The 60,455-nt window shown below is 41.9% G+C and overlaps 1 protein-coding gene across 1 annotated transcript; it reads right to left on the reverse strand.

The window, feature by feature from the left end:
* Window positions 1-14,816: 14,816 nt before the first annotated feature.
* On the reverse strand, window positions 14,817-52,198 carry ache (acetylcholinesterase (Yt blood group)). The gene is made up of 9 exons (XM_079669702.1): window positions 51,974-52,198; window positions 28,451-28,968; window positions 27,735-27,958; window positions 27,388-27,648; window positions 24,164-24,386; window positions 23,342-23,557; window positions 22,269-22,458; window positions 20,414-20,592; window positions 14,817-19,095 (listed from the first exon to the last, which is right to left on the reverse strand). The coding sequence occupies exons 2-9, from the start codon at window positions 28,878-28,880 to the stop codon at window positions 18,974-18,976; spliced, it is 1,845 nt and encodes a 614-aa protein (XP_079525828.1). The 5' UTR covers window positions 28,881-28,968; window positions 51,974-52,198; the 3' UTR covers window positions 14,817-18,973.
* Window positions 52,199-60,455: the final 8,257 nt, after the last annotated feature.

A 60,455-nucleotide genomic window follows, 5' to 3' on the forward strand; every position in this document is an offset into this window, starting at 1 on the left:
CGGCAGCGAGTGGAGGAACTGACAGCTCTCCTCCGGCGTGTCACAACCCACACAGCCCTCTCCGTGACGCAGCTGCTCTGCGTTGGCGTCAGCTGGTCACGTGATGATACCCCTGGGTCTCTTCCAACAGGGGGACTCCAGAGGTGGTTCATTCGCTGCAGAAGCCTGCTGTTTTTAACCTATTGGTTTATAAACTGCAGAGCTCGCGGTATTCCTCTGTCCCAGATATGCCTCCTACACGGTCATAAATAAATGAGTCCCTCACAGTCTTTCAGTCCCGCCTCAAAACACATCTTTTCAACTCTGTCTACCCATAAGCCCCCCCCCCTCTCAATCAACTTCCTCTTGACTGCGTTTTTATTTATTTATTTTATTTTACTATACTTACTTGTTTGCCTGTCCTTGTTTGTCTACCCTCCCTCATATTGTAAAGCGTCTTTGAGTTGTGAAAAACGCTATATAAATAAAATGCATTATTATTATTATAATAACAACAACCCAGGAGCACCGTTATAACGCCTCGTGTGGACAGCATGCACACACCTATCATCCCCTGGGTGTGTACGCGCCTCATGATGAGAGACGGAGTGAAATGCAGCGTGTGGAAACTCCCTCGCAGCACTTTTGCCTCACGGGCAGCGGCGGTGATGGCGTGGCTCGTTACCATGACGACCATTACGGCACATCACAGAGAAGCCTCTCCCCCCAGCAGTTCCATGGGATACAAGAAACACTCCTGTCATCCCAGGAACAGTGTCTTGCGCGGTTTTTACTCCGCTATTTTTCTAAATCTCGGAAAAAAACGGGGGAGTCGCCCCGATGCTGTACAATCAATGTATTGATTCTCAAATACAACAAGCCACGGCTATGGAATCAGCCATACCTCGATCGCCAGGGTACGATCTGCGCAGCTTCTGAACGCAGCCAGGCGGCTGCTGTTCTGGGCGCGCACACACGTTGCTCTCATCAGAGCAATGTATATTCCCGGCGAATTAAACAGAGGGGCTCGCAGAGCGCAGCAGCCGTGTTATGCGAGTATGGAGACTCAGACCTGTGTCACGCGCACTGGCGCCTCAGTGGGATTTGGCTTTGGTGTTACGCGCACTAAGCAAAGCCCCATTTGAACCTTTAGACCAGGTTCCCCTTAAACTGTTGTCAGCCAAAGTAGTTTTACTTTTGGCTCTATCAGCGAAAAGGGTGAGTGATTTTTCTGCTCTCTCTGTGGCTCCATCATGCCTCAGGATCCAAGGAGATGGCAGTTCAGCTGTTTTACGCCCTAACCGGGCTTTTATGCCAAAGGTCATCACAAGCTCGTTAGAGTCATGAGTGATCATCTTGGATGGCTTCTTTCCCCCTCCTCACAGGTCGGAGGAAGAAGCCGCGTCTCATCTCCTCTGTCCTGTGCGCGCGCTGTCCTGCTAGTGGCGCGCACGGCTGCCTTGCGCCATTCTCAGCGCCTGTTTGTGCATTATAGAGAGCGCTCGATCGGGCAGCCTCTGTCTGCACAACGGCTGTCACACTGGCTGTGTGAAGCTGTGTCACAGGCATATGTCTCCTCATGGGGTGGATCCCCCGGAGAACATCAATGCGCACTCCACCAGAGGAATGTTCTCCTCCACAGCTTTGCACGGAGGAATGTCAGTGGAAGACATTTGCACTGCTGCATCTTGGTCTTCCCCCTGTTCATTTATTCAATTGTATTTAAGGGATGTCTCCCATTCCTCTCTGACACACACCCTGTACGGAGTGTCTTGTCAGAGTGAGTGACGTCAGGGATCCAGCTGTGCGCCTCTCTCCTGCCTCTCGGCACGCGGAGAGCGGCCCTTTTTCCCTCTTACTGTATGAGAGGGATGTTTCCTTTTTTTCCTCTTGACACATTTTTGGTACGGAGTGTCTGGTCAGAGTGAGTGACGTCGGGGATCCAGCTGGGCGCTCTCCTGTCTGACACGCAGAGTGCTGCTGTTCCCCTTCTATGATCGCTGGGCAAGGTGGGACCTTCGTCTCTACTTTCTCACAGCGGCTGGGTATGTATTGTTCCCGGCCTTCATCCCGTCAGGGGAGATAGGCATGTTTTGCGATGTTCCAGGGACGGTGATGCGCCATTACGCATGGCACAACAGGCATGGGGTGTTATTGAGCAGGTGTGTCTGTGCTTCTAGTGCCGGGTGGACCCAGTGGGGCGCAGACTACATCATGCTTCGCCCTTAACTCAATAGCGATAGCCTTAGAGGGCGAAGCCATATACGAAATAGAACTGAGGTTCTTATTCGTAACACTCCGTTCGATGTCTCACTATGGGATGCGCCTCATCGCGGAGCAAACAGAAGCATCAATCTCATTACGCCAATCCTGATTGGCTGGTGATCTTGACGTCAGCGTCAGGGAATCTACCCCCTATAAGTAGCTTGCGTTACGCCGCATGCATCATTCAAACACCTCTTCTCGCTTCAGAGCACATCTCTATTGGTAGCCGGGCTAGCTCACAGTCCACAGACGGAACCAAGCTATCCAAGCTAACTTCGGTCGACGGGCGCTCGCCGGCTACTTTTATATATACTTCTGCAAGAAGACTGTTAATACTAACACACCAGTTAGTGTTGCAATCTACCTCGCTGTTTATTTCTTCGGAATTAAAGGTAAGGTTTTGATTTTTCAAGCTGGTAACACACCTGTTACTAGCTTGCCTTTCCTCACTACCGACACCAAGGTAGCGGGGACGGTTTTTTCTTTTTCTCTCTCACACCAGAGGAGGGGAAGATAAAAAGGGTATTAACACACCAGTTAATATTCTTTGAGAATAAAATTCTACACCGTCGATTTTTTCTCCGGATTAACGACAGGTGGGGAAGGATTTTTTCTCAGCAACGTACCTGTTACGAGCGGGTCCTCTCCACGCCTTCACCACGGCGAACGAGATGGACGCTTCTCTCCCTCACACCAGAGGAGTCAGGGACTCTGAGGCTCGGCTCTGCGGCTGCGGGTTGAAGATATCAGGCACAGACTCACACCAGGTCTGCTCGTCCTGCCTCGGGCTGGAACACGCCCAGGAGGCTATCGACAACCCCGGCTCGTGCGGGCATTGTGCCCGCTTCACCATCAAGAGCCTCCGCCGACGGCTAGCACGCCAAGCTAGCTTGTCGGGACAGGACCCCCTCATGTCCGCTGTTTCGCCGGCCGGCAATCTTGACATGGGGGCGTCCGCCACGGTGATTGAGCCCCGCGCTGTGTCAGGCTGGGGCTCAATAACAGCGGCAGCTGCTGAACCGGAGCCCCGCGCCGTGTCAGGCTGGGACCCGGTGGCGGCAACAGCCGCGAGAGCGGAGCCCCGCGCTGTGTCAAGCTGGGGCTCCCAACTGGACCTCACCATGGTCTCGCCCGCGGATGATGTCCTGGAGTTGGACTACATGGAGGACGAAGAGGATACCTCTGAGTTCCTCCTGTCCGACTCGTGTCATCAGCTCAGGCTGCAAAGCCGGGAGCGATGGCTGCTCTCCCGGGCGATAGCGCACCAGCTTCGCCCTGTCTGAGCATGGACCTGCAGGCCGTGTGTCAACGTGCCGCGTCCAGGCTGGACATCCCATGGCCTGAAATGGCCAAGGAGACCTCCAGGTCTCGCTACGAGGGGAAGACTTTGCCCCACGCAGCGAGGACAAAGAGGCAGCTCCTTCCAGTCTTCCCGGAGATGCTGGATGAGGTGTCGGTCTCGTGGAGAGACCGCCGCTTCAGTAATAAGGCCCCAATCAGGGTGCCTCCTCCCTGGACTGTGACGGTATGGAGAGGCTCGGCCTGCTCCGCATGCCGCCCATGGAACCGCTGGTGGCAGCCCACCTCCAACCGAGGCTGGCTCTGACACCAAGCAGGAACCCCACGCTACCGTTGAAGGCAGACCGGTCACGTTCTGCCCGGTTCAAGGTACCGAGGCAGCAGAGGCCACAGCCTGCCCCGAGTCCCCAGCCCAGGCAGGAGACGAGGACGAGCTGGCCGAGGAAATCTCCGGTTTCGGCATCCGCTGTTCAGGCACAGCCGACTCAGATTTTCTGTCACCAGTCGAGGAAAAAGAAGCGGGCGGCCTGACAGCCTCCTCTCCCCTCCTCGGTGACAGAGCTGGAAGTTCCCTGTTCCCCAGCTCCAGATGTGTTTTTTGGGGTGCCACCAGGCCTCCATCTTCCCGCCGACTCGAGTGATGCCGCAACGCCATCCTCAAGTTCGCGCCAGAAGGGAAACAGACTTAATACCAGAGACAGCGAGTTCTGCTATCTGCCTAAGTCACAAAAACACATGTCACAATTGTTGTTGTTTTCAAATAAACCATTTTTCACTGTAGCATCCAGGCTTCAAGCCGAGGGCGCAGTCCAAAAAAATGAAAAGAAAGACAATAAAAACAATAAACAGTCTGTCGCCTGTCCCTCTTTTGAGAGCAGCTACGGCCTCTCTCAAAAGGCGGATAATAGACGGGTCTGTGAAGGCACCACCGCCATGCGCATGCGCAGTGACGACGGGTTATAGAGCCGCTACCGTCACGCGCATGCGCAGTCTCTGTGGGGATTATCGAAATGGGGTACCTTTCGTGTTCAGACACTAGAGGGCCCCATAACACAACAAATAGAGACTCAGAGGGTAAGAGACGTGACATCTCCGCTGGCTCTAAGGAGCAAACAGTGGGAGATGCTCACAGCGTCTGCTTTGGTCTTCAAGACAGTAACACGGGGCTACAGACTCCAATTCGCTGTCACCCCCCCTCGCTTCACGGGCGTTCTGTATTCACAAGCCCGAGGAGAGTCAGCCCATATTCTGGAGAGAGAGATTCTCTCACTTCTAGAAAAGGAGGCTATATCTATAATACCCGCCGAGCGGAGTCAGAGCGGCTTTTATTCCAAGTATTTCCTCGTTCCCAAACGGGGAGGGAACGGAATTCGGCCAATACTAGATTTGAGGGCTCTGAACAAATATCTAAAAAGATACAAATTCAGAATGCTCACTCACACATCTCTGCTGCGTCTCGTGCGACAAAACGACTGGTTTACATCAGTCGACCTGAAAGATGCGTATTTCCACATCCCAGTATATTACCCACACAGGAAATATCTGAGGTTCGCATTTCAGGGGATCTGTTACGAATACAGAGTACTTCCCTTCGGTCTGTCTCTCAGTCCAAGAGTGTTTGTACGATGTACAGAAGCCGCGATAGCCCCGTTAAGATAACAGGGTATTCGCCTGGCAACCTACCTAGACAACTGGCTGCTTCTCGCACAGTTGGAACAGGAGGCTATTACGCAGACAAATGTCCTCGTAAAGCACCTGCTCAACCTGGGTTTCATAATAAACACAGAAAAGAGCATGTTGTGCCCGGCACAGACTGTACTCTTCCTGGGTTTACACCTGAACTCGGTGTTTTTTACAGCCCGCCTGTCAGCGGAAAGAGTGAAAGCTTTCAGAGCTTGCCTCGCTCATTTCCAGCTGCGCAAACATGTTCTTTTCAGATCATGCCTGCGGTTACTGGGGCTCATGGCGTCAGCCATCCTGGTCGTACGAATGGGACGGTTACACATGAGGGAGTTTCAGCGCTGGGTAGCCGCTCTAAAACTAAACCCCGCGCGTCATGGAGTGCGGAGAATGATGGTTACTGTGAAATGCGTAATGGCACTGCGCCACTGGCTGCACCCGACTTTTCTGGTACGGGGCGTGCCTATGGGTGCTTTCCTTTCACGGAAGGTGGTCACCACAGACGCATGTCTGACAGGCTGGGGAGGTATTTACGAAGGTCGTCCGGTGAGGGGTCTCTGGAGCAGAGACCTCCAGCAGTCGCACATAAATTACCTGGAGCTTTTAGCGGTGTTCCTCACCCTAAAACGCTTTCTGCCTTTTCTCAGAGGACACCATGTCCTCGTGAGGACGGACAATACGACCACAATATCGTATATAAACCGACAAGGGGGTTTGCGCTCTCTCCAGTTACACATGCTGGCACGCAAACTGATCTTGTGGAGCTGCGACCGTCTCCTCTCTCTGAGAGCGACGTACGTACCGGGTGTGATGAACCTCGGGGCAGACCTGCTGTCCAGAGGTGTACCACTGTATGCAGACTGGACTCTACATCCAATGGTTGTGAGCCAGCTGTTGGTGCGTTACGGCCGAGCCGCGGTAGATCTGTTCGCATCAAAAGAAAATGCTCACTGTCAGCTTTTCTTTTCAATGCGCGATCAAAACGCACCATTAGGCGTGGACGCGCTCGCGCACATTTGGCCTCCGGTCCTCCTGTACGCGTTTCCACCCCTGGCGCTGATACCCCCAACTCTGGCCAGAGTGAGGGAACGGCGACACACAATGATCCTGATGGCTCCGCACTGGCCTGCAATGTACTGGCTGGCGGAGATATATCAGCTGCTGTGCGGTCAGCCGTGGCAGCTCCCCCTACGCAGAGACATACTGTCTCAGGCGGGGGGGACGATCTTTCCCCCACACCCGGAGCGCATGGCCCTATGGGCCTGGCCCGTGAGTGGTATAATCTGAATGCAGTGGGTCTCCCGCAGAAGGTGATAAACACTTTTCAGAGTGCGAGAGCTTCCTCCACTAGGTGTCTTTATGACTGTAAGTGGAGGGTGTTTGAGGACTGGTGCCTTCAAAAAGGGCACACCTCTTTTCAATACCCTGTGGGAGTGATTTTATCATTTCTACAGGACCTAATTGATAAACACAGAGCTTTCTCCACGATTAAAGTCTACCTGGCTGCTATTGCTGCATGCCATGTGGGTTTTGAGGGTAAGACGGCCGGCCAACATCCTCTGGTCTGCCGTTTTATGAAGGGAGCTCGCAGACTCCTTCCTGTTTCCAGGTCACTGGTGCCCTTATGGGACTTGACAGTGGTTTTAGATGGGCTCACTCGAGCCCCATTTGAACCCCTGGAAGAAGCTGACATGAAGCACCTGTCACTCAAGACAGTGCTGTTACTGGCCCTGGCATCCGCCAAGCGAGTCAGTGACATTCATGCGCTATCTGTACATCCTTCATGCACTCAGTTCGCCCGAGGGTTAACGAGAGTGTTGCTGAAGCCCAACCCTGCCTTTATACCTAAGGTGGTTGGTTCATGTACCCCCATTGACATTGAGGCATTTCCTCCACCGCTGTGTCCCTCCGGGGAACAGCAGCCGAATTTGCTATGTCCAGTCCGTGCTTTACGCACTTATATGGACAGATCAAAAGAGTTTCGTCATAATGACCAACTCTTTGTGTCCTGGGCTAACCCTCAGAAGGGCAAGCCTGTTACTAAGCAACGGCTCTCTCACTGGATTGTGGAGGCAATTGCTTTGGCTTACACGAGTCAGGGTCTGCAGGCACCTTCGGGTTTGCGTGCTCATTCGACTCGTGGTCTGGCTACATCCTGGGCTTTGTTCAGGGGTGTTTCCATCCAAGACATTTGTGCAGCGGCGAGCTGGTCCTCGCCGCTCACTTTTGTCCGCTTTTACAGATTAGACGTCTCTGCTCCCAGTGTGGCCCATGCAGTGCTGGGCCCCCTGCTGAGTTAGAGCTCTAACTGTTAAATTCTGGTTGGGTTTGGTGATTTTCGAGATAAGCTCGTCTGGCAATACGGGAGCTACAATATCCCATAGTGAGACATCGAACGGAGTGTTACGAATGAGAACTATAGGTTACTTACGTAACCCCAGTTCTCAGAGTAACATGAAGTGAGATGTCTCACCAGACGGCCCTCCTTGCTATGGTGAAGCGAGAAGAGGTGCTTATTTTGAATGATGCATGCGGCGTAACGCAAGCTACTTATAGGGGGTAGATTCCCTGACGCTGACGTCAAGATCACCAGCCAATCAGGATTGGCGTAATGAGATTGATGCTTCTGTTTGCTCCGCGATGAGGCGCATCCCATAGTGAGACATCGAACGGAGTGTTACGAATAAGAACCTCAGTTCTATTTCGTATATGGCTTCGCCCTCTAAGGCTATCGCTATTGAGTTAAGGGCGAAGCATGATGTAGTCTGCGCCCCACTGGGTCCGCCCGGCACTAGAAGCACAGACACACCTGCTCAATAACACCCCATGCCTGTTGTGCCATGCGTAATGGCGCATCACCGTCCCTGGAACATCGCAAAACATGCCTATCTCCCCTGACGGGATGAAGGCCGGGAACAATACATACCCAGCCGCTGTGAGAAAGTAGAGACGAAGGTCCCACCTTGCCCAGCGATCATAGAAGGGGAACAGCAGCACTCTGCGTGTCAGACAGGAGAGCGCCCAGCTGGATCCCCGAAGTCACTCACTCTGACCAGACACTCCGTACCAAAAATGTGTCAAGAGGAAAAAAAGGAAACATCCCTCTCATACAGTAAGAGGGAAAAAGGGCCGCTCTCCGCGTGCCGAGAGGCAGGAGAGAGGCGCACAGCTGGATCCCTGACGTCACTCACTCTGACAAGACACTCCGTACAGGGTGTGTGTCAGAGAGGAATGGGAGACATCCCTTAAATACAATTGAATAAATGAACAGGGGGAAGACCAAGATGCAGCAGTGCAAATGTCTTCCACTGACATTCCTCCGTGCAAAGCTGTGGAGGAGAACATTCCTCTGGTGGAGTGCGCATTGATGTTCTCCGGGGGATCCACCCCATGAGGAGACATATGCCTGTGACACAGCTTCACACAGCCAGTGTGACAGCCGTTGTGCAGACAGAGGCTGCCCGATCGAGCGCTCTCTATAATGCACAAACAGGCGCTGAGAATGGCGCAAGGCAGCCGTGCGCGCCACTAGCAGGACAGCGCGCGCACAGGACAGAGGAGATGAGACGCGGCTTCTTCCTCCGACCTGTGAGGAGGGGGAAAGAAGCCATCCAAGATGATCACTCATGACTCTAACGAGCTTGTGATGACCTTTGGCATAAAAGCCCGGTTAGGGCGTAAAACAGCTGAACTGCCATCTCCTTGGATCCTGAGGCATGATGGAGCCACAGAGAGAGCAGAAAAATCACTCACCCTTTTCGCTGATAGAGCCAAAAGTAAAACTACTTTGGCTGACAACAGTTTAAGGGGAACCTGGTCTAAAGGTTCAAATGGGGCTTTGCTTAGTGCGCGTAACACCAAAGCCAAATCCCACTGAGGCGCCAGTGCGCGTGACACAGGTCTGAGTCTCCATACTCGCATAACACGGCTGCTGCGCTCTGCGAGCCCCTCTGTTTAATTCGCCGGGAATATACATTGCTCTGATGAGAGCAACGTGTGTGCGCGCCCAGAACAGCAGCCGCCTGGCTGCGTTCAGAAGCTGCGCAGATCGTACCCTGGCGATCGAGGTATGGCTGATTCCATAGCCGTGGCTTGTTCTCAGAGTAACATGAAGTGAGATGTCTCACCAGACGGCCCTCCTTGCTATGGTGAAGCGAGAAGAGGTGCTTATTTTGAATGATGCATGCGGCGTAACGCAAGCTACTTATAGGGGGTAGATTCCCTGACGCTGACGTCAAGATCACCAGCCAATCAGGATTGGCGTAATGAGATTGATGCTTCTGTTTGCTCCGCGATGAGGCGCATCCCATAGTGAGACATCTCACTTCATGTTACTCTGAGAACTGGGGTTACGTAAGTAACCTATAGTTACCTACTGTAACTCCAGCTTCTATGAGTAAATGGCGCAGCCATCTAAGCGCTGGGCCCCACTGGCTCTACGAATAGCTGAAGAAAAGTTATTTTGTATGGGAGCAGATTGCCGGTGTTACAGTATAAGTTGAGTCATGACAACTGGCGACATTCTATTATTTTCGTCATCGGAATCCGGGGCGTGTACATTGAGGACCCATTGTTGACTTACCAGGAAAGAAACATCGTTTGTCGTTTACGTTCATCTTTTGCTATATCTGCCTTCCTAAGATCCATTTGCTGCACATTCAGTACTCGTATGTGAGGTTGTGGGGCAGAGGCCGATATCGTGACGCTTACAGGGAGGTATCGAACATTTCAAAGTAGGTTACTGTGTGGATGCCTGTTCAAAACATTGCAAACTTCAATAAATCATTTAAATTATATATTTGTGTCCGACTTTCATTTGTTCATCGTTCTTAATGTGATGTATAGTAGCTTTGATAGCTGTCCATACCTTCAGACAGCCTAAAAGTAAAACACAAGTTGTTTATTCACAGCCTGAACGCTCATCGAGATGACTGGATCAGTCATGACAACTTGTGATCAGCTCCGATTAAATTGTGATATCAATTCTGTAGCTAACCTCCAGGGATCACGTTTATTTTATGAAATACCTGTATCCCTCTCATCACAACAAGACTCTACACTGTGCAGGAAAAACAATTACATACATGAAAATAACCTTGATGCATGGGAATTAAACACACAAACTATCTTCCGTGGCTATATTGATATGTCACAGTAACGGTAAACCACAGAAAAATAAGTCCAGCGGGGCACAAGTTGAATACATATAATACGGTAGTTCTATTATGCCTTTAAGCCTATACGTTTAACCCATAAGAACCCGGACCCATTTCTACTTTTGGGGAAATTAAGGGGAACGTCATTTAGACTAAATAGACACATTTCTGACAAGTAACCCCCCTAGTGTCAAATATCTGGGCTTTAATGGTAAAGTAACTCTTATTTATAACTTAATTAACAAGGATGATGTTTTGGTTTGCATTTGTTTGAACATACTATGAATTGAAGAATAAAGCATATGTTAACTAAATATAATTGAATCAGCTAAATTAACTGACCAGACCATACTCATATTTCTAATTGTGCATATATGTCACTCTGGGTTTACTGTGAATGTTTAGGGTTAAAGTCCCGATGTGACACCATGTGTCACAGCAATATTTATGGCATTTGTTTCATATCAATTTCATCAAGAAATGTTTCCACAACAGGTTAAATGTAATCAGAATCAGAATACCTTTATTCGTCCCACAGAGGGGAAATTTACATTTGTTACAGCAGAAAAGAGCCGAAGACAGCTTAATGTTTAACAAATGACATGTCATGTAAGCATTTTTATTCTTAAATGGCTTGAATATTAACTTTAGCAACAAAAAACCTTTCCAAATCTAGCTAGTTCTGTCACATGTTTTAGCCTGACACATGGACATCTTGGACATGTTGTTATGGGAAGACAAAAGCAAATGACAAGGACCATGACCCCAGACTGTTCAGTGTGTGTCACTTAGGGACTTCATGAGATAGAAAAATCTCATGAGGAATCTGTATAAGGAACTTTCCAGAACCTTTAAATTTCATGTGACACCCGTGTCTAAGCAATTCTGTCTGCCTTCCGTGTTCCTTTTGTTATTTACTTCCTCTCTGCCTTCTTCTGATGATTTATCTGTTAGTTTGTGTGTTTAATTCCCATGCATCAAGATTATTTTCATGTATGTAATTGTTTTTCCTGCACAGTGTAGAGTCGTGTTGTGATGAGAGGGATACAGGTATTTCATAAAATAAACGTGATCCCTGGAGGTTAGCTACAGAATTGATATCACAATTTAATCGGAGCTGATCACAAGTTGTCATGACTGATCCAGTCATCTCGATGAGCGTTCAGGCTGTGAATAAACAACTTGTGTTTTACTTTTAGGCTGTCTGAAGGTATGGACAGCTATCAAAGCTACTATACATCACATTAAGAACGATGAACAAATGAAAGTCGGACACAAATATATAATTTAAATGATTTATTGAAGTTTGCAATGTTTTGAACAGGCATCCACACAGTCACCTACTTTGAAATGTTCGATACCTCCCTGTAAGCGTCACGATATCGGCCTCTGCCCCACAACCTCACATACGAGTACTGAATGTGCATCAAAGTGATCCTATGGAGGCAGATATAGCAAAAGATGAACGTAAACGACAAACGATGTTTCTTTCCTGGTAAGTCAACAATGGGTCCTCAATGTACACGCCCCGGATTCCTATGACGAAAATAATAGAATGTCGCCAGTTGTCATGACTCAACTTATACTGTAACACCGGTCCTCCTTCCTATTTATACCGGAAGGAGGCCCGAGGGCGGGGCCCACTTTGCGGGTGGGCGTGGACTACAAGTGTTTCAGTGCTGCGCGGGTGCGCATGGGGATTACCCAATAGCGATAGCCTTAGAGGGCTGCGCCATTTACTCATAGAAGCTGGGGTTACAGTAGGTAACCTCAGTTATTGGTGAATAAATAACAGTGTGTTATTTTGAAAATAATAACAAACTAGAAGGAAAAAAAGATTAAAAAAATACATATTTCAGTATTCTGAGGCTCTGAGGCCCATTTATTTTCCTCACAGACGGCAACAAAAGTCCGAAATTATACGATTTAAAATAAAAGCAATAATTGTGGCTTGATATTGAGTAAGAACATGTTTTTATGAACCACACAGCTTCCGGTCTTCCACGACCCACAGTAGAAATACATTGCTTTTAAAATCGTTCTGTGTGACACGAAAAAAAGGGGATAATCGTGTTGGTGAACACGAATCAATAGATTAAATGTCGTGACTATAGCATGAAATGCCATGAGACTGGGTTGACCTGATAACATCACACATTTGAGACTTACTTTTAAGTTAATTTTTTGCCATGAAAGTAACCTATTGGAATTATTCATTTAAACATGCTGTCCAAAATGTTGGCAGTTGATTCATTTATTAATTCAATTGAAAATAATATGAGTAAACACAAGACTTAAACTATTTAGGACCATTTAAAATTGTTTGTTGATAAAAAAAATAATCGAAAACTTCAAGCTTAATGGTGGGGTAGGTAATTCACTTCAGAAACACTTTTTGTTATATTCCATGGAATGCTCTTAACATCCCGATTGCAATGAATAAATTAATTGCTTTGACAAAAAATTAGGGATGCAACGAATATTCGGCCGCCAAAAATTATCGGCCGAAAATGGTTAAAAACGCCCTTTCGGCCGAATGTCAGAGAACAAGGTTACGTTGGTAAGCTAAGGTGTTGTTGTGATGACGTAATCAAAACGCGGCGAAAAGCACGGCGCGCGACCATGCTCGCGGCTGGCTCACAGCCAACATGTCTGGCGCTTGGAGATATTTCAAAATATCAGAGAAAGGAGCGCGGATTGCGATTTGTAAAACGTGTTCAGCTGACATTTCTCGAGGGGGTGTAACTGCAAAGACTTTCACCACTTCGGGATTACTCCACCACCTGAAATCAAAACACCCGGACAAATATGCGGAGTAAGATCAAATCACAAGCACTGACAGCGAGAGACTGTTCAGCGCTGCCTCTCATGTGCTTGATGAGAAGAGGAACAGACTTATGGCTGATAAAGCAGAGAAGCTAATGTTCATTAAAAAGAACCTCCCACTTTTCCTTAATAAGTAGACAAGGCTGGCTTATCATAAGCTTATCTAGTTCTACATGTCTACTCTATACCCACTTTCCTGAACAATTTTCATTGTGAGTTATAATTCACCATCTCAGGTTATCATTAGGGGGAAATGACAGCAGCACAGTGTTCAATATATTGTACTTTCGGTATCTAAATGATACAATGTTGTTTACATTGCTCATGAGGACAGACCACCTTATTTGCAGATTCTTGAAATTGTAATTTAATTTGTAATTGATTGTGGATTTTGTATTCGGTTTTCACTTTATGTATCTTTATACAATGTTTACTACTTTGCTTATGAGGACAGACAGCCTTATTTACAGATTCTTGAAATTCAATTGTAATTTCATTTGTAAATAGTTACATTCATGTGGATTTATCCAGTTTGCACATTTGTATGCATGCACTTATTGGTGCATTTGTTGTTGTTGAAGGCCTGGCTGTTACAGTCTTTATTTACACTATTTTGTTGTAGGCCTCCTGGCCTAGATGTTTATGCAGTTTTAAAGCACCTTGGCTTTATTCTGAATGCACTTTGTTGTAGTTATCCTAGAGAGAAAATAAAATGCACTTGACTTGGAATTAATGTACTGTATGCATTCAAAAATGCTGAATAAATGTTTTATGGACCCATAATAGTGATTATTATTTAAGTTAAGTTTTGCCATAATCATTTATTTTTCCATAATCAGGCAGCTGAACAACATTGGTAAAAAATGTATACATTATATATATATATATATATATATATATATTTCTATTTATCATTTTCGGCCTTTCGGCATTCGGTTTTCGGCGAACCTTTTCCTATTTTCGGTATCGGTTTCGGCCAAGAATTTCCCATTCGGTGCTGCCCTACAAAAAATACATTAAAAAATGTCATCCGTGTCATCCGCTGGTTTCTCCATTCTTACCTATATACCCTACCTTTAAGAAATATGTATAAAAGTGTATAATTGGCTATAAACCAAGGAAGGAAAGAGTATTTTACTCTTATAAGTAAAGAGGGGAGGGGGTCATGTATGTGTATGACTACAAAACACATAATCATCGATCTGAGGCCATTGTGGGGAGAGAATTGGGTTTTTAGGAAATGTGGATAAGCCGATAATCAGTGCAAGGTTTAATACAATACAACATTCCGAACGAAGTTGCTCTAGGTACAGAGAAAATGCACTAGGGGGCAGCATGAAACCAACATCCTGAGTAAAGGAAAATCTTACATTATGTCTGGAAACACGAGCTTCTCTTTTTCCTCTCATGTGTCCCTTGGGGTCTACAAAACTGGTTCATAATTGATGATAAAAATAAAAATAGTCATGGCAAGTCCCATAATTATCCCATAATGTTGACATGGTATCTTTAATTACCATGATTCTTTATACATTTACATATTTGTTTCGCCTTTTTTCAGAAAATGACACAGCTGTTGGTGCATGCTGGACTCAATAACAGCTCAGTGTGGACAGAAGCAGCAGGGTGTCTTTATTTCTGTTGCTATAGCTTAACCAAGTCAGCATTCATGATACACAGAGACATGGGAAGAGAAGCCTTCAAGACGTACAGTACTGGTGACTGGAACAAACAACGATGAGGCAGAGGACTGAAACCAAGTCAAACAAACTGAAAAAGGATTTATGGCACTCATTTTTTGTCAGAATAATATTGCTTTTAAAACACAACCTCTATCCATCATCATTGTTGTTTAATCACGTTATATTTTCACTGTATTTAAATATCAAATATATTCCTTTACTGATATATTTATTGCTAACATTAAACGTACACATTAGAGTTATATTATTCACTTTGATAATAGTTTTGTTCAAAAGTACAAATTTTACAGAAAATAACAGTCCAAGTTTGGAAGGATATACTGGAAGGACATGCACAAGGATCTGATAGGAGGGCAGGGGAAGGAGGGCTTAAGCGGGGGTCTCCCATTGGATGAGAGGAGCTGTCACTCACACAGCCAGTCACACATGCATTCTTCACTGGTATTTTAGACATCAGATACAATCCTTTATTCATATTTAGTTCTTTTTAAAGCTAGACTAATCTACTCCGGTCCATAAATAGGAGCTTTACATGCCAACAGAGACACTTTGCTGGGACGGCATTCAGCCAATCAGAGCGCTGATTGAGTTCCCTCCTTGTTAATACAGAAAAATGGCAAAGAGGTTAACAGACAGGTACAGTGACACACACACACACACACACACACACACACACACACACACACACACACACACACACACACACACACACACACACACACACACACACACACACACACACACACACACACACACACACACACACACTCTCTCAGGGGGGGGGGGGAGGCATTTGAAGTCCTAACTGAATTGTTTCTTGGAAAGCCACCAAAGTTCTCAAAGATTTTTTAATCTTTCTTGTGGATTATCTTGTTCCCACACAACAATAACGTGCACACCACATATGGAAGTTTTGCACAGGTTAATATTTGGTGTACACAAGATCAATGTGTATTGCAAACCAGATAACAACAAAACATGTTGTTCTCACAAGACAATAACACATACACTAAAAATAAAATAATAACCTGTACATACAGTATTATATGGAAGTTATTATATTAACGCACATAACATATCCAGTTTCAGGACTTTCAGGGCTCAAATCCACTAAACCATTTTTGTCTATTTCTCTGTTAGCAGATTTGAATTCTACAAATAAAAAATAAACAAAGTAAATCTATATAAATAAGTCCAGTGTGTAAAATACCTTTTAAGGCAATGGTTTTGGGTAAAAAAAATGATTGTATGTTGGTTTGTTGTTATATTCTACATCACTTACATTGAAATGATGTAGTTATATTATGTGGTATGGGCAATATAAGCAGGATATTTTTGTTTATTATTAAGTAAGGGATGTTTTCAACTTTTAATTACGTTTTAATAATTCATCTTCACTGCCACACAGTGTAAGCTGAAACTCACACGCAGTTCTTTCGAAGGAGAAGAGTTATGCAATGACGTATTTTTCTGACTGTCTTTTCATCTTTCCATCACATCTCCACCCCCCCCCCCCCCCTGTCCTCCTCCTCCTCTGTCCCTTTCTCCTTGGCTCATCTCTGTACCTTTCCACCTCCATTTTCCATCTATCCATCCATCCAGTGTTGGCTGGCAGGCCAGAGGCTGAGCAAGCGCTCTGTCACATTACCCCGTTGCTGAGTGAATTACTCTGCCTCCATTAGACTAACGAGAAAGCAGGAGGACGGAGGAGAGCGATGGGGGAGGGGACGAGGCCGAGTAGGGAGGGGAGCGAGGAGATGGATGAGGAAGGAAAGAGAGATGATGAAGAGGAGAAAAGTTAGATGGGGTGGAAGGAGAAGGATATGAGTGGGGAGGGTGAAGGATGAAAGGAAGAGAGTGGGAGAGGCAGGAGGGTGGGTGGAGGGTGATTAGAGAGGAAGATGAAGCGGGAGGAAGACTGAGAGGCGGAAAGAAGGCCAAAAGGGCGGTGGTGGTGGAGAGGAACAGCTGCGGGAGGAGAGGGAGGATGGGGAGGGAGAGGAGAGCTGGTGGAAACAGCGAATTAAGTAAAGAAACAGAGAGGGGACGATCAAAAGTAAAACGATAAAAAAAACAGAGAGGACTGTACCAAAAAGAGAGGGTACGATCAAAAGTAAAACGAATAAAAAAGCAGAGAGGACTGTACCAAACAGAGAGGGGTGAAATGTTATTGGAATACATCACAGCTGTACATGACACTGAGTGGATGACACACACACACACACACACACACACACACACACACACACACACACACACACACACACACACACACACACACACACACACACACACACACACACACACACACACACACACACACACACACACACACACCTAAGACAGCGCATACACTCACTCAAAGAAATTCAGTGCAGTGGAACAAAAGTGGTTTCTGAACAGGGCTGTGAACAAGATTTGACAAGGACAGAGGTCACATGACCTCAGTGACCTCACAGCTACAGCGATGCTCCTGCTTATCACATCCCCCCCAAACAGATTTGGATTGAAAGACGCACACAAAAGTATTTAGAGTTCATCACATTATACTGTATGTTTAAAGGGTTAACTTTAAGGGATTCCTTCATAAAGCAACTGATTCACTCTGTAATGTAAAACATTTAAAAATGTAGTACAAATGTATCCTCACAGGGATCATCTTCGTACAGATTGTGTAACAAAGGATTATTATTACAGTATTACATTTATTTTTTGGTTGAAGGGTACCGGTTTTTGCCATTTCCAAATGCTATCACCCAATAATGCTAACGCTAGGCAGTTTGAAATGCTTAAATAGTGGCTTTAAAGTGACATTTCTTTACATTATATTTTCTTTACAAATTAGAGTCTAAAATGTCTAAAGAGTAAAGCTGCAAATATGAATAGATTAAATATCAATTCATTAAAAAAACATTTTCAAATGGATGAATTGTTTTTAACAGTGGTCACAGTGGCCGAAGTGAAATGCCTCACTTTAACTCAAGAGTGCAGCTGTTACCATTCAGGGCCATTTGAACACATTTTCCCAGTTTTACATTATCAGTAGACATTTCCAGTTCCTCTGCCCACCCCCTCTACCCAATTTCTGTTGATCTATGCTGATATGCAAATAAGACAGTGAGAGGTATGGTACTAAACAGCTGACAGAGTGCCATTAACATCAAAAATGAATTATTTCTGACAAAGGTCAAGCAGATTTAGGTGAACTTTCTAAAATATAAATTAGGCACCAAACAGTTATAGTCCATGGAGCGTTTCCACACAAAATACCCAGCTTATGGCTTTGCCACAAGAGAAATACACAAGGAGCAGAACACGCAGCAAATGGGAATAGCGGTCATTATAGTAATCATGAACAAAAAAGGCATCGACAGAAACAAACAAACAGTGTTGTTGAGTCCAAAAACAAACAGTTTTGTTGAGTCCAAAAAACAAACAAACAGTTTTGTTGAGTCCAAAAAACAAAAAACCCTGATATGTCGGAAAGAAGGAATCCTCAAAAACAAGAGATGAAGATCAACAGAACACACAGTGAACCAGCAGTGTTGCAGTGTCATGGGCCTGTTAAGTTAAACTGGGGGCTTTCAAGCCACACACACACACACACACACACACACACACACACACACACACACACACACACACACACACACACACACACACACACACACACACACACACACACACACACACACACACACACACACACACACACACACACACACACACACACACACACACACACACACACACACACACACACACCCGAGGTAATGACACATCTTTGACATTTCTAATATTCCTCCTTATTGATGACAACTTCCCTCCATAGCCCTTTCTTAGCTTCCACAGAGAAACACATAAATAAAAATAACACATAAATAAATAGTATAAATAATACAAATAAAGATAAACAGTGCCTGTGTGTGGAGTGAAACAGAAGAAAAAAAAGGAAATGTTTGAATGAAGTTAGACTTCACTGAGGGGGCTATGGAGGGAAATGGCCACGGCTTGTTCTCTCTGCCCCCCCCCCCCCCCCTCCCCGTCTTTCTCTCTCTCTCTCTCTTAGAGGTCAGTGCAGCGCTCCTGCTTGCTGTAGTGGTCAAACTGGCTCTTCCAGTGCATCATGTAGGAGGACCAGCGGTGGAACTCCACCTTCCACTGGCGCTCTGCCTCGTCTATGTTGTCTGAGAGGGGAGACACAGAGGAAAGTGGAGCCATGTTGCCCGTTATGCATGTCAGAATCACAGCCTGTCCTTGGTGTTTTGTTTGGGTGCGAATTTCAAGACAGTTTCATGCATCTTTTTCTAGATAGAACTATCAACAAAGCACTTGTATACTAATAAAGGACTAGCTTATCTAAAGCCAGTTGAGTAGCACTTGAAATGTTTTGGCTCTATGAAACCTGATGTACTTATATGATTCTGTTTTCTTCAAGTCTGTACTTTGTCGGTCGAACGCACTTATTGTAAGTCGCTTTGGATAAAAGCATCAGCTAAATGCAATGTAATGTAATGTAGTCCAAACCTCCCTGCCAATGACCCCCATCCCTTTCTTCAAATGAAAAGGGACAGTTCCCTCAGGTCAAAGAGCACCACCCTCCATGTGGTTTACTTTTGTAAGAAAAAGGCAGTTGTTGAAAAAGATCTGCAGGAGATGTCAGGAAGTTTTGACGTTAGCTTGACAACAACTGTTTGTATATATAGACAGTTGTGTCTTTTTATTTATCTCTCTTAATGTGTGTATATGTATATATACAATATGTGTCTATGTTTCATTGTGTATGAGTACATACTTTATATATAAGTAAGTGTACAGGTCTGTATGTCGGTATACAGTTACACATATATCTTTATTTGTATTCCTCTGGATAGGTGAGAAACAGGATTTAGATCTGCCTGCCTGTATCACACACACAGAAGATTGATAAAATAAAGTTAACTTTGAACGGTCTATTGAAATGTAGGCTACATTGTAAGTAGCCTACAAGTAGCCTACATTTATGCTGTATTTACCAAATAAAATGTCCAGCTCTTTACATATCTTAAACATATCTAGATGTAAACATTTGATTTTTTTATCTGGCCTTTGTTATTATTATTTTATTTTCCCCAGCCGATATCCTTCTTCTTTTTTACTCTTTGCTTGTTGGAATAAAATATTGCTCAAATAAAAATGTAGACAATGCTAAAAAGTCAGAGCGTCAGTGGGATTCATCCTCTCGGGACCATGCATGTTTGTACCAAATGTTGCACCAATCAATCTGGGTGATACTCATATATGTCATTTTAACTGCTGGTGGAGCTGAAATTGAAAAGTGGAAAGTGAGGGGATCACCAACATCTCCTGGGGACGGTGAACATCTTTGCCAAAATTCATTGACATCCATACATATTTGACCTGGCTTTTTGGAATACCATTGGGAACATAATGTCTAGTATTGATCTGTATTCAGTACATACGTCATGTTTGAAAGTACAAGAAGTGTTAAGGAGTAGTGCTTACCGGTGATGTTGAGGAGACGTGGCAGGAAGCGGTTCCAAAAAGCGCACATTTGATTCCTCAGCCCTTTGTGGACCTTCATTGGTTCAGTGTTGAGTCCGACGTGTTTCTGCTCGCTGACGGTGAACAGAGGCCAGCGCTTCTTGCTGTCCATCATCCCGTCATGGTTCACATTGGGATTTCTGCAGGACAAAGTACAGGGACAAGGAGGAGTTACAATTAAGAATATATATACATAACAAATACACTCATTGCTTGTTTCTTAGGTCCACTCGGGTAAAACTAGCTAGTTCAAAAGCCAACCATTGTCAGTACTAGAAAATACAGTACATTTGAATAATCTATGTTTTTTATGCTTCTGAAATGGTATCTTTTGAAATCATGCTAGCTTGTGATGTTAGCATGAGATGACTGTTTAAAGAGGTGATTGCTCTTGATTTGACAGATATTTCCTAACCTATTTCCAATGGTTTTAATAGTAGATGCTAAATCAAAAATCAGTTGGTTATAGTAACTAAGAAATTAGGAAGTTAACTATATGTTGACATGAAACATTACCAATGTCACACATAAACCTCTTTTCAGTTTGAATATTTACTTCATGACGTAGTAGAACTATGCGTATAAGTAACAGAAATGCACATATACACATATTGAAGCGTCTTTCAAGCAGTTATGAAGACACATCTGAACCTGAAGCTGTTTTCTGTGACTGACTGGAAGGAAATCAGTCCAGTACGTGGCAGTTTAATCAAAAGCTTTGCATCAGCATTCTGCCGTTTCTGCCGCAGGGCTATTACTCACTTGCTCAGACAGAAAAAAAAAGTCCAGACATAATTTGATTAGAATCATAAATAAATCTCCAGTTGTGTAGAGACAGAAGGAATGTATTTACAGTAATGGCAGGGCAGAACCATCATTTTGATATGAACAAAATATGTGGGGTTGTTTTGATGAATGAAAAGCATGTACTTGCTAATTATTTCTGATCTAAATGTCAGGATATATCTGGCCTCAGCGGGTGAGGTTTACCCTTTAAAAGGTCCACCTTGCCTCTCCCTAACATCTACCTGTTAGGAGACCTCTAGCTGTGAGTGTCATGCTGTGTGCTTAGGCAAAGCACTCCTCTGCGCTAAATGCTAATCAAATGCTAAAATGTCCAAATGACAATGGTGATTTTAAGCAGCTTATCATCTCTAATAAATCAGAAAAACTCAAAGGACATCTGGATCTGAGGGAAATGTATTTTTGTTGTTTTGATATTTGATATATTTTTGATATATTTTAATATAGTAAAATATTGTTCTAATAATGTTTTTGACATAATTTTTGTGCTCGATGCACAGTCAAAGCGTTACCAATGTGGGCTTCATCCTCTGGGGACCATGAATGTCTGTTTTGTGCCAATCAATCTGATACTGATATATTTCCCTGCATGAGTAGAACATTTTAAGTGCTGGTGGAGCTAAACAAGGAAACATGGAAAAGTGAGCAACATCACTAGACTTGGCAAAGACTTTGATCTTTGCCACATTTAAATCCATCCAATTTATTTGGGGGTGTATTTGAATCTGGATCAAAATGGTAGACCAAACAAATTCAATGGCGTCACAGCTGGATAGACCTTGGGATTCCCCGGAAGTATCTATCATTCGACTTCAACCACAGAGATGGAGGTTTGCTTTGCAGTAGCAAGACTGAGTGACTTGTGATCTATAACTGACCACCTCATCCACCCTGTAGCTAAGCAACCTAATCAAGATGGACTGGTTTGTCCTCTCTGGTCCCCCCCTCTCTCTCTCTCTGCTGCTCATTACAGTTGATAAGTACATTCATTCTCAAGTCTGTGAGGCCTCACCCAGTTCGTGCAAAGTTGGCCCAGTATCTCATGATGCGCTGGCTCAGTTTCTCCTCCTCCAGGGTGTAGTTAAGTCTCTTCTCCAGGGGCAGCCCGAACACAAACTCGATCTCGTAGCCGTGGATCACTCCCATCCACTCGGGCCACGCCAGGTTGGACGCCCGGTGGTCGAACAGATAGAGGTAGAGGCCTTTGGAGCAGGAGCAGGAGGAGAAGAGGACCATTGGTTAGTTTGACCCTATAGAAATGGTGTGATACCAACACATTCTGCAGATGCTGGTAAAGAATTTGTTTAGTGGATGTTTTGATATCTGTTACTTATTTAGACTATTTTAAACACTCAAACAAGATGTGGTGATTGTTGGAACAGAGGGAAGGCCAACAAAGACGGTTTTGAATATATTTATTTGGTTTCTGTCAAGTTTGAATAAAGTGTATTATGAAATTATCAGCAAGGAAAAATTACTGTTTCATTAAATATGGTCTGGTGGCTTTGAAGAGAACATATATTGTCAGTCTTTGTTTTCATCTAACTTAATAAATTAAGGGGTTTATTTTGAGTTTTAGAGCAAAAGGAATAAACATATGAAGTTATTGCAGTTGTCTAAACAATGCGTTTGTTACTTTAACTGCAGATATAGATGATTATAATAGATCTTATTATCTAGATATATGATCAATTGTTTGGAAAAGGTAAAAATATAGAAAATGAGACATTTTAGTTTGGGATATTTTCATTCCTTGGTTCCAGATGATATAAAACGATAAGCTATTAGGACAATATAAGCCCTTTGAAAAATAGAAAATTCCCTAGTATAACAATATTATATAAGCCACTTACAATACATGATACAATACAGCAAAATTCCCATTTCAATCTTCCTCTGGAGAGTGAATTCTTTATACAATATTGTTTTATTGTTAACTGTAAATCTTAAGGCATCAGAGTTATTGTCCCAGGATCTCAGACATGATGCAAATGTTGTAGGTTTCAGATGAATTACAGCCTGCCTGATTAGTTCTGGCTTTATGAGGAAAAGAGGGCCAAACTGGACCACCCTCGTATATCTTACCTTGTGGGTTTCCTCCCATGTTAGACTTCAGGGCGTTGTGCTGGGCGTAGGAGCGAGCGAAGTGTGCCAGCGGGCAGATGACGTTTTGGTCGCCCACGATGTCGTCCAAGGCTTCCCGGTTCTTCAACCCGTTATTCTCATCCATCCAGTCCGTATACTGCAGCACCACGGCCTCCAGGCCAATGTCGTTAGCATGTGGCACGCTGAGCTTCACACCTGGCACAGTAAAGGTTTTGTAAACGTACTACTTCAGCTGTGATGTGGGGTGATGTACAGAAAGCTTGAAATTGAACGTGTGGATTTTCTGCAAATCTCTGATTTGTCCAATAGTGTAAAGTACATTTAAGTACTGTTCTTCAGTACAATTTTGAGATACTTGTACTTTACTTGAGTATTTAAAATCTTTGCTACTTTGTACTTCTAGTCCACTACCATTCAGAGGTAAATGGTGTACTTTTACTTCACTCAAAGTCATTAAAACTAGCTGCACCTTTACCAGCTTTGATAACACTTTAATGATCAATCATTATAATCAACACATTATCATTATTCTGAAATGGACCAATCTACACAATGAGTACTTTAAGTATATCTTGATGCTTATACTTTTGTACTTTTAATTGAGTAAAATTTTGAATGCAGGACCTTTACTTGTAACAGAGTATTCCTTCTACTTTTACTCAAGTACATGATCTGAGTACTTTTCCCACCTCTGGATTAGTCACAGTAAAAGAGAACTATTAAATTCATCAATCATATAAACCAGTTGAACAATCCTTCTACAATATTCTCTATCCATCCATTACAGCTGAGTGACTTCACCTTCCAAGAAGTCCTCCCTGGAGATGAGGCTCTCATTGTCCTTGCTGAAGCCGGGCGCTCCGTACAGCAGGAAATAGGAGCCCTCGTCCTGGTTGACCCCGAGCAGGACCTGAGTGTCTTTAATGTTGCCTGAGCTGAGCATGGCCTCGGGAGTGTCGGGCAGGACCTCTCCGTCCACAACAGGGACAAATGAAAACCGGAAGAGGCCGGACCACGGCAGGACCTGCTCAGAAAGGATGAAATATGGAGTACTGAATTGATCTGAGCTTCACAAGATTGATCTAGTAACTCCCAGAAGGCCCTTGCATCCAGGCCAGCATTACCATTCACTTGTGTTTTACACCAGCGGTTCCCAACCTTTTTCAACTCAAGAATCTAAAATGTTTTCGCGGCCCACATTCAACCATAAACAATATGGAGGCTAAATAAAGTTCTGGTCAATTCAGAACATGTGACACGTTGTAAATCCAGAAGAACAGACCGCTGTCAAGGACTGTAATGACCGTTGCTAAGGAGGATCAAGAAAGAGAAAGGAAAATAGGTTAAAATAAAAAAAAGTCTTAATAATGAAAATGTTTCCACTCAAATCATAATGTTTTGCAAATTATTTGGCGGCAAATATTGAATTTACATTTACATAAGTACCCCAAGTGAAGGAGTTCAAGTATCTCGGGGTCTTGTTCTCGAGTGAGGGAACAATGGAGCGTGAGGTGGGTCGGAGAATCGGAGCAGCGGTAGCGGTACTGCAGTCTCTTTACCGCACCGTTGTGACGAAAAGGGAGCTGAGCCAGAAGGCAAAGCTCTCTGTCTACCGGGCCATTTTCGTTCCTACCCTCACCTATGGTCATGAAGGATGGGTCATGACCGAAAGAACGAGATCGCGGGTACAAGCGGCCGAGATGGGTTTTCTCCGCAGGGTGGCTGGTGTCTCCCTTAGGGATAAGGTGAGAAGTTCGGTCATCCGGGAGGGACTCGGAGTTGAACCGCTCCTCCTTCGCGTCGAAAGGAGCCAGTTGAGGTGGTTCGGGCACCTAGTTAGGATGCCACCTGGGCGCCTCCCTAGGGAGGTGTTCCAGGCACGTCCAGCTGGGAAGAGACCAAGGGGTAGACCTAGGACCAGATGGAGGGATTATATCTCTTCGCTGGCCTGGGAGCGCCTTGGGATTCCCCAGTCAGAGCTGGTTGATGTGGCCAGGGAAAACAAAGTTTGGGGCTCTCTGCTGGAACTGCTACCTCCGCGACCCGACCACGGATAAGCGGGAGAAGATGGACCCTTTTATATATATTGTATTTGGGCTTTAGATGAAGACCGCACACAGTTAATAAATACAACTATTCTTCTGGCTAAAATACATATTTTTAAAATTCAATCAAGGAGTAATCTTAATTTAAGGTGTTTGAAGAGTAGATTAAAAATAAAATTATTTAGAAAATAATTATTGCCACAAAAATCAAAGGGTGGCTGACAACGCGATGAAATGGGAAATAATGAGCTCTAACGAAGAGTGTGATTAAAGGAACAATAAATATGCTTGCCATGTATCTTTTTGGTGGTTTTTGGTTGTCAACCTATTTTTGTTTGTGAAATGATCCTACTGACAGTATCTTTATTTATTCTGTTTTTGTTTTGTTGTTGTCTGAGATGGGAATGTCATCTCCTATATGTTATTGTTATGTCCATGTTTGTCTGTAAAAAAAAAGAAAAAAAAATGAAAGAAATGAAATTATTTGGCGGCCCACTTGCAATGCCTTCGCGGACCACTAGGGGGCCACGGCCCACAGGTTGGGAACCGCTGTCTTACACTATGCTGTGTAGACCTGTGCTGCACCTTAGCACATCTGGTATGTGCCATGGGTATTTGATCACATTATATGATACATTGCTGCAGGGTCGGGCTGGCATTTAAATTGTACCTGTACCCAGAGCCAACTTTATGTTGGAACAGCATATCTGATTAGGGGTTATACAGTCCTAAAGATTGTCAATAGACTACCTATATGGAAGCTGCAGCGGTACACTCCATACGTAACCATCCCTCCAAGGTCAAGCGGGAAATAATCAAATGAAGACAAGACAGAAATAGCAGAGTTCAAATGAAAACACTGGCATAGAGGAAATGCGTTCCGCAAGGGCAAGCCAATCAACCTGTTCTGAAGTAAAAACGTTTTTATGAATATAATTATATTATAGTTTTTAAGGCATGCTGCCTAGGTGATTATTGGGAAACACTGATTCCTCCAATATACTGAATCAGACAATATATACCAGAGAAAATAAAAATGTAAGTCGAGATTTTGCCAAACTGTGACGGTGTCTATTTAGTTGTGTTAGAACGTTGTGGACAATTAATCGTAAGCAGGATGGGTTTATGGCAATATTTGATGTGTATATGATTTGCATCAATGCACTGATGGTTCTTGAATCCTGTCTGGTTTATTTGTAAACAGTGTCAAGAAATGGTACTAGTTATCAGAGATGGGGTCGTTACTCAAAAAAAGTAATATATTACATATTACTTTAAAAAAAAGTTATATATGACTTTACTTCGTTACTCTCTACTTTACTCGTTACTTTACTCGCAGGGCCGCCCCTCCCTACAGGCAGATCACGCAGACTGTGGAGGGTGCTTCATTTTGCGGAGGGAGCGGCCCTGTTTACATCCTCACTCTGGGTTAGGGGGTCCTTAGCTATTAGCTTCACGTTAGCATGTTGTCTTTGCAGGTGCTTGTTGAGGTTTGATGTGGTGTTTGCAGCAGTGGATAAAAGCTTCTGGCCTGGACACAGTTTGCACCTCACCGTCACATTCCTGTCTTTTCTTTGGACAAACTCAAAATAATGGGCATACCTCCACCCCTCGAAAGTTATCGCTGTTGACTCGGCCATGTTTATGCACTGCATGTGGACGCACAAGTCACGCAAATGTTACGTAAATATAAACGCGTTACACTACTCCGTTACCGACAAAAGTAATATTATTAACAACTCTGCTAGTTATAATACAATTAAAAATTACTTTCATCTATTAATCTAGTTTCATCTTGTTGATCATTTCCTAAAACAACTAGTCACTGAAATTATTACAAACATCCCTCAAACATCCCTCAAACATCCCTCAACGGCTAATTAATCCACATTTGTTGCTCAAGTTTATTTGGACCTGATGTGTGTGTATGGAAGAGAATGAAGTGAATCTCAAACACTGTTTTCTGACTGTCTGCATTACCTGCCACTCCTGGTCGATGAGCTCCTGTGGGGATCTACCACGCAGACAGTCCACCAGCTCTGTGTCGTTGCCTCCATTGCAGCCAACCAGTTTGGCCAGCAGCGTGGCCCGTCTGCGGGCCTCCGCGGGGCTCACTGAGGCCCAGGGGGAGTTTGGGACCCCGCTCTGGAGGATGGCCCTGGTGAAGGTAGGCCGGCTGTCTGGAGACAAAAGGTGGAATCCTACTGAAGCACCTCCTGCACTCTCACCAAAGATGGTCACCTGTTTGGTAAAAAACCCCAGCAATTTAGAAACCAGGAGCAAAACGAGATCGCACCTTAGACAAGAAAAAAAAGAGAGAAACTAACCTGTTTGGGGTTTCCACCAAATAAATGGATGTTATCTTGTACCCACTGCAGGGCCAGCCTCTGGTCCAGCAGACCCACGTTGCCAGGAGCCTCAGGGGAGCCGTGCAGAGCGAGGAAGCCAAAGGCACCGATACGGTAGTTCATGGAAACCACAATGACTGTCTCACTGTGAGCTAGGTAACGGCCATCATACACGTCCAGAGAGGAAGCACCACTGTAGAACCCTGGAAATGTTAAATATCACAGTATAGTAACCCATTGTATCACTTCATCTCAAACAAACAGTTAAAAGTGTTGCTGTTAAAAAAGTATTGATATAATAATTAATAAAGTTTAGGATGTTTAATGTCTAGAGCAGGGGTGTCAAACTCAATTTCATCGCGGGCCACATTAGAATTACAGTTGCACTCAAAGGGCCGGTTGTAACTATATAAATATACATATATAAATATATAATATATATAAAACAGGTACTGTAACTTAACTGAATCCAATGTGTTCTCTGCATGGAGTGAAAGGACTACTTTCAGATCGTCTACTTACAAAGAGTTGATGAGTGAACACATATCAAGCAGATCCTAATAAAGAAATGTAATTGGCTATATTTTATGCTCTCCTCTTTACAACAAGGCACAGCCTGAGGCCCTGCTGACCCAATGAGTAATGTCTAACCAATTTATATCTTATCTCCTCCTGTCAGAGTCGTGACCCAGTACCTCCGCCGTAGATCCACACCATGACGGTGAGGTTGTGAGGTCTTGGTGAGGAGGGCACCCAGACGTTCAGGTACAGGCAGTCCTCGTTCATCTCTCTGTTGGGGTTCCACATCTCGCTGCCTTGGAAGCCGGGGAACGAAATGTCCACATACTGGAAGCAGGCGTTGGGGTAGTTGTTGGCCTCATGCACATCCGTCCAAGAGCGCTTGGGCTCAGCAGGACGGAAACGCAGCTTCCCTACTGGCGCCTCACCAAAGGGGATGCCAAGGAACGCGGTGACGTGATTTCGGTCTGGCACCGGTATGCGAGTTCCGCGGACTGGACCGCTGCGTGTCTGCACGACGAGGTCCCCGTCGCTCTGGGAGGTGCAGATGGGGATGAGGAGACACAGGAGGAGGACCGGGGAAAGGAGAAGCACGGAGCTCTGCATGATGGAGGAGAGTCTTTGCGTCTGGACCTGTGGTCGTGATTCCCTCTCCGATCAGAGAGGGCAGGGTCTGCTCTGCTTCGGCTCAGCTCTACAGACGGATGGAGAGAGAGTAATGTGATTAAAGGAGAGTGATGGAGAACAGAGGGAGGGAGGAATCAGATGAGGAAAGAGATGATAGGACAGAGGAAGTAGGAAGTGTCAGCAAAGTAGATCAAAGACTGGCGCACAACTCAAATCCCCAAAATTATTTATTTACAAATGTAATATTGATCACACATAAGCTACACATATAATCAAACTCTACATTTGTTTTTGTGATTACGGGCCTGACGTCTGTTTTGGTACATTTTTATAATTTTCTTTTCTTTTTAGCTAATAGCATCTTATTTCAGATACATGCAATGTATGTGCTAATGTTTTAAAAATAATGTTTTGGTCAAGACTAAATACAATGTCCCTTTGATTTTGGAAAGAACACATTCATCATACTAATTAAATATATTTTATTCACACATTTTTAAAAGCTCAAGCTTATTTCACTGAGATGGATTAAATGTTAAGGTGAGTCAATGGGTCTGAGTTATAAAAATACCGTATGGAAAATGAACTAAAAATAAATAAATAAATTTAACAGTTTTACTGTTTATCTAAAATGGAAGATAAACATCACCAAAAAGTGTATTGAAAAATATGAACATACAATAAGTGCCATTAAATCAATTTGAAAATAAATATCTAGAAGCTGGAATTCTTCATATATTGTATTTTGGGAGCTATTTATACACACTTCTTCAGGATGTCTACACACACTGATGCGGGTTAGTAGCGATGTAGCTGCGTAGGCGGGCGGTGGCTTCCCAGAAAAGACTAATTAAATATTCAACACCACACCAAGACAGTGTCCTGCTGCTCTACAGCACAGATGATTGTCAGTGTTGCTTTAAGCTGGTTCTGTTATAACAATGCAATATGCAATGTTCCTTCACATCTGAAAGCAGGACATGGATCCAACTCAATGTACCCTACAAGAGAACCCCTTTTTTAGATCTTTAGAACTAAATGGCCATCTCGTTGTCACAAAACCAGTCCAACTATCAGAATTGAGCCAACATCCCTTAATGCTGTATATGAATGTGTGAATATGTGGTACCTTTGATCAGTTGAGAACACATCTTCATCTATAAATCAATTCTCTACGTCGCTCTGCTCACACTCAATCAATCAATGTTTATTTATATAGCCCAATATCACAAATGTTACACTGAACTGCTCACTTACTAGGGATGGGAATTTGAAAGCAAATGTATATTCGAATATTCGACCCCCAAATAAACGGTTAACCGATTAACCGAAATGTACATATCCTATAAAAAAAAAAAAAAAATTGGGAGACATTTTTACAAAAAAAAAAATATATATATTTAATTTGGAAAAATAAAAAAATACATGTTCAAATAAGTATAGAAACCAAGTCGAATTTGTCAAATGTATTGAACTGGTGATCACAGTTTGAACAGTTGACAGCTATAGGCCTACAGCTTTCATGCTTTGAACATAACTTGGTTTTTAAATGAAAGAGGGATCATACACGAACAACATAACGGGTTAGGGTAACGTAACCCTATTACAACAGAGATCATCAACCTATAACAGGGCCTATGCACAGAATGCAGCCATTCAATACTCATTCTTCTTTAAGAATATGAGCATGTCTACTCAGGGGAGGCGGGTGCGGAGACAATTCACAATCAGGCCAGCTGTAGAGAAGACCCTCTCAGCTGGAATTTGGGCATAAGATGAGGTTTGAGTCTGCGTGATCTACGTGTAGGGAGGGGCAGCAGCATATCATTAGCTAGAACTAGCTGGATCTGATGGATTTGGACATAAACGCGAGTGAAGTATAACCGGACGCGAGAGAGAGACCAGCACCTGCAGCTCTGCCTGCTGTGAGGGACCGGTGAGTGGAGCAAAACACACCTTTAGACCTAACACACTTAGCTATGGCACTGTCGTACACATTGAATTATTTATAATTTAAAAAAAAGTTTACAATAAAAATATTCATAACTCATATTCGAATACCTGAATAATTTCGAATATTCTATTAATCATTCCCATCCCTATCACATACCACAACTGATAGGATTACTTGATATCAAATGTCATATTCATATGCATCACAGGGTGTGTTTCAAAACATTGGCTATTCTATTATTACACCTTTAGTACAAAACCCTTTGTCATCTATCCTAAATCATTGATGATTTCTCTGCAATATGAGTTATCCTACGAATGTCCAATAACACAAGCGTTTAGTGCACCTTCACAGGCCCCTGCAGTGATGGGCTAGCTTCAGAAACAATCATGGTTTGATTTAAATTAATACATTTGTTATCTAAGTTAATATATATCAATGGTGACTTTAGGTTTTCACACTGGACACAAACAGATGTCTCCTAAGAGAAGGTCCTGTATTTCTTTTTAAATTAGGAAAGAAAAGTAAGATAAATCAAGTTAATGTTGACTTTTAGTTTGCCGTTCTTTGCATTATGCCACCCGACTTCCTTAGAGGAAACCCTTCACATCGTGGCTCAGGGTTTTGTGGGACATATACAAGTTATATTGCATTACTTCCTATAGTTATAAGTTCACACCACGAAAAAGGGAAGTTTCTGTTGCAGACAGTGTATGGTACACACTACAGTTCATCTTCAATAAAGCTAGTGTTAACACACATTTTGGACATAATAACTTTTCAAATAAAGTTATTTTGTTAGTGCATTTGTTGGAACTGGAGGCCATGTTTCCTGGATAAATGTCTATCATTAAAATGAGAGTCCTGCTGTTACAAATACTCTGTCTCCATCTGTTATGGAACCCAACTGTAACCGCTGAAATCTCTATTACCGAGTTTCCACTGTGATGGAGGGAAAGTTATTGTCTTTCAGCATGCAGACGTGTTAAAAGCCCCCCAGTGCTGAACAACAAAGCCCGAGACAGGTGTGTGGTCATGAGGGAACTATAAAAAGGCTTCAGAGTAAAACCCTTGTAAATGCCACACTGTTTGACAGATTCAAGCGGCACTCGTGACTCGCCATGAATCTCCTTATAGTATATGAGAAACCTAATAACTCCATGAGACTTTATGAAAGTTATAGTTGGCATGCGCTGGTGTATTGGATTTTTTTTTTCTTCTCAACACCTTTTAACTTAATTTAATTTGTATTTATTTAATTTGTAGGAAAATGTTTTAAAAGGAAATAGAACGTTGGAAGTCCTTAACAACCAATTCGCCCAGTATGTTATCTACAAGGTTAAACATTGTTCAATCCTCCAGCTAAAAATAGGAGCCGATAGATTTTAGTTTTTTATAAAGCAAAATGTACGGTGGCCCAAAACACTTCCATTAGGGCTGCTCGATTATGGCAAAAATCATAATCTCGATTATTTGGGTCAATAATTGATATCACGATTATTAAAAACGATTATCCATTTACTTTGAAAACGTCCATTTATTGAAAAAATGTTTGAACAGTATGCTTTTAACAGTTGATTACCCTGAACTTTAAGTTTAATTCAACTGAAAAACCAATACAAAAGAAAATAGAAAAAAATAATAATCGTTTTATTTCGACGATGTTGTTTTCATATCGTTGCAAGCCAAAATCGTAATTGCGAATAAAATACGATTAATTGAGCAGCCCTAACTTCCATTAGGAGAGACTCGTTGCAGTTTCAAAAATTATGCAAATATTAAAACACAAATGGAAATGGAGAAACATCTTCACCAGATTGACAACACATGTGCAATGTTTACTAAAAGCGCTGCATAAGCAAAACGCTAAGTACAAAACCCTGCGGAACAACGGAAACGGGGACACTAAAAAGTGACGCACACGGCTTGGACTGGAGAGCTTGGTGATAATCCGTGACTATAAAGTTGACCAACTATTGTTAGAAACGTACCTAAAATGTACGTTTTATCGGCTTATATTAACAATGTGATCACATGATTCCTTCAGGTATTATTGAAGATCTGCTGTAAGCTAGTATGCAAACGTAGCTAACCTAGTTATTTAAAATATATTGACAAAACACTGACAGTGATGAACCAGGCTAACTCTGCCACAGTGTGGGCTGGTGGACTTGTCAGCCACAGCGATATCTTTATCATATTGCTTCTGTCGCCAACTACTGAGGTTAGTAACATTTACGTCCACTACTCACGCAAAACATACATAATTAGAAAATAACTTAAACCAAAAGAAAACATTGTTCTTCAGTTATATCAAAAATAAAGACATTCAGTTTACGATGATAGATTGAAGGACAAATCAATGTACTGCCTACGAGGGTAGTTGAACCCGGAGGAAAGTGCAGCGCTCGGTGTCCTTGCACCTAATACAAAGTAATTAAATTAAAGAAACAGCCGTGGGGTCCAGTTTCCTCCTGGGCTCATCTATGACTACTGACATCTATGCTGTTGAGTATTATGCTTTCAACTAATCCTTACAGCGGGTTCTATATGCCCTCATTAATTACTCAAGAGGATACAACTCATCTGTACTGACATTTCTACAAATAGCCGTATTGTTGCTAAGTCTGAACCACACTTCAAAGACTCAGACTTGTGACTGATGCATATCCTGGGTTTAAGAAAACAGTTGGGGATACTGGGAGGGGGGGGGGGGGGGGAGGGGGGTATTGTTGGTGGTCTGGAATGGCTATGGGTTCAAAGTCAATAATCTCTGTTCTATGAAAATAACCATGTGTTTGTTTGTGAATGCATCCTAGTGAAAAAATGTCATATCAAGAGCTTGAAAAAAGCAATCTCCACTATATCGTTTGATGTTAAAGTGAAGCTATTAGGGGATATTTATACTTTGGACTTGAAGTATTGTTAATATTGGGAGAGATTTGCTTACAAGGCCTGATTTAAAAATAATCTGTGTAATTTAAAAAAAACATAGGGAATCAACTTTGACTCACACTGTCCATGATGGAAAACATGTTGGAAGTCCATTGATAATATTACCAGCCTGTTTGTGTAAATGTGTGTGTGAGGGACAGAGAAAGGTGACATCACCAAAATAGATTCTCTATACAACCCGGGAGGGTGCGTGTTCAGGGATAGTATCTATACACACACACACACACACACACACACACACACACACACACACACACACACACACACACACACACACACACACACACACACACACACACACACACACACACACACACACACACACACACACACACACACACACACACACACACACACACACACACACACACACACACACACACACACACACACACACACACACACACACAGCTGCCCCCTATCCCTTACAGCACCTCCAAGCTAATCCTGTCACTATGACAACCATACGTTGCAAAACATAAACAAGAGCCTCCAACCTGACAGGTGGGGAGACAACTGTCTCCAAGCATTGTTGCACATTTAAAAGCAATGGCAGAATCACGAGTTACGTGAGTGTGTTGGAGAGAAACTCCTCTGGAGGGAACTTTGAGATTGTAGACTTTGAGCCCATACATGCAAACAACCTATAACACACTACAGGACAGGAAAGGGAACACCCAAAAAAGCTTAGTAGGGCCTCTTTAGGAATATTGTTGGTGAACCCAAACAAAAGATACACAATAAAACAAACAAACAAACTAACCCATTTTCTTTAGTGTTCTTCAAGTTATAATTCCACTTTTTTCCATGGGAGTCTGGTTACATTGAATAGTCTAAAAAATGGATTCCTGCAGTTCGAAAGGATTGTTAATTATATTTGACCTCTGTATTAACACGAATATTGTACAGCAAACACACTTTTTTTATTTTGTGTTCATCTGCATCTCAAATTTAATAAACGAATATGTATCATTGCAAGATGAAATGTATGAATGTTGTGTATATTGTATCCAATCAACAAGAGACGAGCAGATTAGAGGCAAAGTCTGGTACTAGTCAACAAGCCAACACATATTACAGCACTTTACAACCAAGTTCCAGCTACCAGTGGTTATGCCAACAATTGAACTCACTCCATAAGTCTATTTCATTTGAAAAGACCTGCGTACAGAGGATAAACACTTCAGCCAGTACTAACAGTGCAGCTCCAGCTGGAGACATTACAGTAACAACAGCGCTGCAGACGGCTTCACTTTTTTCCTCTGTCCTCTGTTACTCCACAACAGACATGCACCAATTTCAATCAATCAATCAATCAATCAATCAATGTTTATTTATATAGCCCAATATCACAAATGTTACATTTGTCTCAGTGGACTTCACAGTTTGTACAGAATATCAGTATGACAATACGACACCCTCTGTCCTTAGACCCTCACATCGTACAAGGAAAAACTTCCAGAGAAAACCCACAGTTTAAAGGGAAAAATGGGAGAAACCTCAGGGAGAGCAACAGAGGAGGGATCCCTCTCCCAGGACGGACAGACGTGCAATAGATGCCGTGTGTAAATTGAAAAGATAATACATTTGCAACATAGGTAGTCCAAATGTTTGGAAATGCATGTGTGTATAATAGGAAGATGAATCCACGAGGATATCCATCCAGGACTTATGATCCAGGACCACAGCCACGACTCAAGATCCAGGACTCGCGATCCATGACACAGGACCGCAGGATCATCCATGACTCCGGATCCCGGCGTATATAGACACCAAAAAGAAAGACATTTGGGGAAGCTGGGTTAATCGGAACATGAGAGTACACAGGTATAGACAGAGAGAAGGAAGAAGTACGATGTCCCCCGACAAACTAAGCCTATATCAGCAAAACTAGGGGCTGAATCTAATCAGCCCTAACTATAAGCTTTATCAAAAAGGAAGGTCTTAAGCGCACTCTTAAAAACGGATAGGGTGTCTGCCGCCCGAACACAAACTGGAAGCTGATTCCACAAAAGTGGAGCTTGATAAGAAAAGGCTATGGCTCCCATTGTACTTTTAGAGACTCTAGGAACAACCAACAACCCTGCATTCTTGGAACGCAATGCCCTAGTAGGACAGTAGGGTATAATGAGTTCTTTAAGGTAAGATGGCGCCTGCCCATTAAGGGCTTTGTAGGCGAGAAGAAGAATTTTAAATTCTATCCTATGTTCTATAGGGAGCCAGTGTAAGGCAGCCAGAACAGGAGTAATGTGGTCCCTTTTCCTAACTCTGGTTAGTACACGAGCTGCAGCATTTTGAATCAACTGAAGCGACTTGACTGACTTCTTTGTACACCCTGATAATGAGGAGTTACAATAATCCAGCCTTGAAGTAACAAATGCATGGACTAGTTTCTCTGCATCGTTTTGAGGCAAGATATGCCTGATTTTTGCAATGTTACGTAGATGGAAGTAGGCGGTCCTTGAAATTGATTTTATGTGGGTGTTAAAGGATAAATCCTGATCAAATATAACACCAAGATTCCTTACAGTCTCACTGGAGGCCAAATGAATGCCATCCATAGTTAGTATATCTTTAGAAAATTTGTTTCGTAGATTCTTCGGGCCAAGTACAATAACTTCAGTTTTGGTCGTGTTTAACATAAAAAAATGTAAGGTCATCCACGTTTTTAAGTCCTTGAGGCAGTCTTGAATTTTATTTAGATGATTAATTTCATCAGGCTTGATTGATAAATATAGTTGAGTATCATCCGCATAACAATGAAAGTTTACAGAATTATTCCTTATAATATTGCCTAACGGAAGCATATATAGTGTGAACAAAATAGGTCCAAGCACTGAGCCCTGTGGCACTCCATGGCTAACTTTGGTTTGCATGGAAGATTCATCGTTGACACGTACAAACTGAGAGCGTTCAGATAGATAGGACCTAAACCAGCCTAAAGCAGTTCCCTGTATGCCAACTAAGTGCTCTAGTCTTTGCAATAGGATATCATGGTCGATAGTATCAAATGCAGCACTAAGATCGGGCAAGACAAGAATAGAGACAAGTCCCTTGTCTGAGGCTATTAGAATGTCATTTGTGACTTTAACCAGAGCTGTCTCTGTGCTATGATGTGTTCTAAAGCCAGACTGAAAATCTTCAAATAAATCATAGTTTTTTAAGTAATCACACAGCTGTTTTGCGACTGCTTTCTCAAGAATCTTTGAGAGGAACGGAAGATTAGAAATAGGTCTATAGTTGGCTAAAACCTCTGGATCGAGGTTGTGCTTTTTAAGAAGCGGTTTTATCACTTCTACTTTGAATGATTGTGGAACATAGCCTGATAATAAAGACATATTCATAATATTTAATAAAGAAGTGCTAATTAACGGAAAAACTTCTTTTAACAGCTTAGTTGGAATCGGGTCTAAGATACACGTTGATGGTTTAGAAGAGAGAATCATTGAATTTAATTGTTCAAGGTCTATGGCTGAAAAGCATTCTAGTTTACTATCTAGTGTAATATTAGAACTTACGTTTCCGGGAGCTGTTGATAACACTATACTGGTCAAAGGCAAGAGGTCATTGATTTTGTTTCTAAGAGTAACAATTTTATCGTTAAAAAAGCACATAAAATAATTACTACTGAGTGCTATGGGAATAGAAGGCTCAGTTGAGCTGTGGCTCTCTGTCAGCCTGGCTACAGTGCTGAAAAGAAATCTTGCATTATTCTTATTCTCATCTATTAATGAAGAGTAGTAGGCTGCTCTCGCTTTACGCAGTGCTTTCTTATATTCATTGAGAGTAATATGCCAAATTAAACGAGATTCTTCAAGTTTAGTGGAACGCCATATCCTTTCAAGTTGTCTCGACTTTTGCTTTATTTTGCAGGTTTCGACATTATGCCATGGAGCTAATCTATGTTGTTTTATTTTCTTCTTTTTCAAAGGAGCAACAGAGTCTAATTTTATTCGCAGCGCATCTGTAGCACTATCAACAACATGATCAATTTGGGGATGTGTACATTTTGTATAAGTTTCCTCCCTTACATTCAGACATGCTATTGAGTTAAGTATTGGTGGAATCTCTTCCTTAAATTTGGCTATAGCACTAACAGATAGGTTTCTGCTGCAGGAGCTTTTGGCTAATGCTTTGTAGTCTAGTAACAGTACTTCAAAAGTTACTAAGAAATGGTCGGATAAAGCAGGATTATGCGGTTCGACTAATAGTTGCTCAATTTCAATACCATAAGTCAGAACAAGGTCGAGAGTGTGATTATAGCAGTGGGTTGGTTTATTTACACTCTGACAGAAACCAACAGAATCTAATATAGAGTTAAATGCAACAGTAAGGCTATTTTTATCATCGTCAACATGAATATTAAAGTCACCTACGATAATTACTTTATCTGTTTTAAGAACCAAAGCTGATAAAAACTCAGAGAATTCTGATAAGAATTCTGAATAAGGACCTGGTGCACGGTACACTGTAACAAATAAGATTGGCTGCACAGTTTTCCAGGTCGGATGCGTAAGACTAAAAACGAGGCTTTCAAAGGAGGTATAATTGAATTTTTGTTTAGTATTGATAAGTAAACTTGAGTCAAAGATTGCTGCAACTCCACCTCCTCGGCCCGTGCCTCGGGCAATATGAGTATTGATATGGCTGGGTGGAGTGGCCTCATTTAATTTCTATTTCACATTTCATCTGTGATGTTGATGTTGAGTAAATTACAGTTTCATTTAATTTTACTTTTTTATTTGAATGCAATCGTCTCGTTTTCCATCCATTTAAAGATTCAGGCTCCTGGTTTGTGGCGGAAAAGGTTGTTTCTTGTATGTGGGCAGCAAATGAACAACTACTACTACGACTGCAAAACTTTATGAAACATAATAGAAACCAATTTCTCTCACACCAATTAAACTGCTTATTCAAACTATGATGCACAGTGGAGACACGTCTGTAGCACTGGACGAACTTAAAGGTCTGGGAATGTGGACTCAGATGCCCTTTTGCACCGGCTCAGTAAAGCAAAATTCAGCTGTGGGCAACACGAGGGGCTCTCGTCGTATGTAATTCACTACAGGAGGGAAATGAGCTAACTGCTGAGCCCTGTATGTTCTGGAAGTATCAAAAAACAGTGGAACAAATGAAAATCAAAGATTGAAAAGACCCAGCCAGTAGCGGCGCTAGGGGGTGGCTACTTGGGCTCAAGCCCTGGATCTTTTCTGAAAAGCCCCTAGTGTTTCACTTAAAAAAGAATTTTTTTTTTTTTTTTTGAAAACGTCTCGGGAGTAATGTGCAGTACCGGAGTCCACCAGAGAGGCAGCCGCTGCGGGACAGTAGCCTGCGTACTGTGTAGCCTTCCCTGCCCTGAAGAAGACGTGATCCTTCCTAGTGCCTGACGAATTTTAAGCTAATAGCCTATAAAGTTATGGATATTAGAAAGTTATTGTCATCGAAGTAGGCGCCACAAGCTGCAGCAGCAGCAGCAGTATCAGCAGCTGACAACAATGTCATCACCAGCAGTGAAGAAATGGATTATGTTTCAGGTTTGTGAATCTTATTTGAAAAGTTACTTTGCTGGTTTTCTAACGTTAAGGTGAATAACCGGCAAATGGTGATATCTGCACCCTGGCTGACTGAGTAAGAAGTGAAAAAGAGTGATGTAACGTTAATGTTATAGCTAGTAAACATGGAGTAACCACACTATGTATGCCCCCTTATAAGTTAGTATGTATACAGAACATGACTAAAAATTATCCTAAGATGTAACGTTAACCCTTCATACCTCAGTCTACTTTTAAGACACTAAAATAACGTATTCCAATTTTTATTTTGTTTTCGCGCGTGGAATTATACCGGCTCTCGTTTCAGTACACATAACAACGGAACCATAGCAACAGAACTGACAGGCAACCCTCTGAATCAGACTCCGATTGGCTGTGACTCTTACACTCTTTACGTCACAAACAAAGATGGTGGATGAGAATAGATCTATAAAACGATAAGCAATGCACCAGAATCAAGGTGAGACTATCCGAATCCTTTAAAACTCTACGCACATTCGTTTCATCGAAATAAGTGAACGACTATATTTGAATGAGTTAAGGCATTAGTTTGCTTCATTAAAGGGTGTTAATGAATAAGTGTTCTCCAGTGCCTTTCGTCCGCTTTAAGGTATTATTAAGGTAGGGTTAATGTTGCAGCACCAGATTGATGCTTTTGACTTCAATATTTAAAAAAAATAATCTTCTCGGGGGAGCATGCCCCCGGACCCCCCTAGAGGAGGCGACGACCCCCCTAAAGGATGTTCGGTCCACCCCCCACTTGTAAAAAATAGCACAAGCCCCGGATCTCCTACAATCCTAAATCCGCCACTGGACCCAGAGATGTTCCAACACACTGTTTTGAATTCTAGTTGTAAGACATAAACAACTCTTAAATTCCAGGCTTTGATATGAGGTGTTATCCACGTGAAAATCAAGGGAGGATCTCATGTAGGATAGAGGGAAGGGGGAGGGAATGCATGGAAGAAGGAAAGATGTTTTTCATGGAAGGGTGTATGTGTGTGTGTGTGCGCATCGTAATTATTTATAGCAGTGACAGCTGCGTGGCGGGAACAACGGTGAGAAGGTGAAAGAGAGGAGGGAGAGTGAGGCTGCTGGGAAGTAAAGAAAAAGGATGCTGGAAAACGAGAGGAGATGAAAGGAGAGGAGAGGATGGAACTGGTGAGGAGCCAGTGGAAAGCTTGTTCCTACTCTGTTTAAATGTATCTGTTTAAATCAAAGTTAAAATATATACAGTATACCTTGATTTGACAGATGCTCAGTCCTCCTACATGAAAACTGCATGGAGGTTTATTTAAAATGAGATAGTGAATGCCAAATAGTGAGACATTTTAAGGTGGGTGGATACAGATGTTAACATTGAATACTGAGCAGTACCTCAAGCTGGGATTACATGCCATAACAAGTTGATATATAATTGAAGGCTATATGATTATTTGATGTTCAAACCTATTTTATGAATGGGTATAAAACTGGTATAAAGAGTTTCAGTTTAGGAATCTGATTTGTTTTGTCCCCACTTTTGCACAAATCCCCAGAATTTCACTGACTGTAATGGCGCATTTCCACTACACGGCCTCGCTCGGCCTCACTCAGAATGGCTAGGCCTTGTTAGGCCTTGTTAGGACTGGCTCACTTTATGGCGCATTTCCATTACAGTTTAGGAACTGGGGTAGTATCTATAGTAACGCAGTGTAGGCGGAGCCATGACGTCATCTTCAATGAGAACCCCAGAAAGACAACATCAGCCGTTAGCTGTTAGCACTCAGAGCTCACAGCTCCTCATATCTGTTCAGAAACTAGACAAAAGTTAAACAAGTACAAACCACAGACTGTCTGTGTCATGGCGAATACAGTCGCTGGTTTATTTATGTCTGTAGGCCGTTGTTGTGAGTGTGGACGGTCGGAGCATACTGCGTTAGCTTAGCCGATCTCCATTCAGACAACATGCATTTTAAAAGGTTTTTCGCCTGCCGTCTGTCTGCAGACTTGTCAAAGCATTAATTCATGGTTTTTACTAACCGGTATCAGTATGTTGTTACTTTGGCAACATTTTGAAACGTGTATTACAATTCAATCACGGTCATATATGTTCATCTTGTTGTAGTTGTAGCCCCCTTGCCATACTCTCTCTAGTTTAGCATACTCAGCCCTGTTTGTTGGCCCGGAAAGAACCTCGATTTTATGGGGCCAGAAAATCTGGAAATAGTACCCGCTAGCCGGTACTACGCTAAGTGGAAACGCAACCAAGATCGGGCCCCGCACTGCTTGGCACGCTTAAAGTGAGCTCCGCGCTGTAGTGGAAATGCGCCATAATATTTATATGCAATATGTCTGTTGTTTTTATTTTTGAGTAATCAGCAACTATGCAGTTCCTCTTGGCTCTACTTTTTGGTCTCTTTAAATTCATGTATTATGTTTTACAGCCAGCAAACTCCACTCTCATCAACCTTATTTCCAGCAACAGAAGCAAGAGCAGCAGGCAGCTGTTTTGACAGTAACAGTAACATTACCTTGATAATATCCACGACCAAACTAAATTAAACCAAACTGTGGATTTTGAGAGTCATTACACACTTAGCAGACAGACAGACATGAATACTAATGTTGCTCTGTCTCTGGAAATGCCATTTTTTGATAACAGGTTTGTAAATAAATAAATACAATTTAAGGCTTGGGACTATTGATTGAAAAAGCACAAAAGTGTATTTAGCTGCCGGTGCAAAACAAGCAACGTAAGCTTTAGAGATGTTGGTAGGTGTAGTGCTACAGGTGTAGTGCTACACCTAGTACCAACCTACACCTAGGGTGTTTCTCAATGTCGAGTAAAGCTGCTCCAGAGCCACTATTTCAAGCACACTACGTCATCGAGTGCCGCCGAAGGACTGTTCCAATGTCCAGCATACTTGGAATTCTACCGAGCCCGGCGTACTTGATAGCGAGAAATTTCGAGGCTGCACATATGTAGAGTCCGCGGTCTTAAAATCCCCACAATGCTTTGCGCACGGACCAATTTCCCCAAATCTGTGGCGGAAAATGTAAGCCGGGGCCTCTCATATGACGCACACCTGCACACTTGCTCGCATGTTCCACTCTTCGTTTTCCGAATGCCAGGAAGTATTCTTGCCTCGCTTCTGAAGCAAGTGACTCGGAAGACATGTGCTACCAAGCAAGCGTACTCGACATTGAGAAACACCCCTAGTCTGTTTCCCCTTGCTTCCAAAACAGAAAATGCTAAGCTAAGCTAACCTACGGAGCCCTGGAGGGTTCATAGAGAGAAAAATAAATAAAACGTGGCCACGTTTTACTTTCTCGTTCGCACGCTTTATTAACTCGTGCGGACATGAAAGTAAAACGTGGCCACCTTTTATTTATTTTTCTCTCTATGAACCCTCCAGGGCTCCGTACTAACCACATATCACTAAATGTCTCTAACTAACACTCAATAGCATTGGTTTTTTGAATAAATCATAAGTGTTCTCTGTAGTGAGCATACCATTGACAACACTTTTTGTCAAAGCTGAAAAAAATATATATTATAATATTTAAATGTGTTTCTTAAAATCTTGAACTATTCCTTTAAAATCACTAATGTACTTGCGCAACTTTAACCTGGGATAACTTTTGAAGGTGGTCCCTGAGAAAAGAGAAAATAATAGATGAACACAAAAAAGATGGGGGTAGAACGAGGAGGAATCCCAGGGGTTGAGGAAATAAGAGTGGAAGGCAGAGGGGGAGATTGAGTGGAGGGGCCTTAGACTGGGTGGGAGAAAGTGTGTCACTTCTCAAATTAGACTGAGGAATTTGTGTATGAAGATCAGAGGAGGATTGGTTTCACTGGGGGCGGGCACAAGTCATGTGTCTCTTAGGATAAAACACTGGAAAGAGAAGTCAATATCACTGGAAGACACTATACAGCTACACATGTATCAATACATTTGAAAACCAGCTCTTTTACAGAAAAATAGTACACAAAAAATGTGAGTGTTTATTTTATGGATTTCCTAAAAGACCTGTAAATAGTTGCTTCCACTATCTATATCCAATTCAAATGTATTTATAAAGTATATTAAAAAACAACAACAATTGACCGATGAGCTGTTCAAAGACACAACACAATAAACAAACAAAACCTAAAAGGAAATACTAAAGTGAAGATGTGTTTAAAAGGCATGGTTCCCAAATACTAAGAAACTGGGTGTTTCTCAATGTCGAGTACGCTTGCTTGGTGGCACATGGAGTCTTCCGAGTCACTTGCTTCAGAAGCGAGGCAAGAATACTTCCTGGCATTCGGAAAACGAAGAGTGGAAAAGGCTAACAGGTGTGCGTCATATGAGAGGCCCTGCCTTACATTTTCCGCCACAGATTTGGGGAAATTGGTCCGTGCGCAAAGCATTGTGGGGATTTTAAGACCACAGAGTCTACACACGTGCAGCCTCGAAGTTTCTCGCTACGAAGTACGCCGGGCTCGGTAAAATTCCAAGTATGCTGGACATTGGAACAGTCCTTCGGTGGCACTCGATGACGTATGCTTGAGATAGTGGCTCTGGAGCAGCTTTACTCGACATTGAGAAACACCCACTATCTCACCATTGCTCCAACCTTGACCATTGGAACAAACATAAGCAACTGGTCAGCGGACCTGATCGAAATGTTCTCGTATAGGGTAAGAAAAAAGGTTGAAGCTAGCCCATTTAATGAATAATAACATTTTAAAAGCAATCTAATTACTTAGTATGTTTAGTAAAACATTACTGTCTATTTACACAATTAGATTGTGTAGGTTCTAGGCAATAAGGGTTGGTATGAGGGAGATCACCTGCACCACTGGGTCCAAATATCAGAATGAGATGCAGTATTATCTGAGAAAGAGGAGCATTCAAATGGAAAAAGCATTGGCCCAAGAATAGAACCCTGAGGGACCGCAATGGAGAGGCACTGATGGATAACAGAGTCATCAAGGATGACAGAACAATTTGTGTCAGAAAAGTCAAACCTGAACCCCTCCAGAGCAGTACCTTTAATGCCAACACAGAGCTCCAGGCGAGAGATGAGGATTCTATGGTCTACTGTGTCGAGTGCAGCTGTGAGATCAAAAAGCATAAGAATGGTGGAATCCCTAGAGATAATAAGAGATTGTTGAGACCTTTTCAAAGTGCAGATTCAGTGCTATAACATTGTCTTTAAACCAGACTGGAACACCTCAAGAATACCTTCTTTGTCAAAAGATTGTAATTGAATGAGTGAGGTCAGGGGTGGCAGATAATGAAGGATAAAGAAGGATAAGCCTTCCCTACATTGTTGATCATTATAATATTGTGCACACCAATGTTCCTTAAAAGTCTAATTTGCAGGTTACTGCATATATTCAGAATCAGAATCAGATACAGGTTTAGGTAGGTTTACACGTACAAGGAATTTGACTTGGTTTCGTGGTGCATAAAAACAAGAATTAAAAACACAGGTAGAGAACTAGAGAAATATAAAAAAAATAATTAAACAGCTAGAGCAGCAATTTAAAATGATACCTGAAATGTATTTGTGTCATCAGCTTTGACAATTTTCTGTTATCTGCTCCAGCTTTTTTTAAATATGTCCCGACACCTGCAACTTTGGAGTATTCTAAATATAGAAACAACATTTAAATCACCTTGAAAGATGAAATAAGCTCCAACAACAAAATGGGAGAGTTGAAAGGCTCAGGGGATTAGTGACTGTGCCACTCTTCAGTAGACAGAGGAAAGACTGGATGGTGCAGGAAGCAGTTTAGGCTCTATACACTGGGTTTCACTGTCCATGTTAGAAGTAGAACAGTTATTTAAAAAAATTATTGATTGATTATAGGTACAATTCCACATTTCACAACTTTAAGTTGCACATTCTTTGGCAAATTTCAATAGTATTGCACAAAATATACAATTAGTTTTCTATTCAATTAAGGCGCTTAGCTCGTCTGATAAAACATTCTATATTTTGATTGAGTTTCCAGTAACTTCCCTATATTACAATGTTTCAATTTCTTAATTTAGAGGAATGCCTTGAAAGGAAATGTATGTATGTGCTATGATTATTCCCAATGATTGGCTTTACTGCTTTGAATCCAAAGTAAGGCACTGTAAGTTGTTAGTAAAGTCAGAGTAGCTTATCCCAACAGATATGTAGAGAAAGGCTTGCAGAGTGAAAACGAGCTGTAACACAGTGTAATATATACAGTACATCAAACCAGTGAAGCGTTTCAGCTCCTCTGTGACAGACAGACAGCAGGGGGGCGGGGAAATCACTGGAATTTTACATTTTGCAGTACGGCCATCTTATGTTTCGCACGAACAGCAATAAAAAGAAATAAACACTCATACAGGGAGATATTGAGTAGTCCTTAACTGAAATACATCAGAACAACTCAAAATGTCTGAAAGTCGGAAATAACCTCAAGGCTGCACTAAAAAACTGAAAGGTTGTCAACAAATTTCCATAACTGTTGAAAGCAATAATATTAAGTTGAACCTAATATTTTTCACTTAAAAGTATTTATTTCAACTAAATCTGTTGACATAATAGATTTAATTAAAATCAAAGTTTCCATTTTTTTGTTTCGTGTCTGAAACCTAATTTACTTACCCAGACAATAAACACTCTACAATTGACTACATAATGTTTTCATTTTGGTTTTTGAGAGCACTATATTGCATAGGCCTACATGTTACACTGCGAGCTGTGGGAACACTGTCCGAGACTGAAACCATCAAACCAAACTGAACAGAAGCTTCATATCCATATCCTGAACTCTGTTTTCATGTAGTTGCAGAGAATAATCCTATCTTTCTAAATGTCAAGGGTTGTTTTCACGGCACTTGCACACGGACAGTGCTGACCTTTGATGGGAGAGAGAACCTGAGTCCAATATGGACTTTCTTATTATGTATTCTTCAGGATAAAACCTGATCCATAAAAGGGCGACACGATGGGGTCAACTGGACACATATATCTTTTGACAAAATGCATTGTCCCATAACCCAGCCAAAAAAAGCTTTCAAACTGATCTTTAACACAGAGATTATTTAATAAACCTCTTGAAAACTTTTCTTAAACGAAAATTGTTGTTGTGTGCAAGGGAAAAGTAAACAGAAGAGGTCTAAAGTCGAGTTGTTCCCTTTCCTTGGAATCCATCCAGCTTTATCATCTTTGATTCATTTAGGAGACCCATTAGCAAAAACGATGACAGCTAAGCCAACTACTTCCCTTAATGATTAGGCAATTGATCAGTCCTGCCACTACCAATAAACTGTAAATACACGTCAGATGAAGTGCACATACATGTAGCCCTCTGGTTTCAGGAGTCAGAAGGAGGTGTAAACGTAGATTCCCTTATTTTGTATAGTATTTTGATTCTTAAGTGACTTGAAATATAGAAACAGAAGGCTATTGTGGTGCAATGTTTTGTTTTGTAAGGGAGGCGTGTGGTGCAGTGCACAGTTGGTGTTCGGATCAGGTGGTCATAGGTTCAAACCCCACTGCAGCCAGTCAGCATCAGTGTTGGGCAAGTTACTTCCAAAATGTAATATATTACATATTACTCATTACTCTCTTTTGAAAGTAATAAGTTACATTACAATATTACTGTCTCTGAAATGTAATGAGTTACACTACTTTAGTTACTTTTTAGTTACTTTCACCAAAATAACCGCAAAAGAATAGCTAGGTATTTTAAATGCTAAAATGTAGTTTAGTGCAGCTCATTATGCATCCAGTGAAGGGCGATGTGGTAGCATAACAACTGTGTAGGCCCTTAAGGCTACTAACAAATTGTATTACAGGGCTTCGTTGAATACTCGATTCTGATTGTAAATTCTTAACATGTGACATGTTGTTAATACAGCAGTACAGACCGCTGTCAAGGACTATAATGAAGGTTAACATATTGTAAATCAAGGCAAATATTATTTAAACCATGCTCATGGTTTGAAATGGCAAACATTGAAAGGCAAAAGTATTATTAAAACCATGTAGCCTACTACATCATCACCTTGGTCCCATCATATACGATGGGAAGAGAATATTTACTGTGCTTGAAAACTGGTATCACATCATTATGTGAGGTTGACTTTGTGACCTGGAGAACATTTCAGCTGCAACATCAGCTCGTTGATAATAAGCTTGGGATATGAGATATTTTTGTAGCCATTCGTGGTGAAGGCATCTGTGCTATTGTCATGCTTGCCAACCTTTAGACCTCAGAAATCAGGAGCATTTCAAAATGCAAAATTGGAGGGGGGGGGCGGTGCTAGTGGATCGCCGGAGCTGTTAGATTAACATTAACATGCTTATTGTAGTTGTAAGTGCACTGCCTTGCGGCCTGTAGCACCATCCTTGATGGAGCATATGTGTGGGTTGGACCTGTATTTTACAGGAAAGGAGTGAGCAGAGAGTAGAGTAGTTGTTGATTCTTGTTCTGTTTTCTGTGAATATCTGCCTCACCCTCTCAGACTTTGAGTTGCGCGCGCTACTAAAGAGACGTGTTACCATGGAAACCAAACAATGGTGTAGCTGTATTAAAGTCGGAGTGGAAACAGTCGTGTTTAAATCAGATTTTGTCAGAAATCGGGAGAAATGCGGGAGAAATATGACCCCGAGAGGAAACCGGGAGAGGGCAATGAAATCGGGAGTCTCCCGCGAAAATCGGGAGGGTTGACAAGTATGGCTATTGTATGCATTATTTTTGACCCAACATTTCTACAGGCATGTCAGAATATGGTACTATTTTCACATGAATATTCTAGCCATTGTCTATTTTTATACCACAAGCTGCAAAATGACCGCCTTACCCCACTGTACAGGCGGGTAGTTGTTTAGATATACCTGGCACCTGCGGGCCGCAGAGGGGCGGCGTAGTTTCGGGCGACGAAGACTGCTGCTCCGGGGCTGGTGAGTCAGGCGGGAGTAAGCTAGTGTCCACAACGGAGGGTAACGTGATGTCCGCATCTGACCTGTTGCTACTGTCTGCAGTAGATGCAGTGTTGCTGGCGTTTAGTGATGGTTGCTTTAACCATTTTCGTATAAATGATTATCCACAGATCAGATGTGTGTCACTGCTGTGGAAGCACTTTGGAAATGATGCACGCGCAGCGGAGCAGGTCACGCGCACCTGACACAATTTGTTGTTTTTATTTTTCGCTACGTTCTCTTTTTTGAATGGTTGCATAACGTTCAACTTCCCCGAAGATCTCGACGCGAAGCCTGAAGGGTAAACACCAGGTTTACTAATCGACCCGCACAATTTGTCCGGTGTCGGAATGTCTCGCTATGTTAATACATTTCTTAAAAAACAAAACACCATTTAATTTCGGGTTAAAATGTGTTGTAACTGCGTTACTGAGCATTGTAACGGGTAATATATTACCCACATTTCATTAGTAATGCGTTACATTACTTCGTTACAGCAAAAAGTAATATATTACTGTAACTCCGTTACTTTTGTAACGCGTTACACCCAACACTGGTCAGCATGTCGTTGTGTCCCAGGGCAAGACACTTTTCCCCAAATTGCTCCTGTGGGGATTGCCCACAGTATTGAGTATGTAAGTTGCTTTGGATAAAAGCGTCTAACAAGTGACATGTAATGTAAGATTATACAAAATATTGTATTTTTCATCTTAGGAAACTGTAGCATATGTCTGGAATTGTAGAGTTTTTATTGTTATCTAACTCTTTTGGTGTGTGGCCTGAATTGACATCATTACAGGCATTGCTGGTTGACAGCAGAAATGTAACATCCTTTATGACTGAGGGGCCGTCTGGCTCCATATAATGGCAGAATGTTAATATGGAGAATCGCCCATGCAGTCTTTATTCTGCCCACTCCAACATGAAACTGTTCTCTGTTTTCTGTCCTGACACTTAACCCACCCACAGGCTGCGCAGGTTACAAGTCAAGCTGCCACTGCAGTAGCACAGTGTACTTTGGAAACTGTGAATTGCTAATACTATGCTTTGACATGGTATCAGCTTAAATGCGCAAGACCGTTTTTATTAGATTTTGATATTATGTGATCACGCTTATCAATATTAGATAAAATCATCCAGTGAACTAAATGTTGACTCTAACTTGACATCGTGTTCAAGCATAGAGCAATATCACATTGCAAAATAGGCAACAGAATCCAATATGTCATATACAGTATATGATGAAAATACAATCAATTATCAAATGCATTGGAGCTGTTATTGGAGTGGGATATATCTGTTTGTGTCTCTGTAACAGATGTAAATAAGCAGTGGGGTTTATTTAACTTAATTTTGTATAATCACACAAATTCTGTGTTTTATATTATTTTATTCTGTGTTCTTCGTTTTATTGAATGTTAAATACCTGGCAAGGTCGGAGATCAGTGGGCGGAACCTCTGAAGTGTGGTCGCTGTGCTCAGGAGTTTATTGTTGTGAGGACTCCCCCCCTCCTATATATTGTGTCCCTCACGTTTCCTCTTCCCTTTTTGTAAACGTTCCACGTGAGGAGTCACTGTGAGGGAAATTCATGTAAAACTGATCATTTTATCTGTTGTGAGAGATCGTCTCAACTTTACACTGGCTCGGGTCTCGTCCATTATCAACACAACGCAGAGACCGCTTAACCACACCGGTTACATCTCCATAGATTCAAGATTTGTAAACCTTTTCCAAAAGCAACCAAGCTGATAAAGTCTGTATTTTAATATGCTCCATAAAATAGTATACATATTGACAGATGGACCACAAACACTGTCCAGCTGTAAGGAATACGCACTAGGGCACCAAAGGTTAAATAGTCCTCAATAAATACACCCCTGTTTGAGCTGGAAATTGGTGTATGTTTTGCTACATTTCTGAGCCTTCTATAGGATCCAATGGGTATGGGTATGTGTCCAAATAAGTACATCTCTAAAATGACACCAGCCATATCATTTAATCATCTAAGCTTGTCAAACGAAACAGAACCACTAAGTGGGACTACTCCCTAGAGAGAGCATAAATGCAGAGTCAGAATTCACTTAAAGAAAGTATCCCTCCTAGAGAAATTGCATGCAAATACAACTTTTAATAAATTAGTAAAACCTGCAGCATCGATTACACTTTGGCAGTCATTCCACTGAGAATGCAGATAGGGAATGTGCACTGCCCGCTGCCAAGACTGCATTAACTGTTATGACTTACAGAGGCAATAAATTCAGGCTACAGCGAAGTGCAGCAGCTGAGAGGGAGGGGAGAAGGGCCACTTTGTTTTAACCACACAAACAGGGACTCTAACAAATCATCTTCTCTTCAGCTTATCTATCCACTGGCTTCAGCCAACATGCAGCTCCATGAAAGCCCTGACTGTTATGCAATGTGCAACACCGGTGGAGATCGGATCTGCCATCAGACAGACATACTGGAGACATTAAACATAATATGCTATTTGAAAGAACACAATTATTTTGATATTTAACTGCATCCTACTACAGGCTGGCATACAAATCAGAATACCTTTATTCGTCCCACTGAGTTACAGCAGAGCCAAAGAGAGCAAGATATGAATTAAGAGGCATGCATAAAATATTAGAGATAAAAAAATAGACATTACCCAAATTACAATTTACAAAAATGCCCTGTCAGCACCTTGTAAATCAACAATATTACCACTAGTTAGAATATCATGTGATAAAAGCTCAATAATGCCTGCGACTGGGTAAAGATGCTGAGTTAGACAATAAGAACCATTTGGAGATAGTTAGAAATATTAGAAAGGCCTCAGTATAATAATCTGCTGTGAATAAAGCATGTAACCACAAAGAGCATGCACACTTTTGCAGGAAATAATCAATCGTCCTCTGCAAACCAGAACATGCACATTTAAAAGCCTGCTGTATGTCTTCATGTATGTGAGAGAGACATAGAGACAGATAAAGTGGACGTAAGAAGACACCAACAACACACAGTGGCCACATGCGTCTAGCCATTGAGGCACGTCACACATCGATTGCCCGAACTGTCTCTCCAGCTATAACATATCCTGCCGTGTTAATCACCCCCCAAAGAGAAAACAGTATGTCGCACAATTAAATGTATTCTCGTAACAATGTAATGTCTCTTTATCGGAAAACATATGCCTGTGTGTGTATGTATGTGTGTAATATGCTATTCCTACACGCTTGTGGTAGTACCCTATATATTGAGCAAGTTACAATACAATTTCACTCGAACTAATTATTTTTCAGAGCATATCTACATGCCGATAAGACAAACTACGCCTTTTGATTCAAGCTTGATACCAAAACATATTTCAAAAGCTATGTAGTTTTAATAATAAAGAAACGAACCTTAAATTGCACAAACAGTATACGGGATTTGGTGTTGGAGAAACGCACGTACATAGTCTGACGTGGTACTGGTTCTGGAAAAATTGTGAGTAACCATGGCTACCGTTGATGAGGCAAAGATTAAAGGGCATCGCATCAGTCGTGCACGAGGTAAATCTTGTTAAAACTGCACGAGCTACATGGGTTGGCAGCTTGCACTGGGTTAATAGATGAAAGCTAATACAAGACCGACAGCTGATATTCATTAAAAACTCGGTACTACTGTTTCGGTTCTGTCTTACCTGGCTACCGCTGCGGAGCAAACCCGAGCCGATGACTTTGTTTTTCTTTCTTCTTCTTCTCAGTATGCTAAGAGAGCAAAACAGCGTCACCGGACTGTGGTTTGTGGGCGAGTTAAAATGTTTCCTGAAGCAGAGGTGTCTCCAGCCGGCTGTCAAACACGAAATGTCGGTAATGCCTCCTCCCAGCAGCGCGGTTACTGAACACTCGCTTGGTAGAACAGTGACGGTAGAGGGAGACTGCTGCTAATAAATAGTGCTAGTAAACATAGTACAAACAACTCTCGCGAGAACACTGTTTGATTCTCCTGTCAAACCCATGTGTTAAATGCCCACTGTGCTTTTATGTATTTCACAATGACTTTATTTAGCCCTTAAATTAATGAAATAATAATAATAATTAAAATTTCACTTTTAAGCACAATTGAAATATAAGATGTATTCAAAAAGCCCTAGACCTTTGTTGTATACTTGATTACTTTAATGTATTGTCATTTTTGTTATGTTTATTCTTGTCTTCTGTATGCAACTACCCTATTAGATTTTTTTCTTTGAAGACATGTGGTTTGTTCATGCCTTTTCACAATAAAGATCTAAAAAAAGTTTCCACTGTAATAGACTGATTGTGAAAAAAGAAGATGCTACTAAAACACAGAACATTGTACTGAAATGAATTCTTATTAGGACATTAATTATTAATAACATCCAGGTGAATCATGAAATAATTAAGGAAACATGATCAGCCGCTCAAATGCTTATGAATTCTCAATAATAAATTGCATAATTATAACCACTACCGACATGAGTATCCCCCGTTGTCACACGAAACAGCTTTTTATTTATTAAATCACTTAACTATTACAATTTGTATGCGTAAGCACTCAGAGAATCAGATTATTATTTACCAAAGAACTCAGTCCTGTATGTTAATATGTAACTATAAAGTATGTGCAACCTGTTTACCTATGCCTTTGTCAACAAAAATGATCTGCAAATGGTAATACATGTTTACAAAATTATGGAAATTATTTATTTTACTGACAAAAAAAATAAAATATATATGTGACCTCTAACTATATGACTTTTATTTGGGTGTGGCTCCATAACTGTTCATTGAGCTATAGTGAAAAGAACAATCAACATTGCTCTGGTAAAATAGATAGTATAGCACAGATAGTGTGTTTTTTCTGCAATACATGTGTAGCTTGTACCAAAAAACAGTCCTGACCACTGTTCCCTACCAATTCTGTCTAAAGCCCACCTGCTTCAGTATTGTTAGCATACCCCAACTCCAACCATGACCCTGACCTCTTACACACACACACATACACACACACACACACACACACACACACACACACACACACACACACACACACACACACACACACACACACACACACACACACACACACACACACACACACACACACACACACACACACACACACACACACACACACAAACTCCGCTCCAGGCTTGTAAAGGGACAGCTGTTGGCCGTTTATATTGGCACTGGAGACAACAACTGTTCTGCAAACCATACCACAGGCTTATACGACGGAAGTCACACTTAGAATTGTGGGAATGTTAGTTGTTATTCCCGAAAATGTGTCAATACGTTCTGTGGGTAGAGCAAAGCAATTTGGCCCATGCTAAATCTAAACCCATCCTTAGCATTTAAATACAAATGTAATATGTATACTGTATATTAACTTCGATTTAAATAGCGCCTTTCATGAAACCAAAAGACGCTTTACAATAGGACGAGAGGCCATGGGGGGACAAAAAGGAAAAACAGTCACATTTCACAGACAAGAAAATAAGAAGATAAAGAATTGTTTCACACAGGAGATGTCGCTATGACAATAAAGATAAGGTCAAGTTTAAAGGGTGATTCTAGTTTGTAACTCTCACAAAACCCTGGCTTGTTTACTTGTTTTTCTTGTCATACTCTGTAATGATGTTATCAAAAGTTGGGTGTTATGTTGATCCATTGTTTATATGACTAATTATAACACTGTAGTTTTCATACATGTTTTTGCTTTCTTATCATTTTTGTACTTGTCAGAATTCAAGTAACTGCAGTCCTGAAATGTTTTGTTCAGGTTTCAACAACGTACAGCACTGTAACTTTAAAAAGTGCTCTATGGATTTAATTGTTGTTATTGTATTTGTCAGTTTTAGAATAGAGATCCTTATATGTACAGTATAAAGCTCTCTAGCTCTTCAAATCCTGATGCTCCAGTCTTTATTTGTTTAAATTAAGTATTGCCTGCTCTGCACAACCCTCCAAATACTTTGCATATTTGTACACACGACACCTATCATCCATTTCCATAACTATACTGCAGATATTTGATTTTGTTATTATGCCAAGTACTTTGCGATACTATACTGCACGTAGTTTTTTTGTATATCTATATTTCATGTAGTGTAAATGCTTTTCTATATTTTGACGTATAATCGTTTATTTCGTTTTTATTTTGTTTTTTGGATGTTATCTTACTTTTTCTTGTTCTTTAACTGTTTTTATATATGCACCATGTAGACCAAGACACATTTCTCGTATCTGTTAACCTACTTGGCAATAAAGTTGATGATCACTTTGTGCTGTTAGCTGCTGAGGGGGCACAGTGGGTTTATCAGAGTGCTTTGACTGAGAAAGCTGCCGGATCCGAGAAACAAGGTTGATGAGAGGATCCAGACTGAACCCAAGCAGTGAAGTTGTGGTGGAGAAAACCAAAATAAGGAGCTGAAAGACGGTAAAAACCTACCAAAGGCTTGGCAGCAATAACTGCTCAGGCCAAAAGAAATACATGTGATTTTTGTGCATCAAATGTAATATTCAAATGTGTGCCATTGCTCCTCACAGAGCTGACCTTCGAGAGGAGAGCTGGAAAGTTCAACATGGAGGAAGCTTCTGTAGACGTTAAGCTGTGTTGCTCCATTCACTTTATAGTATCCTTCTCCATAATTCTAACTGCTACACAACAGAGACACAACACTCTAATAAACACACTGCTGGTGAAAATGGTGGAGCGTCGAGATCTAAGAGCAAGATTCTTTGGCTGATGGAGTAACACCAAATATTTCAGTGTGTTTCATTTAAAAAAGAAAAGAAAAAACATTTAAATATAAGATGATAAATCAATGACAGTAAATGTAATAAAAAAACCTTATTTAATAGACATTTAAAGGTGGGGTATGTAATTTGTTTGAGAAACACTTTTTGTTATATTCCATGGAATGCTATTAACATCCCGATAGCAATTACTATATTAAATGCTTTGACAATAAATACATAAACATTTTTAATCTGTGGAAGCCGTAGCACTGTAAAAAGTACGACCAATCATTTTAGCCGGCCCGGCTAAAATAACTGGATGGCCTACCTGCCTGTCAGCTTTCCATCTGTGCACAAACTTATCTCGTGCCCTCATTGGTCATGTGCGTGTTCGTGTGTGTTGGAGGAGGGGCTCTGTAAGGAAGTGGCAGATTTTTTCCGGTTGTGTATTTTCATATTCTTGCCCACTCGAGCTGGTTTCTCCAAAATTACCTACCCCACCTTTAATGTTAATTTTTTTAATTATTTGTTTCTGATTTAGGAATCAATTGTGCGTTTTCGATAGATGCTGCAAAAAAGTCTAAAATACAGTGTTGCTGTAGTCTAAACACCTGCATTCTACAATTAACAGTTAAGCCTCTGATCTCACTTTACTTGCATTTGTTAGTGGGGAAATGCTCATTGTAAAGGAAAACTGTGTGCAGTCGACAGCACATACACATATACAATTAAAAATAAAGCTTCATATGTGAGCATTGAGGAGTCTGACTATTTTTGCCTTTTTTAAACACACTTGGTGTATTGCAGCATTCTCTGAAAAGGGAAGGGGAAGAAGGAGGAGAGGAAAGGGTAGATGAGGAGACAGGAGATATGACATGAGGAGAGAAGGCACTGCAGCAGAGGGAGGTTTTAATCAATATAAGTGCCTTGAATCTGACCTGTCCCACCTCTCTCCTCTCCTCAGGGTACATTAAAACACACACAAATACACACACAGGCGCACAAACACACACCTCATGCTGTCATGTGAGAGTCCCTTCTCTCTGCTAGGCCCATCTGGGGTTTAACTTATATTAATCACATTTGATTTCCATATAAATAATCATGTCTATGAGTGACACCCCAAACTGTTACATCAATCAAGTCTAAAGATATTAATTAATCTGCTTCACTTTCTCACACATTTTCCTCTGAAACTGATGACATCATCAACCAGGCACAGACAGTCATACATATCAGCAGCGCCAGCCGTTGACTTCCATTTCTCCCTCCATTCCATTTCTTAATTTTCTTCATGTAAATATAAATGATTTAATTGTGCAATTTAATAGTTTTCTACCATATAAAAAAAGCAACATTTACATTGCCTCCCTTTCTTTTTCATACGTACCACAAAATAAAAAGGAAAAAAAAGCAATTCTATGTAAAATCCTCAAGAAATAGGCAGTTATGCGCTGCTAAGAACTATCACTAAGATATAACTGCTAAGATATATCTGGTACATGTCACTTTTCATAAATAATAAAATTAAACATCAGGTCTTGAATTAGTTCTCCTGTTATAGTCTAAATCCCACAAATGACCTGCAGCCAATAACTAAGTTAATGGTTTTGACTATACAATCAAATTAAGAAATTTGCTAACAACAAGTGAAAACCGTAGGAATTAAAGGGAAGCAAAAATCTTCAAAAAGCGCACAATTTGGCTTTTATCAACGGACACAGGCACCCATTGAGTTTACTGAAAAGCTGCTTCTCTCTGATAAAGGCTGTGTTCAAACTGAAGCCAGCAGAAGAAAGATTTGTGAGCACACACACACACAAACACACAAATATGCAGCCGGTTCCTCCTCCCCTGTCGTATTAATCTCATTCGGTCCTTCTCTTCTTCTTCTCTATCCCCATCCCTCTCTCCCTCTCCATTACAGTATCTGTCTCAGCATAATGGCAAACAGCTCTCAGAGAATTAAGAAGGAGTCATTGCAGCACCACTGGTTGTATATTACATAATCAATACGGTCTGCCCTAAAAGTGCACACACTGTTCACTGTCATCCACACTGCTGCACAGAACAATCCATCCATCTGCCTAATGGCCTAAGAATACATTTATCTAGCTGATGATCGTAGAGTAGAAACCGGATCTATCTATTTGATCCCTTCACTTTTGATTAAACACTTACTGTAAACTCTTGACATTGGCAGTGATTGAAATATGACTTACTGTACATGAAACATAAGAATGCTGTGGGAGTGGTTCCTGGGAGCAGAGCAACTCTAAGTTTTTTGTATTCCAAGAGTTTTTTTTTTTCTTCTCCAGAAGTTACCTTACAGCTTTATAATGTAAATGAAAATTGTACTAAATATTTCTTTATCTATGCCCATTCTTCATTTCTTCCCAAGCTAGCTGTACTTTTGTGTTAGCCCCCAAACCTACCACCTCTTTTTATTATGTGTATTTCATATTATTGAACTTGTTCCTTAAGGCTGCATTAAAGGGGCCCCATTTGTATTTCCTGTAGTGTGTTCTATAGGTTTGTGTGCATGTAAATGGTTTCCAAAGGTTAAAATCCCTGTGTTCCCTCCAGAGGGATTATCTCTTCTACACACTCCCACCACTATTGTGGAATAGCACAATATAGATCATAGGAACCTTAGTGACGACGCTCTCTAGAAACATGATGTGTATTAGTATCCATCTACACAAGAGCATTAATTATGTCTTAAAAGCCCACTACAGCCAAGGGCACTGCTTTCAAAGGCAATGAAAACACATAATTGTATTGGCTTTGATTGATGAAAGGCTCCACAGTTAATGTATCGCCCGTAATACCACCTATTATCAGCTGTGTTATGCATGTTTGGCAACAAAAATACCAAGGACAGAGTGCCAGTGGCTAATCTAATGAGGGTTCTTTTTGCTAAGGTACATTGTGCTCTAATGCTGAGGTTTTCATTAGATGTTATATGGTATTTATTTGAATTTAATATATTTATTTGTTTGGACCATATACAAAACACATTCATCTCAGGTGTCTTCTACGAGATTTAGCTAGTAACTAATATCCATCTGCTGTCCTTTGGAAGGTTGGATCAAAACATGAATACTTCTAATGACATTGATGAAGAACCACTATGATAGTATGTACTATCGATCCATTCATTAGCATTGTGAGTGATCTTGTAGTAGATGAACAGTTACAATTACTTTTATTTTATGCAAATAACTTACTTTCAATGACTTAAGCCCAACAAATGGCTGCTTCCATTGGTCCTAGATATGGGTTAGAAGCTAATGGTAAAAATAACTTCAGAATGCCGTTATTATCTATTGACATGGTTGCTTACACAAGAAGGCTTCGTGTAGCGATAGTAGTGATCATGACAGGTGCAAAGGATGGAGTCCAGTGATGTATAAAGACGGATAGTCTGCTTACGGTGGGATGGGATGGCAGGATGGATTGGTTCCAAGAAAGACAGGCAGACCTCCCCAGCAAACTGGAATTCATGTGACCACCAAAAGTCAATGGTGGGTTATTTCAACTGACGTAAGCAAAGTGAGTATTTTACATTATGTAGCAAATGTAAGGATTTCAACCTAACCCACATTTATGTGTAACCTTAACACGTAGTTTTGCCGTCTTAACGTGATCTTTAATAAATACTGCGACCCTCAACATTGGACTTGCACTTTTTTTATTACACTGGTTGTCGCAGTTTGCCATTTCTGCATTAGTGTGGTTATGAAAACAGCTAACAACGGACATTGAATTTGCCATATAAAATTTGAAAAGTTCATTTCAAAGAGCACGGAAAAAGTCTCTTATTCAAAAAGGAGTACTGGTTGGGTGCCCTTGTCAGGGGTGTCTGATTCAACATCTTAATCAAACGTGTATCAATCAATACATTTTTATTTATATAGCCCAATATCACAAATGTTACATTTGTCTCAGTGGACTTCACAGTTTGTACAGAATATCAGTATGACAATGCGACACCCTCTGTCCTTAGACCCTTACATCGTACAACGAAAAACTTCCAGAGAAACCCCACAGTTTAAAGAGGAACATGGGAGAAACCTCAGGGAGACCAACAGAGGAGGGAGACCAACAGAGGAGGGATCCCTCTCCCAGGACGGACAGACGTGCATCAGATGCCGTGTGTAAATCGAAGAGATAATACATTTACAGCATAGGTAGACCAAATGTTAAAAAATGCATGTGTCTATAATAAGAAGATGAATCCACGAGGATGTCAACAATCCTGTGGGAGCCATCAGGCAAGCAGTATGATGAGAGTCAGGCAGGACCGCAGTGACAGGTTCAGCAACGACTCGCAATCCAGGACTCAGGATCCGGGACTCAGGATCCAAGACTCAGGATGCAGGATCCTGGACACAGGACACAGGACTGAGGATCCAGGGCTCGCGATCCAGGACTCAGGACCACAGCAGCAGGATCAGCCACGACTTAGGATCCCGGGGTAGATAGAGATGAATTATTTTTTTGGGGAAGCTGGGTTATTGGGAACATGAGAGTACACAGGTACAGACAGAGAGAAGGTGTCCCCCGACAGTCTAAGCCTATAGCAGCAAAACTAGGGGCTGAATCTAATCAGCGCTAACTATAAGCCTTATCAAGAAGGAAGGTCTTAAACTGACTTTTAAAAACGGATAGGGTGTCTGCCGCCCGAACACAAATTGGAAGCTGATTCCACAAAAGAGGAGCTTGATAAGAAAAGGCTCTGGCTCCCATTGTACTTTTAGAGAATCAGGAACAACCAACAACCCTGCATTCTTGGAACGCAATGCACTAGTAGCAGGGCCGCCGCTTCCGGACAGGCAAGGCAGGCAATTGCTTGGGGCCCCGGACCAGAAGGGGGCCCCCCAAAGAAGATAGATTAAGAAGGTCCACAGCAACGACAACATGAAACGCCCTTTAATTTACTGCAACAACATGTCGGGAAACCCCCTCAACGCTTTGCGTGGTTCGAGGGGGCCCCAGTGAATGTTTGCCTAGGGCCCACAGACTCTAGAAATGGCACTGCCTATCACGATCTGTCTGTGTTGTGTTTTGTCTTGTCTAGATCTGTCTTTGGTTTCCTGTCTATGTGTTCCCTCCTACCTGTTCCCTCCTACCTGATTTCCTGATTGTGTTCACCTTGTGAACACCTGTGCTTTCTCCTCCCTCCTCACCTGTCTCTTGTTTCTTTGATTAGTCCTGTGTGCATTTAGGTTCGTTTTTTCCTGTTAGTCTTTGTGAGATCCTTGTTTGTCTTTGACTGTGTTCACAGGGAAGAGTTCTGTTTGTTACTGTTTAACCTTGAAATAAAGGTATTTTCTGTGAAATCTGCATTTGGGTCCTGCCTGCTTCGCTCTACCCTGACAGAAGGTTCTCACCAAAGATGGACCTAGCAGTGTT

This window comes from Notothenia rossii (genome assembly GCF_949606895.1).
Source record: "Notothenia rossii genome assembly, chromosome: 3".
NCBI lineage: Eukaryota > Metazoa > Chordata > Actinopteri > Perciformes > Nototheniidae > Notothenia > Notothenia rossii.

Bases quoted from the DNA above. Each gene is read 5' to 3' on its own strand.
- ache (XM_079669702.1), bottom strand. From the start codon at position 28,880: ATGCAGAGCTCCGTGCTTCTCCTTTCCCCGGTCCTCCTCCTGTGTCTC. The intron at 27,649-27,734 runs GTTAGTTTCTCT...TTTACCAAACAG, and splicing joins TTGGTGGAAACCCCAAACAG to GTGACCATCTTTGGTGAGAG. The intron at 22,459-23,341 runs GTAAGATATACG...CCTGCTCCAAAG, and splicing joins CATGGGAGGAAACCCACAAG to GCCTCTACCTCTATCTGTTC.